This window comes from Rutidosis leptorrhynchoides, chromosome 1 (assembly GCF_046630445.1).
Source record: "Rutidosis leptorrhynchoides isolate AG116_Rl617_1_P2 chromosome 1, CSIRO_AGI_Rlap_v1, whole genome shotgun sequence".
NCBI classification, from domain to species: domain Eukaryota; kingdom Viridiplantae; phylum Streptophyta; class Magnoliopsida; order Asterales; family Asteraceae; genus Rutidosis; species Rutidosis leptorrhynchoides.
In genome coordinates this window covers 650138033-650210121 of record NC_092333.1, presented here as the reverse complement: position 1 = coordinate 650210121, position 72089 = coordinate 650138033, and positions in this window count along the sequence as shown.

The window sequence follows — 72089 nt, the reverse complement described above, 5'->3', positions numbered from 1 at the left end:
ATATGCTTGGTGACTACATTAGCATGGTCTGGGACTGACAATGTACTAAGGGTCTAGTTAGATGTTTCACTACGAAAGAGTCCTCAATCAAAATCCAGAGCTTGATAGACTTACTACAACCGGTGTGCGTCAGTCGATCTTGCGTTGTATCCAATAGACTTCTCTTACCAAGGGGTGATACAGATAGTATACTCTGAATCGGGGTTCGTGACTTCCCAATAACAGAGCCAATAACTACGTTCTATTAGTTGGAAAAGTGATTGAGTTTAAAGCATAATCGGAAAGCGTTTCGACAACATACACAAACCATAATATTATTTCGGCATTATAACTGATTACATCATAGCATACACTATAGTTAACTACTCACTAATCATGGCAACAACATCGAAAAACATAAGGATAGAAGACATTATATAAAGATAAAGGATAGAAGTACCAGTAGATTAAACGAGTTCCGAATACAAAAGTGACAACTTCAAACTCCAGACCGCTCCTAATACAATCTTCGGAGTTTTTCTTCGGGTACTAGGTTTCCCGCACGGAGTCGAAGACCTTGAAAGTATGGCTAATATTGTACAAGAGAGAGAGAGAGAGAGAGAGAGACAAAGAAGTGAATTGAAGTGTGTGTTGAAATGAATGACAAAGACCCTTTAAATAAGCTTGATTTTTTCCTGCAAACGGCTGGCAAGCCGTTTGGCAGGCCATTTGCCAGACCAGCCCATTTATCATGCCCGTTTGATTTGGGTGTATGGCAGGCCGTTTACCATACTGGCAATCCGTTTGGCTTCCTGATTTGCTGGATCGTAACTTGATTTCTTGTCTTTCACCGTTTTCGCTCTAGAATCTTCGTTTTAGATCCGATTTTCTTGATTCTTTTTGCATCATCTTCGTAATCACTTGATCTTTAGTTTTAACCTATGAAGCGGGTATTTTTGTCGATAAAGTTTGGAACTTCTCTTATTTTTGGGCCTCAATACCGGGGTGAAAACGTGACTTTTTAGCCGATATCAGGTATCATCGCAGTTTCTTTTACGTCTCCCATTTCTTCTTCCTCCTCAGGTTCTTCCTCTTCTTCCATTTCTGGGTCGTCAGCAGACTGTTATTCGATACCCATCTCGATATGATCCGTCTGGTGGAAATAGCAAACATCTCTGCCTGTCCAGAAAGATCAGTAGGTCGGTCAATTTTAAAGGTAACGTTCTCCCCATGTGATCGTAAGATCAAGGTTTGATTGTACACATCAATGACAGTCCTAGCCGTATTCATGAAAGATCTTCCTAACACTATTGGTGTGTGTTGGTCTTCCTTAATGTCCATCACTACGAAATCCGTAGGGTACAAGAATTTGTCGACTTTCATCAAGACGTTCTCAACTATGCCCTTAGGATATCGAATTGTGTGATCAGCAAGTTAGATTGTCATATTAGCTGGTGACAAGTCTTCTAACTCTAATCTCTTGTAGAGAGAGTAGGGGATTAGGTTGATACTTGCTCCTAAATCTGCTAGCGCATGAATGGTTCCAGATTGGTAGATTGAACACGGGAAAATGAATCAGCCCGTATCTCCTAGCTTTTGTGGTAGAGAGTTTCTAAGTAATGCCGAGCATTCTTCACTCAGTGGAATTTTGTTAGAATCTGGTATCCTCTCCTTTGTAGAGAGAAGCCTTCGGATGTATCTCTTCTGGTTGGGAACTTTGGACATGGTGTCCAAGAATCTTCCATCAAGTTTGAAGCAATCAAGCTTGAATGGTTCCTCCTGTAGCCTTCCAGGTTAAGGTACACGAACTGGAGCTGCAATGGACAGCTTCTAAGTATATGTCGATTTGTTCTTGAGCCTAGCTGACCTTCTTCGTGGTTCCTCCTCTGGGATTACGGAATCCATTTACTTAGCTTCCTCTATGTGGGGATTTTGGATAGTATTACAAGTTAATCTCCCTTGTGATCGGGTTTCAAGGCGTTGTGATAACTGTTCGAGCTGCGTTTCTAGACTTTTGAGCAGAGCCAATTGATTTCTCATTAGTATTTATGTATGGTCTTGTTTAGATGCAGTACTCTGATTTAGCTGTTGTTGTCCTTGAATGAATTGAGTCAACTGATCATTAGCTCCGAGAGTGGGGTTGTGTGATGACCCGGAAATTTCTGACCAAATTTAAACTTAATCTTTGTATGATTAACGTTTCCGACACGATAAGCAAAGTCTGTAAAACTTAATCTCAATATTTTGAACTACTTCCATATGTTCAATTACCCTTCGATGGTTCTCAACGATTCGCGAACCATTATATGTAAATAGATACATATATATATACTATAACTTGAAAGCGTAACAAAGTATTAAGTTTATGATACTGTGTATTAAACTTATTGGTTTATATATCTATTTGAATATATATGATAAGTTGGAATATTAATTGTATGAATAGCTTGGGACGTATATTTAAAACGTGTTTATTAGTATTGAGAATAGATATTAACTTGATTATGAAACGTTTGATAATATTATTATATTAGTAAATATCGTGAAGATGATTTATAGAAGTAATTGACCAAAACACTCAATTGTATAAGTTATATTTCGAGTGATATAGTTTAGGGATAATTTAAGTCTATATTTTGGCAAAGGTACGAGTCACGAAAGGTAAAGTACAAGTTTTCTCAGTGTACGAAAGGACGTTCGAAAAACCGGAACCGGGACATAAGTCGAGTGATGACGTACGACTTATCGGAACTAAAATTACAAATCAACTATACACGAGAATATAATATAATATATAAATAATTATATATATTAAATATATTATATATATTATATTTAAATATGTCGATGAACTACAAAACAAAACATATGTGAGATGGAACTAGGGCTCATGCGATCGCATGGGTTCCCCTCACATTCCCCATGCGATCGCATGGCAGAGGGAGTCAGGAGAGGAGTATAAAGCTCGATCGATTTCTGGTTCTGTGAATCATTCCATCCATCTATCTCTCGCATACCTCTCACTATATATATAATAATAATAATAATAATAATAATAATAATAATAATAATAATAATAATAATAATAATAATAATAATAATAATAATAATAATAATAATAATAATAATAATAATAATAATAATAATAATTATTATTATTATTATTATTATTATTATTAGTAGTAGTAGTAGTAGTGGTAGTGGTAGTGGTAGTGGTAGTGGTAGTGGTAGTGGTAGTGGTAGTGGTAGTGGTAGTGGTAGTTGAAGGTATTTCGTATGCCCGAGAGACATATTAAATTAATGTGGCTAATGTGTTATGATCCAAGTCGGGTCATACCCAATAACAAACTTAGCGACACCTTACGTATTTGATCTTAACGATTGGATCATTAAACAAATACGCAACACTTGAATTTTAGAAAATCAGGTTTCTAAAATATTATCACTTGAGATAAATTATTTGGATAATTTATATATATAATTATTTATGGGTTTAAATGATTATATTGTGTTATATTTTATAAAAGGTTTTATAAAATGTATAAGTAACAAAATAATACATAAGTTTATAAAAGGTTTATAAACTTTTAAAAATAACCTACAAGTATTATTATAAAACATTATGTGGTGCAGAATTTGGGACTCCAAGGAAGGGCACACATGCTTGTTTTGTTACTTTTAATACTACACAACACCACATGAGCATAACTAACACTTCTACCAAGTATTTGACTCATTCTTTCAAGTGATACATGCAACATACTCCAAAAAAAACTGCATAAAAACCCTCTAAAAGAGCTGTCCAGGCCGTGGGCTGTTTGGGGAGAAAAGAGGGTTCTAAATTTGGTTTTTGGAAGTTTGATTCAAGTGTTGATAAATCCTAACCAAAGTACAAGGTGTTGGTGCAAAGTTTGGGGTATAACTACTTGAGGTTTCATAGTTTTGGAGCTCCATTCATCATCATCTTCATCATCATCTATCAACAAGCTAGGAGAAGGTATAAACTCCTTTCTTACTTGTAGTTTGTAAGTATGTTTCACAACTTGATCCTAATTGGGATTTAACTTTAAAAGGTTAAAGATTAACAAGTTTAATTGGTAATATTTTCATGCTTCCGCTTTAATTTGATTCTTAAAATGGTTTAAGTATATTTTGAACTTGTTAAATTCCCAACAATGGTATCTAGAGCCGAAGTTGTTGAAATATGCTTCGAGATGGTTATTAAACCCACTATAATTTTGCATTCTATGAACATGCATGAAGTAGAATGTAAAATTTTCGGTTTTGGGTGGTTTGTCTTTTTGGCCAAAATCACTTGTGATTCTGCATTCTGTACTGCAAATCACTTGTGATTCTGTACTGCCAATCACTTGTGATTCTGTGTTGCCGATCACTTGTGATTCTGTATTGCCAATCACTTGTGATTCTGTGTTGCAGATCACTTGTGATTCTGTGTTTCCAATCACTTGTGATTCTGTATTGCCTATCACTTGTGTAGTTAATGTTCACAATCTAAGCCTTGACCTTGTGTTTGGTTGCATGCATGGTTGATTGATATTTATTCAATTGGTTTGTAATAATATTTATTCATTTGGCATGTAATAATTCATTTGGTTATGTAATTTATTTTATATTTGGTATGTAAAATAGATTAGGTTGTAATTTCATTTTTTAGACAAAATGTATTAGGATATATTTTGTAAAATGATGAAGAATGATGAAGACTTGAAGAACACATGAAGAAGCATTTGGATGCAAGGTTAAGTGGGAGATTTGAAATCTCCTACTTTGTGTAATTACCCCTTATCCGGTGGCATTTGTTTTCGGCTAAACAAATGTCTACCAATATGGCTTGATTGTGAACATATGATTTTGCATGCGTGGTTGTTTTGTATGATTATGTGGATTGTATGTTTGTATGCTACAAGTTAATCACACAAGTTAACAACAAGCAAAATGGAAATTTAATTGGTTAAATTATACATTAATTAACAACATGCAAAACGACAATTTAATTGGTTAAATTAAAAATGGCTAAAAGGACATTAATAAATGGTTATTAAGATCATGATTAGGATCATATATATAAAATGGTTTATAGACATGAAAATGGATTTTCATAAGGACCATACACTAAATGCATGTTAGTGTATGGCAAATGTTTTCTTAAACTAGAATTTATGAAAACTTAAAATCCCTTAACTAAAACAAGGCAAACAAGTTAAACGCCATCCTTTTGTGGAAACACTTAGACATATTAGGAATCTCTTGATGGGATAAAGGTCACCTAACCGTCATGAGTGAAATAATGTGAATAAGGTACACTTCGCATACATGTGGGATAAAGGTCACCTAACCACTTGTATGTTAAGTCTACATGTCTACACAAGTAGGACGACTTGTTTTGGGAATCATGAACTTAGGGTCACCGAAGCATGAGGAACAAATAGGCGTTGATGGGATTAATATGCCATGCAAAAGGATTGCATGATCCCATAACTTAGAAGTTGCAAAAGGATTGCAATTGTCATTAAGACTACCTAGCTAAATCAAATGACGGGATAAAGGTCACCTAACCGAAATTTGATTTACCGTTGGATTCTAATATTTAATAAAACAAATTAAAAGGGTATTGTTTATTAAATTTGAAATCAATACTTAAAAGAACTTTGTTGAATTTTGTAGATGGCCGCTAATAACAACAACAACATGAACAACGCACCACTTAACTTTAACAACCTATCGTTGCGGTCTCTCCTCGAGAAAGACAAACTCAACCATACAAACTTTATGGATTGGTTCCGCAATCTTCGGATTGTCCTCAAACAAGAGGATAAAATGTATGTGCTTGAGGACCCCATTCCTGATCAACCGGATGAGAGTGATGTGGAGGCAATGGCCTCTTACGATAAGTATTGCCACGACTCCCTTCAAGTCTCATGCTTAATGCTTGGGACTATGATACCCGAACTCCAAAAGGATTTCGAGCATCATAGCGCATACGACATGATAACACAATTGAAGGAGATGTTTCTCCAACAAGCACGTGTTGAGCGTTTTGAAACGGTTCGGGCGCTTCATGCTTGTCGTATGGACGACACCCAATCGGTTTCATCTTATGTACTTAAGATGAAAAGCCTTATCGACCGTGCTAACCGTCTTAACCTTAACATATCTAATGAGTTAGCCACCGATCTTATCCTTAACTCCCTATCAAAGAGGTTTGATCAATTTGTAATTAATTACAACATGAATGGGATGGATAAGAGTATAGGTGAGCTTCATGGTATGCTTAGGACGGCGGAAACTAGCATGGGTAAAAGGGCTTTACCCGTGTTAGCAATCGATCAAGGTGGGTCCAAAAGTAAGACCTCTAAGCCAAAGGTGGCTAAGAGAAAAGGACCCGCCTATCAAGGCAAAGGGAAAGGGAAGATGGTTACCCCAACCATCAACAAGGCTAAGAAGCAAAAGGTAGCCGAGAAGGCAAACCCCAAGGAAGACCCATGTTTCGGTTGCGGTGAGATGGGTCATTGGAAACGAAACTGTCCGGTCTACCTTAAGGAGTTGAAGGACAAGAGGGATGCAGGGCAAACCTCAGGTAATATATATATGGTATATATAGAGCTAAGTATTACTTCTTCTAATACATGGGTATTAGACACTGGATGTGGAACTCATATTTGCAATTCTTTGCAGGGGTTCAAAAGAAGTGATCATAAGGCGGGAACATCAAGTCTCTATATGGGCAATGGTGCAAAGGTGCATGTTAAAGCTCAAGGAAATTTTATTTTGAAGCTTCCGAGTGGATTGGAACTTATTTTAGAAAATGTTTTGTATGCTCCGGATTTGTGTAGAAACATTATTTCTATTTCTCGCTTAAAACAATGTGGTTACGTTGTTAATTTTATTGATGATGATATTCATGTTTCTAAAGATAATGTATTCTATTTCAAGGCTTCGCCTTCAAATGGAATTTATGAATTGGTTCATGATGACACATCTTCTAGTAGCTCAATGTACCATACAAGCACCAAGAAACTCAAAAGGGATTTGAGTGATTCCTACTTATGGCATTGTCGCCTTGGTCACATAAACAAGAACCGAATACATACACTTCAAAAGAATGGACTTTTGAAATCAAATGAAATGGATTCGTTTGAAGTATGTGAATCTTGTTTACAAGGCAAGATGACTAAAGCACCTTTCAAAGGGACCTATGAAAGGGCTAAAGATTTATTGGGATTAATACATTCCGATGTATGTGGACCCTTTAAACCCATGACTAGGAAAGGTGAAAGATACTTTGTTACTTTCATTGATGACTTTAGTCGTTTCGGATATGTCTACTTATTAAGACACAAGGACGAAACGTTTGAAGCATTCAAAGAATATCAAAACGAAGTACAAAATCAACTCAATAAGACAATTAAGGTACTACGTACCGATAGAGGAGGTGAATACCTAAGCGATGCCTTCCAAGATCATCTTAGGAGTTGTGGGATTATCTCACAACTTACTCCTCCCGGAACACCCCAACTTAATGGAGTTTCCGAAAGGAGGAACCGAACCCTAATGGATATGGTTCGATCTATGATGGCAAGAAGCTCGTTACCTCTGTCATTTTGGGGTTATTGTCTAAGCTCCGCGGCTCGTATTTTAAATATGGCCCCAACCAAGAAAGTGGAACGAACTCCTCATGAGATGTGGTTTGGAAAACCTCCTTCTCTATCATACTTAAAGGTATGGGGATGTGAAGCTTATCCTAAGCGTTACGTCCCTAATAAGTTGAATGCTCGATCCACGAAGTGTATCTTCATAGGATATCCCAAGGATGATATGGGATACTATTTCTATGATCCATACGAGCAGAATGTATTTGTTGCTCGAAAGGCGGAATTCCTTGAAACTAAGTTCCTAATGGAAGGAAATAGTGAAAGGAAGATAGATCTTGAAGAGGTTCAAGATCAAGTAGATGATACACAATTGGTTGACACTAGCACTCAACATGAAAATGTTGATAGTGATCAAATGAATGATCAAAATACACAAGGCATTCGTAGATCTGGTAGGATTAGCAATCCTCCTGAGAGATATGGGTTTCTCATAGATGGTTGCTATACGGTTGATTTGGATGAACCGACAAACTACGAAGATGCTTTATCAAGGATTGATAAAGATAAATGGCAGGAAGCCATGAACGCCGAGATGCAATCCATGTATGAAAACCAAGTTTGGGAACTTGTTGAGCAGCCTCCTAGCGTTAAGCTAGTTGATTGCAAGTGGCTTTTCAAGAAGAAAACCGACATACATGGAAACTTGGATACATACAAAGCTAGACTTGTAGCAAAGGGTTTCACTCAAACTCAAGGGGTTGATTATGATGAAACTTTCTCGCCTGTGGCAATGCTAAAGTCTATTAGGATATTATTTGCCATTGCTGCTCACTACGACTATGAAATATGGCAAATGGATGTCAAAACCGCCTTCCTAAATGGATATCTTATGGAAGATGTCTATATGGTCCAGCCTGAAGGTTTTGTTGATCCAAAATATCCTAAAAGTGTATGCAAGTTAAAGAAGTCAATCTACGGATTGAAACAAGCATCTAGAATGTGGAATCATCGTTTTAATGAGGAAGCCGAGAAATTTGGCTTCATTAAAAATGGTGATGAAGCTTGTGTATATAAGAAAGCTAGTGGGAGCTCTACAATGTTCCTTGTGCTATATGTGGATGATATATTATTATTTGGGAATGATATTACCACAATGCAAGGAGTCAAAACTTGGCTAAAGAGTTGCTTCTCCATTAAGGATCTTGGAGACGCACAATACATATTGGGGATAGGGATCTATAGGAATAGATCCAAGAGATTGATAGGTTTAAGTCAAAGTACATACATTGATAAAATCTTGAAAAGGTTCAAGATGGAAAACTCTAAGAAAGGTTTGGTACCTATTCAAAGAGGAACCGTTCTCAATTCATCTCAGTGTCCTACCACGAAAGATGAACAAGAGGGAATGAAGAAAGTCCCATACGCATCTGCTATTGGGTCTATCATGTATGCAATGATATGTACTAGACCGGATGTGTCATGCGCTCTAAGCTTGACAAGTAGATACCAGAATAACCCAGGAAACAGTCATTGGATTGCTGTTAAAAGTATATTAAAATACCTTAGGAGGACTAAGGATATGTTTCTAATATATGGGTCTGGTGAGGAGGAACTCGCTGTAAAAGGTTACGTGGACGCGAGTTTCCAAACTGATCGAGATGACTCTCGATCACAATCCGGTTATGTCTTCATGTTAAATGGTGGTGCGGTCTCTTGGAAGAGTTCGAAACAGGAGGTTGTTGCGTTATCCACTACAGAGTCGGAGTACATTGCCGCCTCACTGGCAGCTCAGGAAGCTGCATGGATGAAGAAATTCATCGACGACTTAGGAGTGGTCCCTTCCATTCAGGACCCTCTTGAGATCTTTTGTGACAACGAGGGTGCGATTGCTCAAATCAAGGAACCTCGTGCCCATCAAAAGACTCGTCACATTGAGCGGAGATTCAACTACATAAGGGATGAAGTTGAAAAAGGAAAGATATGTATTCGCAAAGTTCACACAGATCATAATGTTGCGGATCCACTCACGAAGCTTTTACATGGGCCAAAACATGAGGGACATGTTTGTGCATTAGGGCTTCGATATTCTAGTGATTGGATATGATCTATTTTATGTATTGTACCGGAACGAAATTATTCAAACTCATTAATATAACTATGGTGTTAATTTATCTGAGTTATGTTCCTATTTTGCATATTTCATCCATGAATAAGCAATTATTCTAAATTTCCGTAGTCGATCACATTTGTGGGAACAAGTGTGAGGTTTAGACTATTATGAACTCGGATTGGTATACATTCATAGGTTGAATGTGGGGCAAGGTTGCAACCAAGGTTCATAGATATTTGTGGGAAACAAATATTGGAAGACCCGCTCTCAAGAATTACTGTATAGAGCCTTTGTGGTTGATCACATGTAATTTTGAGTAAAGGAGAATATCATTGTATCCTCTGACCTGAGATACATATTGGGTTCGGATATTCACCAAGTACTGTGCCTTGATTCTTTCCTTCGCTATTCTGAAACATGATAGTACATAAGGAAGAACTCAGGTATATTACAAAGTGTATATCTAGGACGTATGTAGTCAAGATGGAATTTGTCCCTCTTATTCGTTGAGAGTCAGATGTCTAAGGCCTGAAAAGTTAAATCTATAAGAGAGTGATCACTCTGTATCTCTTGGATTTAACATGACATCTAGGACGAAAGGATATAATGAAAGATTCACCTGTATATATATCAGTTCGAATAGGGAACTCGAAAGGGATGATGTTATTGAATGGCACAAAGTCATAACATATTGGGGGTGATGGACGGTCGTTAGGTGGTATCCGTCACTTGCATTAATTTCTTATGTTTCTCGTGCAAGTGGGAGATTGAAGGTATTTCGTATGCCCGAGAGACATATTAAATTAATGTGGCTAATGTGTTATGATCCAAGTCGGGTCATACCCAATAACAAACTTAGCGACACCTTACGTATTTGATCTTAACGATTGGATCATTAAACAAATACGCAACACTTGAATTTTAGAAAATCAGGTTTCTAAAATATTATCACTTGAGATAAATTATTTGGATAATTTATATATATAATTATTTATGGGTTTAAATGATTATATTGTGTTATATTTTATAAAAGGTTTTATAAAATGTATAAGTAACAAAATAATACATAAGTTTATAAAAGGTTTATAAACTTTTAAAAATAACCTACAAGTATTATTATAAAACATTATGTGGTGCAGAATTTGGGACTCCAAGGAAGGGCACACATGCTTGTTTTGTTACTTTTAATACTACACAACACCACATGAGCATAACTAACACTTCTACCAAGTATTTGACTCATTCTTTCAAGTGATACATGCAACATACTCCAAAAAAAACTGCATAAAAACCCTCTAAAAGAGCTGTCCAGGCCGTGGGCTGTTTGGGGAGAAAAGAGGGTTCTAAATTTGGTTTTTGGAAGTTTGATTCAAGTGTTGATAAATCCTAACCAAAGTACAAGGTGTTGGTGCAAAGTTTGGGGTATAACTACTTGAGGTTTCATAGTTTTGGAGCTCCATTCATCATCATCTTCATCATCATCTATCAACAAGCTAGGAGAAGGTATAAACTCCTTTCTTACTTGTAGTTTGTAAGTATGTTTCACAACTTGATCCTAATTGGGATTTAACTTTAAAAGGTTAAAGATTAACAAGTTTAATTGGTAATATTTTCATGCTTCCGCTTTAATTTGATTCTTAAAATGGTTTAAGTATATTTTGAACTTGTTAAATTCCCAACAGTAGTGGTGGTGGTGGTGGTGGTGGTGGCGGCAGCGGTGGTGGCGGTGGCGGCGGTGGCGTCGGCGGTGGCGACGGCGGCGGCGGTGGTGGTGGTGGTGGTAGTAGTAGTAGTAGTATACATTAAATACTACGACGAGGTCATGAGCGTGTCACTTTCAAAATGGGTTGTCAAACGGGTTAAAGCTAAGGAAATTATGGATTATAGCTATGGTGGTTATGGGTAATGTTCGTGGGTAATATTCGCAAGTCAAACCTAGTGTTTATCATCTCCGTTGTGTCTACGTACTTTCCTGCAATATTGAATCACAATATTGATACGTGAGCATTCATATCTTATCTTTTATATATTAATAGTGTATACATGTCTAGTGCTCGAGTATATATGTTTGTACATGCTAATATGCTTTAATTTTGTCATTAAACAGTTTATGATGAATCACTAATTTAATACATATATTACTGATAAAAGGTATATGATATGCATGTTTTTGGAAAGCTGGCGAAAAATCAATAACTTTTCATTTAGAAATCGCGTAATTTCGATGAACGAATTAAAAGATATGGTCAACTGAATTATGATTAACATTAATTGAAATTGCTTTTGAATCTGCAATTGATATTTAAACAATTTGTTTATAAGATTGATAAATTGGATTTTCAAATATTACTAATCGAGTAAATGAATTTCTATATAAGGCACGTCTCGTCTTGTTGAGCAATTGTCAAAATTGATTGTTTTATCATATTCTAAAGCCTTATAAAAACTATAGCCTAATTTTACAAGAATTGGAAAACTATGTGAAATGTTAAAATGTTTCGATTGCCATGATCATTTAACTATAGTATTGAGTCAGATTGACTTTTTGAAATGACTTTTGATAACTTTTGTATGTCGATCTCGAGCATTAGGATTGTGATACACTATGACCAGACCTAGCTTGATAGTCATTTATTGACCAACATATGTTCTCTAGGTTGAGATCTACGGTTAACTGGTATTTCGAGTTTCGGTCACGTTTCGGTGAACGACTTTATGTGCTGATAAGGTGAGTTTCATTTGCTCCCTTTTTAATTGCTTTTGCAATCTATATTTTTGGGCTGAGAATACATGCACTTTATTTTAAACGCAATGGATACAAGTACATACTAAATTCTACACTGAGTTTGAACCGAAAATCCCTTAGCTTTGGTAACTAGTAACTGCCGGTTATAAGAACTGGTGGGCGCGAGTAGTTGTATATGGATCCATAGGGCTTGACATCCCCGTCTGTTCCAGGTATAGAAACCCTAGCCTGAACTATAAAATAGACATATGCTATTTGAGTTTAGTACACGTTGGTTTGTGTGTATTGTACATGTTGGTTGCATGTATGTTAAAACATGGGTACTTATTATATATACGTTAAGTTTAGTTACCAGAGTGCTCAATTTTGTAGAATATTTTGATAAACGTTTCTGGATGAAACAACTGAAATCTTGTGATCCACCTTTATATACAGATTATGCGAAACATTCAAACTATGAACTCACCAATCTTTGTGTTGACACTTGTTAGCATGTTTATTCTCAGGTTCCCTAGAAGTCTTCCGCTGTTTGCTTATATGTTAGACAAGCTTTGTGCATGGAGTCATACATGCTTTATTCAAGAAAACGTTGCATTCACAAAACCATCATCATGTATCTATTTTGACTGCATTGCCAATGGAAGTATTATTGTAAACTATTATATTACGGTGATTGTCTATATGTAGAAATCATCAGATGTCGAAAACCTTTGATTTAAATATTCATTTATGGTATACCTTTTCAAAAGAATGCAATGTTTATAAAACGTATCATATAGAGGTCAAATACCTCGCAATGAAATCGATGAATGACGTGTTCGTCCATATGGATTTGTAGCGATCGTCACAGGTTGGTTACTTTCGTAATTTGGGTGGTTGGGGAATTTTCCTCTACTGGTGGGCCAGTGAGTGGAAGTGGTTGATCGTGGGTCAATTGAGATTGTTGGGGTGGATAAGGTGGTTAACGATAGTGAAAAAGCTGGTTGTTTCTTTGGAATTGATTAACCCTAGGTTGTTGATTGAATCCGGGATTTGATTGACAAGCTGGGTATTAGATGTAACAGACTGAACCGTCAGGGTTCTCACACTCAACTTGATATTCTTTAGTGGGTTGCGGGTTGGTGTAATTAACACAGGCCTGGACCTAGTTAACTTGCTGCAACGGCGTCTTTAATTCTCCAAGTTGTTTGGCAAGAGATTCCATCTTGTCCGTGAGAGATTGATGGCCTCCGTTTGATTATTAATTGTGGAGAGTGGTGCAGATGATGAAGTTATTTCACCACTATTCCAGTCATGATGATGCATTGTCATGTTCTCAAGCAACTCCTATGCTTCTTCTGCGGTTTGGTTTATCAGATTTCCTTGAGCTGTGGCATCGATTGTTGTCCTATGATTTACCGTAAGACCATTGTAGAAGTACATATTTGAGCTGACAGTTCTAACTGGTGATTAGGGCATTTCTTCAGCAGGGTTTTGAATCGCTCCCATGCAGTGTAAAGATATTCATCATAACTTTGTTTGAAGTTAATGATGTCATTCTTGAGCTTGGTTTGTTTGGAAGGAGGGAAATTTTTGGTTAGGAATTTAGTAGCCATCTCCGTCCATGACGTGATGAAATCTTTTTTCAATCCTTCAAACCATGTTTGTGCATGATGAGTGAGAGAATGAGGAAACAAGTATAGCCGGACTATATCTTGTCCTATCCCTGGCTGTTTTTAGGAGTTCGAAAGAGATATGAATTTATCAAGGTGAGAGTTAGGATCGTCATTCGGTAGTCCATGGAATTGACAGCCATTTTGGATGAGCTGTATAATGTGATGTTTTAATTCAAACAAGTGTCCTTGAATATCTGGGAATCTGATCGGTCTTCCTCGACCTTCAATCAAGGGTTTAGTGTTTTCTGCTAAAGTAACGCATAACGCCATTCGATTTCCGATTCGTTCTTCCTTACGTGCTTTAGAGATTATTGTGTCTGGATCAGGTACGAATAACAATGGCCCTGGTCTAGATCGGGTTTGGGTCATACAGTGGGTATGCCTTTTTGTTTTTAATTTTTAAGTAAATAAGCTAAGTTCCTAATTTAGTCTAAAGCAATCTAGGGCTATTCTAAATTAATCTAAGGTAATCTTAATCTAAAGTAATCTAAGATAATCTAATCTAATTATCCTAAGTTTAAATATGTTTTTGGTTTTTGCTACTGATTCCCTGGTATTTCGATAACAGAGCTTCGCACGAACTATTCAACAAACCAAGTGGCCAGGTCGACTATGGAGAGGCAGGATCCTTTTGGTTCCAATATAACTGGAGGCTGTTCGGAAAATCTAACAACCAAGTTCGTGTATAATTGTCTTTCTTAGACACCACTAAATGCTTGTGAATGAGTTTGATAAAAAGCAGTATTATCTGATACCAGTTCCCCGGCAGCGGCGCCAAAAACTTGTTACCTCATTGATATGGCCGAAATGGACGGTTTTATTTATGCGGTGTCGTTAGGCCGCAAGGCGTCAGAATTAACCACCAACAGGGGGTAATGGTTTAACTTTATGACCTAGGGTCGTATTTTTGAGATATCAGTAGAATCGAACCTATATTTAAAGCTTAAGATAATCCTAAGGTGCATAAGTAATGGTTCGTTACCTAATTTTTGGGTTTTCTAGTTTATAAGATAAAGTAAAGTAAATGCGATAAAATTTGTAATTCGGATAAGGTTAAAAGAAGCGCATGCTATGATTTCGTCAGTTACTTTTTCGGGATTATGGAATGCTGGCTCATGAATAGGCAGTGACCTTGTATTCATTACACTAGTCCTAAACGCCCCTGTCATAAGACATGTCACTGGGTAATGCGATTGGCTTGAAGATTCTGAATAGACAGCAACGTCCCTTACCCCCGACGCCCGTGCAGTCTGACTACAGGCATACACGGTTGGGTGACATATTAACATTCCACAAAGGTTTAAACTTTCTTAAGCATAATAGGATACAGGGTTTGCAGTATCCGAGAGACGTGATGTGTTTTGATGCTTTCGTTAATGATTGGGTTTAAAAGATAGTTAGGCCCTTAAAAAGAGTTCAACCATAAAGAACACCATGGCCAAGTCAAGTTTGACTTCCATTGTAACACCCTCATCTGGGCCTAGCTGTAAGATTACTAGTTTGCCCTTAAATTTGAATTAAGTTGATATATGCTTTTATTTTTATATAATATTTATTATTAATTATTGATGTGGTTAGGATCAGTTTGTGACAAGGGTTACAGAACATGTTTGTTTATTTAATTTGAACTTCATTTGGGTCGCCAAATGATGTACGAAAGTTATTAGTGTAGTGACCCGAACTTTTCCATGTTTATATAAATTAATTAAGATTGATATTTACATGATTAAATGTTTCCAACATGTTAAGCAATCAAACTTGTTAAGACTTGATTAATTGAAATATGTTTCATATAGACAATTGACCACCCAAGTTGATCGGTGATTCACGAACGTTAAAACTTATAAAAACTATACGATGACATATATATGGTTATATATATAGTTAACATATTTTTATTATAAGTATGTATCTCATTAGGTATTTTAACAATGAGTTATATACATAAAAATGAGACTATTAATTTAAGAAACTCGAAAACGATATATATAACGATTATCGTTATAACAACGTCTTACTAGGTACATATGAATCATATTAAGATATTGATACACTTGGTTAATTATGTTAAATGATAAGTAAATATATTATTAAGTGTATTAACAATGAAATACATATGTAAAAATAAGGCTACTAACTTAATGATTTCGAAACGAGACATATATGTAACGATTATCGTTGTAACGACATTTAACTGTATATACATCATACTAAGATATATTATATATCATAATATCATGATAATATAATAATTTAACATCTCATTTGTTATAATAAACAATGGGTTAACAACATTCAACAAGATCGTTAACCTAAAGGTTTCAAAACAACATTTACATGTAACGACTAACGATGACTTAACGACTCAGTTAAAATGTATATACATGTAGTGTTTTAATATGTATTCATATACTTTTGAAAGACTTCAAGACACTTATCAAAATACTTCTACTTAACAAAAATGCTTACAATTACATCCTCGTTCAGTTTCATCAACAATTCTACTCGTATGCACCCGTATTCGTACTCGTACAATACACAGCTTTTAGATGTATGTACTATTGGTATATACACTCCAATGATCAGCTCTTAGCAGCCCATGTGAGTCACCTAACACATGTGGGAACCATCATTTGGCAACTAGCATGAAATATCTCATAAAATTACAAAAATATGAGTAATCATTCATGACTTATTTACATGAAAACAAAATTACATATCCTTTATATCTAATCCATACACCAACGACCAAAAACACCTAAAAACACTTTCATTCTTCAATTTTCTTCATCTAATTGATCTCTCTCAAGTTCTATCTTCAAGTTCTAAGTGTTCTTCATAAATTTCAAAAGTTCTAGTTTCATAAAATCAAGAATACTTTCAAGTTTGCTAGCTCACTTCCAATCTTGTAAGGTGATCATCCAACCTCAAGAAATCTTTGTTTCTTACAGTAGATTATCATTCTAATACAAGGTAATAATCATATTCAAACTTTGGTTCAATTTCTATAACTATAACAATCTTATTTCAAGTGATGATCTTACTTGAACTTGTTTTCGTGTCATGATTCTGCTTCAAGAACTTCGAGCCATCCAAGGATCCGTTGAAGCTAGATCCATTTTTCTCTTTTCTAGTAGGTTTATCCAAGGAACTTAAGGTAGTAATGATGTTCATAACATCATTCGATTCATACATATAAAGCTATCTTATTCGAAGGTTTAAACTTGTAATCACTAGAACATAGTTTAGTTAATTCTAAACTTGTTCGCAAACAAAAGTTAATCCTTCTAACTTGACTTTTAAAATCAACTAAACACATGTTCTATATCTATATGATATGCTAACTTAATGATTTAAAACCGGGAAACACGAAAAACACCGTAAAACCGGATTTACGCCGTCGTAGTAACACCGCGGGCTGTTTTGGGTTAGTTAATTAAAAACTATGATAAACTTTGATTTAAAAGTTGTTATTCTGAGAAAATGATTTTTATTATGAACATGAAACTATATCCAAAAATTATGGTTAAACTCAAAGTGGAAGTATGTTTTCTAAAATGGTCATCTAGACGTCGTTCTTTCGACTAAAATGACTACCTTTACAAAAACAACTTGTAACTTATTTTTCCGACTATAAACCTATACTTTTTATTTTTAGATTCATAAAATAGAGTTCAATATGAAACCATAGCAATTTGATTCACTCAAAACGGATTTAAAATAAAGAAGTTATGGGTAAAACAAGATTGGATAATTTTTCTCATTTTAGCTACGTGAAAATTGGTTACAAATCTATTCCAACCAAAACTTAATCAACTTGTATTGTATATTATGTAATCTTGAGATACCATAGACACGTATACAATGTTTCGACCTATCATGTCGACACATCTATATATATTTCGGAACAACCATAGACACTCTATATGTGAATGTTGGAGTTAGCTATACAGGGTTGAGGTTGATTCCAAAATATATATAGTTTGAGTTGTGATCAATACTGAGATACGTATACACTGGGTCGTGGATTGATTCAAGATAATATTTATCGATTTATTTCTGTACATCTAACTGTGGACAACTAGTTGTAGGTTACTAACGTGGACAGCTGACTTAATAAACTTAAAACATCAAAATATATTAAAAGTGTTGTAAATATATTTTGAACATACTTTTGTAGTGACCCGAACTTTTCCATGTTTATATATATTAATTGAGATTTATATTTACATGATTAAATGTTTCCAACATGTTAAGCAATCAAACTTGTTAAGACTTGATTAATTGAAATATGTTTCATATAGACAATTGACCACCCAAGTTGACCGGTGATTCACGAACGTTAAAACTTGTAAAAACTATATGATGACATATATATGGATATATATATATAGTTAACATGATACTATGATAAGTAAACATATCATTAAGTATATTAACAATGAACTACATATGTAAAAACAAGACTACTAACTTAATGATTTTTAAACGAGACATATATGTAACGATTATCGTTGTAAAGACATTTAATGTATGTATATCATATTAAGAGATATTCATACATGATAATATCATGATAATATAATAATTTAAAATCTCATTTGATATTATAAACATTGGGTTAACAACATTTAACAAGATCGTTAACCTAAAGGTTTCAAAACAACACTTACATGTAACGACTAACGATGACTTAACGACTCAGTTAAAATGTATATACATGTAGTGTTTTAATATGTATTTATACACTTTTGAAAGACTTCAATACACTTATCAAAATACTTCTACTTAACAAAAAATGCTTACAATTACATCCTCGTTCAGTTTCATCAACAATTCTACTCGTATGCACCCGTATTCGTACTCGTACAATACACATCTTTTAGATGTATGTACTATTGGTATATACACTCCAATGATCAGCTCTTAGCAGCCCATGTGAGTCACCTAACACATGTGGGAACCATCATTTGGCAACTAGCATGAAATATCTCATAAAATTACAAAAATATGAGTAATCATTCATGACTTATTTACATGAAAACAAAATTACATATCCTTTATATCTAATCCATACACCAACGACCAAAAACACCTACAAACACTTTCATTCTTCAATTTTCTTCATCTAATTGATCTCTCTCAAGTTCTATCTTCAAGTTCTAAGTGTTCTTCATATATTTTACAAGTTCTAGTTACATAAAATCAAGAATACTTTCAAGTTTCCTAGCTCACTTCCAATCTTGTAAGGTGATCATCCAACCTCAAGAAATCTTTGTTTCTTACAGTAGGTTATCATTCTAATACAAGGTAATAATCATATTCAAACTTTGGTTCAATTTCTATAACTATAACAATCTTATTTCAAGTGATGATCTTACTTGAACTTGTTTTCGTGTCATGATTTTGCTTCAAGAACTTCGAGCCATCCAAGGATCCATTGAAGCTAGATCCATTTTTCTATTTTCCAGTAGGTTTATCCAAGGAACTTAAGGTAGTAATGATGTTCATAACATCATTCGATTCATACATATAAAGCTATCTTATTCGAAGGTTTAAACTTGTAATCACTAGAACATAGTTTAGTTAATTCTAAACTTGTTCGCAAACAAAAGTTAATCCTTCTAACTTGACTTTTAAAATCAACCAAACACATGTTCTATATCTATATGATATGCTAACTTAATGATTTAAAACCTGGAAACACGAAAAACACCGTAAAACCGGATTTACGCCGTCGTAGTAACACCGCGGGCTGTTTTGGGTTAGTTAATTAAAAACTATGATAAACTTTGATTTAAAAGTTGTTATTCTTAGAAAATGATTTTTATTATGAACATGAAACTATATCCAATAATTATGGTTAAACTCAAAGTGGAAGTATGTTTTCTAAAATGGTCATCTAGACGTCGTTCTTTCGACTGAAATGACTACCTTTACAAAAACGACTTGTAACTTATTTTTCCGACTATAAACCTATACTTTTTCTGTTTAGATTCATAAAATAGAGTTCAATATGAAACCATAGCAATTTGATTCACTCAAAACGGATTTAAAATGAAGAAGTTATGGGTAAAACAAGATTGGATAATTTTTCTCATTTTAGCTACGTGAAAATTGGTAACAAATCTATTCCAACCATAACTTAATCAACTTGTATTGTATATTATGTAATCTTGAGATACCATAGACACGTATACAATGTTTCGACCTATCATGTCGACACATCTATATATATTTCGGAACAACCATAGACACTCTATATGTGAATGTTGGAGTTAGCTATACAGGGTTGAGGTTGATTCCAAAATATATATAGTTTGAGTTTGTGATCAATACTGAGATACGTATACACTGGGTCGTGGATTGATTCAAGATAATATTTATCGATTTATTTCTGTACATCTAACTGTGGACAACTAGTTGTAGGTTACTAACGAGGACAGCTGACTTAATAAACTTAAAACATCAAAATATATTAAAAGTGTTGTAAATATATTTTGAACATACTTTGATATATATGTATATATTGTTATAGGTTCGTGAATCAACCAGTGGCCAAGTCTTACTTCCCGACGAAGTAAAAATCTGTGAAAGTGAGTTATAGTCCCACTTTTAAAATCTAATATTTTTGGGATGAGAATACATGCAGGTTTTATAAATGATTTACAAAATAGACACAAGTATGTGAAACTACATTCTATGGTTGAATTATCGAAATAGAATATGCCCCTTTTTATTAAGTCTGGTAATCTAAGAATTAGGGAACAGACACCCTAATTGACGCGAATCCTAAAGATAGATCTATTAGGCCTAACAAACCCCATCCAAAGTACCGGATGCTTTAGTACTTCGAAATTTATATCATATCCGAAGGGTGTCCCGGAATGATGGGGATATTCTTATATATGCATCTTGTTAATGTCGGTTACCAGGTGTTCACCATATGAATGATTTTTATCTCTATGTATGGGATGTGTATTGAAATATGAAATCTTGTGGTCTATTATTATGATTTGATATATATAGGTTAAACCTATAACTCACCAACATTTTTGTTGACGTTTTAAGCATGTTTATTCTCAGGTGATTATTAAGAGCTTCCGCTGTCGCATACTTAAATAAGGACGAGATTTGGAGTCCATGCTTGTATGATATTGTGTAAAAACTGCATTCAAGAAACTTATTTTGTTGTAACATATTTGTATTGTAAACCATTATGTAATGGTCGTGTGTAAACAGGATATTTTAGATTATCATTATTTGATAATCTACGTAAAGCTTTTTAAAACCTTTATCTATGAAATAAAGGTTATGGTTTGTTTTAAAAATGAATGCAGTCTTTGAAAAACGTCTCATATAGAGGTCAAAACCTCGCAACGAAATCAATTAATATGGAACGTTTTTAATCAATAAGAACGGGACATTTCAGTTGGTATCCGAGCGTTGGTCTTAGAGAACCAGAAAATTTGCATTAGTGTGTCTTATCGAGTTTGTTAGGATGCATTAGTGAGTCTGGACTTCGACCGTGTTTTCTTTAAAAATGATTGCTTAACATTTTTGTTGGAAACTATATATTTTTTTAACATATGAATATTATGTGATATATTAATCTCTTAACGTGTTTGATATTATGTGATAGATGTCTACCTCTAGAACAAGTCCCATTGACTCACCTAATAATAATGAAGAGTCAAATGTAAATTGGAATGATTTGTGGACTGATTCACAAGTTCCCGAAGAGGAACCGGAAGAAGAGTCGGAACCGGAAGAAGAATCGGAACTGGAAGAAGAATCGGAACCGGATGAAGAAATAGAACCGGTGGGGGAAATAATAAAACGGTTAAGTAAAAGAAAATCCTCAACCAACCGACCAAAGTTAATTATGGTCAATGGTGTTTCCGCCAAGGAAGCAAAATATTGGGAGGATTACCAATTCTCCGATGAATCGGATTCCGACGAGAATTCCGATGATGTTATAGAAATTACCCCAACTGAATTTAAAAAGGCAAAAGAAAATAATAAGGGAAAGGGCATACAAATAGAGAAATCTAATTCCAACCCCGATGAACTTTATATGTATCGTCAACCCCCGAAGTCTTTAAGTTGTAACAATGACCCGGGAACCTCTAAACCACCAGGTTTTTCTAAACCAATGTGGACAACGACGGCTCGTATTAGGGGAACATCATATATCCCTAGAAACTTGGCAAAACGAACCAAAACCGAAGAAGAAGAAACGAGCGAGTCGGAATAAGATAGTTGTATTCGTGTGGTGTAATATATGTAATATAGTGTTCTTATGCTTTATGATATATGTAAAAATTGCTTGTATTAATAAGTATTTTTTTTATGAATCTAACTCTTGTCTATTTTACAGTTTAAAAACACAAAATGGATAGACAACCCAATATTTTAAGAGACCTACCCGGAGACATGATTGATGAAATCTTGTCTAGAGTCGGCCAGAATTCTTCGGCACAACTATTTAAGGCGAGATCAGTTTGTAAGACATTCGAAGAACGTTCCAAGAATGTCTTGGTTTATAAGAGACTTTCGTTTGAAAGATGGGGGATATCACATTGGGAAACCCATAAGTTACGATGTGTTTACTTTGACGCATATATTGCGGGGAACCCAAATGCTATTTTACGCAACGGGTTAAGAAATTATTTTGACTCAATATATCCGAATATTGGACTTCGTGATTTAGAAAAAGTGGCTAACATGCAACATAAAGAAGCATGTTATGCTTACGGATTAGTAATGTTCGCTTCTCACCAAAGTGAGAACAAGAACATCGGGCTACAACTATTAAACAAAACGTTTCCAAAAGTGACGGAGTCGGTAATTGGGGTAAGAAATGAGGTTTTTAGATTGTTACGGGACTGTTGGACATTACGTAACCATCGTCCCTTTGACGACGTTACAACACGCTGTCTTATCAACGGCCATAACGGTTATGTTCCACAAGACCAAGGATGGGAAGTAATCCTAGTAAAACCAGAATGCATGACTTGTTTCTGGACGTATGAATTACGTGTCTTTATTGCCTTTGCTGAACGACTTGTGTACTAGCTAGAATTATCTTCACAACCATCTTGTATCAAATTTATTGTGTGCTATATTTCATGCTATATGTAAAATAAGCGGTATTGTAAGTTTGTAAAATATTGTGTAAAAGTTTGAACGCGAAATATTATTATAATCAGTTTTTCATATAGAATTATAGTAGTTGAATTGTATATTAGCTACTAAGTATGAACTTAACGGGTAGGTACTACCCGAATTTAAACTTATAAAACGCTAATATGAAGAAAAAGCTTTTATAAATGAGTTCATATTATGCTACGAAATACTATTGACTACTCTTAATATTCTGTATGATTAACTTGTTCATTTGACTATTTTGAAGGAAATGGCACCGACTACTCGACACACCGTGAATATGAATGAAGAGGAATTCCGTACTTTTCTAGCTTCAAACATAGCTGCAGTACAGGCTGCGCTACATACCAACAATAACCTTGGATCTAGCAGTACAGGAAATCGTGTAGGATGCACCTACAAAGAATTCACTGCCTGCAAACCTTTGGATTTTGATGGAACCGAAGGACCGATCGGATTGAAACGGTGGACCGAGAAGGTTGAATCGGTGTTTGCCATAAGTAAGTGTACTGAAGAGGACAAAGTGAAGTACGCTACGCATACCTTCACAGGTTCTGCGTTAACATGGTGGAATACCTATCTAGAGCAAGTGGGACAAGATGATGCGTACGCACTACCGTGGTCAGCATTCAAGCACTTGATGAACGAGAAGTACCGTCCCAGAACCGAGGTCAATAAGCTCAAGACAGAACTTAGAGGGTTACGAACCCAAGGATTTGATATTACCACGTACGAAAGACGATTCACAGAATTGTGCCTATTGTGTCCGGGAGCATTCGAAGATGAGGAAGAGAAGATCGACGCGTTTGTGAAAGGATTACCGGAAAGAATTCAAGAAGATATAAGTTCACACGAGCCCGCCTCCATACAACAGGCATGTAGAATGGCTCACAAACTAGTGAACCAGATTGAAGAAAGAATTAAAGAACAGACTGCTGAAGAGGCCAATGTGAAGCAAGTCAAAAGAAAGTGGGAGGAAAACGGTGATAAGAATCACCAATACAACAACAACAGTAATTACAACAATAATCGCAACATTTATCCCAACAATCGCAACATCAATCGCAACTACAACAAACGGCCCAACAACAACAACAACAACAACAACAACAACAACAACAACAACAGCAACTACAACAATCATCCCAACAACAATAATAACCGCAACAACAACAACAATCAGAAGCAGCTATGCCAAAGGTGTGAAAAGAATCATTCGGGGTTCTGCACCAAATTTTGCAACAAGTGTAAAAGAAATGGTCATAGCGCGGCGAAGTGTGAGGTCTACGGACCAGGGGTTAATAGAACGAAAGGAACAAATGGTGTCGGAACGAGTAATGGCGGAGCAAGTAGTGTCGGAGCAAGTTATGCCAATGTAGTTTGTTATAAATGTGGAAAACCAGGCCACATTATTAGAAATTGCCCGAACCAGGAGAACACGAATGGACAAGGCCGTGGAAGAGTTTTCAATATTAATGCGGTAGAGGCACAGGAAGACTCGGAGCTTGTTACGGGTACGTTTCTTATTGACAATAAATCTGCTTACGTTTTATTTGATTCGGGTGCGGATAGAAGCTATATGAGTAGAGATTTTTGTGCTAAATTAAGTTGTCCATTGACGCCTTTGGATAGTAAATTTTTACTCGAATTAGCAAATGGTAAATTAATTTCAGCAGATAATATATGTCGGAATCGAGAAATTAAACTGGTTAGCGAAACATTTAAGATTGATTTGATACCAGTAGAGTTAGGGAGTTTTGATGTGATAATCGGTATGGACTGGTTGAAAGAAGTGAAAGCGGAGATCGTTTGTTACAAAAATGCAATTCGCATTATACGAGAAAAAGGAAAACCCTTAATGGTGTACGGAGAAAAGGGCAACACGAAGCTACATCTTATTAGTAATTTGAAGGCACAAAAACTAATAAGAAAAGGTTGCTATGCTGTTCTAGCACACGTCGAGAAAGTACAAACTGAAGAAAAGAGCATCAATGATGTTCCCATTGCAAAAGAATTTCCCGATGTATTTCCGAAAGAATTACCGGGATTACCCCCACATCGATCCGTTGAATTTCAAATAGATCTTGTACCAGGAGCTGCACCAATAGCTCGTGCTCCTTACAGACTCGCACCCAGCGAGATGAAAGAACTGCAAAGCCAATTACAAGAACTTTTAGAGCGTGGTTTCATTCGACCAAGCACATCACCGTGGGGAGCTCCTGTTTTGTTTGTCAAGAAGAAAGATGGTACATTCAGGTTGTGTATCGACTACCGAGAGTTGAACAAACTTACCATCAAGAACCGCTACCCACTACCGAGAATCGACAACTTATTTGATCAACTACAAGGCTCGTCTGTTTATTCAAAGATTGACTTACGTTCCGGGTATCATCAAATGCGGGTGAAAGAAGATGATATTCCAAAGACTGCTTTCAGAACACGTTACGGTCATTACGAGTTTATGGTCATGCCGTTTGGTTTAACTAATGCACCAGCTGTGTTCATGGACCTTATGAACCGAGTGTGTGGACCATACCTTGACAAGTTTGTCATTGTTTTCATTGATGACATACTTATTTACTCAAAGAATGACCAAGAACACGGTGAACATTTGAGAAAGGTGTTAGAAGTATTGAGGAAGGAAGAATTGTACGCCAAGTTTTCAAAGTGTGCATTTTGGTTGGAAGAAGTTCAATTCCTCGGTCACATAGTGAACAAAGAAGGTATTAAGGTGGATCCGGAAAAGATAGAAACTGTTGAAAAGTGGGAAACCCCGAAAACTCCGAAACACATACGCCAGTTTTTAGGACTAGCTGGTTACTACAGAAGGTTCATCCAAGACTTTTCCAGAATAGCAAAACCCTTGACTGCATTAACGCATAAAGGGAAGAAATTTGAATGGAATGATGAACAAGAGAAAGCGTTTCAGTTATTGAAGAAAAAGCTAACTACGGCACCTATATTGTCATTGCCTGAAGGGAATGATGATTTTGTGATTTATTGTGATGCATCAAAGCAAGGTCTCGGTTGTGTATTAATGCAACGAACGAAGGTGATTGCTTATGCGTCTAGACAATTGAAGATTCACGAACAAAATTATACGACGCATGATTTGGAATTAGGCGCGGTTGTTTTTGCATTAAAGACTTGGAGGCACTACTTATATGGGGTCAAAAGTATTATATATACCGACCACAAAAGTCTTCAACACATATTTAATCAGAAACAACTGAATATGAGGCAGCGTAGGTGGATTGAATTATTGAATGATTACGACTTTGAGATTCGTTACCACCCGGGGAAGGCAAATGTGGTAGCCGATGCCTTGAGCAGGAAGGACAGAGAACCCATTCGAGTAAAATCTATGAATATAATGATTCATAATAACATTACTACTCAAATAAAGGAGGCGCAACAAGGATTTTTAAAAGAGGGAAATTTAAAGGATGAAATACCCAAAGGATCGGAGAAGCATCTTAATATTCGGGAAGACGGAACCCGGTATAGGGCTGAAAGGATTTGGGTACCAAAATTTGGAGATATGAGAGAAATGGTACTTAGAGAAGCTCATAAAACCAGATACTCAATACATCCTGGAACGGGGAAGATGTACAAGGATCTCAAGAAACATTTTTGGTGGCCGGGTATGAAAGCCGATGTTGCTAAATACGTAGGAGAATGTTTGACGTGTTCTAAGGTCAAAGCTGAGCATCAAAAACCATCAGGTCTACTTCAACAACCCGAAATCCCGGAATGGAAATGGGAAAACATTACCATGGATTTCATCACTAAATTGCCAAGGACTGCAAGTGGTTTTGATACTATTTGGGTAATAGTTGATCGTCTCACCAAATCAGCACACTTCCTACCAATAAGAGAAGATGACAAGATGGAGAAGTTAGCACGACTGTATTTGAAGGAAGTCGTCTCCAGACATGGAATACCAATCTCTATTATCTCTGATAGGGATGGCAGATTTATTTCAAGATTCTGGCAGACATTACAGCAAGCATTAGGAACTCGTCTAGACATGAGTACTGCCTATCATCCACAAACTGATGGGCAGAGCGAAAGGACGATACAAACGCTTGAAGACATGCTACGAGCATGTGTTATTGATTTCGGAAACAGTTGGGATCGACATCTACCGTTAGCAGAATTTTCCTACAACAACAGCTACCATTCAAGCATTGAGATGGCGCCGTTTGAAGCACTTTATGGTAGAAAGTGCAGGTCTCCGATTTGTTGGAGTGAAGTGGGGGATAGACAGATTACGGGTCCGGAGATTATACAAGAAACTACTGAGAAGATCATCCAAATTCAACAACGGTTGAAAACCGCCCAAAGTCGACAAAAGAGCTACGCTGACATTAAAAGAAAAGATATAGAATTTGAAATTGGAGAGATGGTCATGCTTAAAGTTGCACCTTGGAAAGGCGTTGTTCAATTTGGTAAACGAGGGAAATTAAATCCAAGGTATATTGGACCATTCAAGATTATTGATCGTGTCGGACCAGTAGCTTACCGACTAGAGTTACCTCAACAACTCGCGGCTGTACATAACACTTTCCACGTCTCGAATTTAAAGAAATGTTTTGCTAAAGAAGATCTCACTATTCCGTTAGATGAAATCCAAATCAACGAAAAACTTCAATTCATCGAAGAACCCGTCGAAATAATGGATCGTGAGGTTAAAAGACTTAAGCAAAACAAGATACCAATTGTTAAGGTTCGATGGAATGCTCGTAGAGGACCCGAGTTCACCTGGGAGCGTGAAGATCAGATGAAGAAGAAATACCCGCATCTATTTCCAGAAGATTCGTCAACACCTTCAACAGCTTAAAATTTCGGGACGAAATTTATTTAACGGGTAGGTACTGTAGTGACCCGAACTTTTCCATGTTTATATATATTAATTGAGATTTATATTTACATGATTAAATGTTTCCAACATGTTAAGCAATCAAACTTGTTAAGACTTGATTAATTGAAATATGTTTCATATAGACAATTGACCACCCAAGTTGACCGGTGATTCACGAACGTTAAAACTTGTAAAAACTATATGATGACATATATATGGATATATATATATATAGTTAACATGATACTATGATAAGTAAACATATCATTAAGTATATTAACAATGAACTACATATGTAAAAACAAGACTACTAACTTAATGATTTTTAAACGAGACATATATGTAACGATTATCGTTGTAAAGACATTTAATGTATGTATATCATATTAAGAGATATTCATACATGATAATATCATGATAATATAATAATTTAAAATCTCATTTGATATTATAAACATTGGGTTAACAACATTTAACAAGATCGTTAACCTAAAGGTTTCAAAACAACACTTACATGTAACGACTAACGATGACTTAACGACTCAGTTAAAATGTATATACATGTAGTGTTTTAATATGTATTTATACACTTTTGAAAGACTTCAATACACTTATCAAAATACTTCTACTTAACAAAAAATGCTTACAATTACATCCTCGTTCAGTTTCATCAACAATTCTACTCGTATGCACCCGTATTCGTACTCGTACAATACACATCTTTTAGATGTATGTACTATTGGTATATACACTCCAATGATCAGCTCTTATCAGCCCATGTGAGTCACCTAACACATGTGGGAACCATCATTTGGCAACTAGCATGAAATATCTCATAAAATTACAAAAATATGAGTAATCATTCATGACTTATTTACATGAAAACAAAATTACATATCCTTTATATCTAATCCATACACCAACGACCAAAAACACCTACAAACACTTTCATTCTTCAATTTTCTTCATCTAATTGATCTCTCTCAAGTTCTATCTTCAAGTTCTAAGTGTTCTTCATATATTTTACAAGTTCTAGTTACATAAAATCAAGAATACTTTCAAGTTTGCTAGCTCACTTCCAATCTTGTAAGGTGATCATCCAACCTCAAGAAATATTTGTTTCTTACAGTAGGTTATCATTCTAATACAAGGTAATAATCATATTCAAACTTTGGTTCAATTTCTATAACTATAACAATCTTATTTCAAGTGATGATCTTACTTGAACTTGTTTTCGTGTCATGATTTTGCTTCAAGAACTTCGAGCCATCCAAGGATCCATTGAAGCTAGATCCATTTTTCTCTTTTCCAGTAGGTTTATCCAAGGAACTTAAGGTAGTAATGATGTTCATAACATCATTCGATTCATACATATAAAGCTATCTTATTCGAAGGTTTAAACTTGTAATCACTAGAACATAGTTTAGTTAATTCTAAACTTGTTCGCAAACAAAAGTTAATCCTTCTAACTTGACTTTTAAAATCAACTAAACACATGTTCTATATCTATATGATATGCTAACTTAATGATTTAAAACCTGGAAACACGAAAAACACCGTAAAACCGGATTTACGCCGTCGTAGTAACACCGCGGGCTGTTTTGGGTTAGTTAATTAAAAACTATGATAAACTTTGATTTAAAAGTTGTTATTCTGAGAAAATGATTTTTATTATGAACATGAAACTATATCCAATAATTATGGTTAAACTCAAAGTGGAAGTATGTTTTCTAAAATGGTCATCTAGACGTCGTTCTTTCGACTGAAATGACTACCTTTACAAAACCGACTTGTAACTTATTTTTCCGACTATAAACCTATACTTTTTCTGTTTAGATTCATAAAATAGAGTTCAATATGAAACCATAGCAATTTGATTCACTCAAAACGGATTTAAAATGAAGAAGTTATGGGTAAAACAAGATTGGATAATTTTTCTCATTTTAGCTACGTGAAAATTGGTAACAAATCTATTCCAACCATAACTTAATCAACTTGTATTGTATATTATGTAATCTTGAGATACCATAGACACGTATACAATGTTTCGACCTATCATGTCGACACATCTATATATATTTCGGAACAACCATAGACACTCTATATGTGAATGTTGGAGTTAGCTATACAGGGTTGAGGTTGATTCCAAAATATATATAGTTTGAGTTGTGATCAATACTGAGATACGTATACACTGGGTCGTGGATTGATTCAAGATAATATTTATCGATTTATTTCTGTACATCTAACTGTGGACAACTAGTTGTAGGTTACTAACGAGGACAGCTGACTTAATAAACTTAAAACATCAAAATATATTAAAAGTGTTGTAAATATATTTTGAACATACTTTGATATATATGTATATATTGTTATAGGTTCGTGAATCAACCAGTGGCCAAGTCTTACTTCCCGACGAAGTAAAAATCTGTGAAAGTGAGTTATAGTCCCACTTTTAAAATCTAATATTTTTGGGATGAGAATACATGCAGGTTTTATAAATGATTTACAAAATAGACACAAGTATGTGAAACTACATTCTATGGTTGAATTATCGAAATCGAATATGCCCCTTTTTATTAAGTCTGGTAATCTAAGAATTAGGGAACAGACACCCTAATTGACGCGAATCCTAAAGATAGATCTATTGGGCCTAACAAACCCCATCCAAAGTACCGGATGCTTTAGTACTTCGAAATTTATATCATATCCGAAGGGTGTCCCGGAATGATGGGGATATTCTTATATATGCATCTTGTTAATGTCGGTTACCAGGTGTTCACCATATGAATGATTTTTATCTCTATGTATGGGATGTGTATTGAAATATGAAATCTTGTGGTCTATTATTATGATTTGATATATATAGGTTAAACCTATAACTCACCAACATTTTTGTTGACGTTTTAAGCATGTTTATTCTCAGGTGATTATTAAGAGCTTCCGCTGTCGCATACTTAAATAAGGACGAGATTTGGAGTCCATGCTTGTATGATATTGTGTAAAAACTGCATTCAAGAAACTTATTTTGTTGTAACATATTTGTATTGTAAACCATTATGTAATGGTCGTGTGTAAACAGGATATTTTAGATTATCATTATTTGATAATCTACGTAAAGCTTTTTAAAACCTTTATCTATGAAATAAAGGTTATGGTTTGTTTTAAAAATGAATGCAGTCTTTGAAAAACGTCTCATATAGAGGTCAAAACCTCGCAACGAAATCAATTAATATGGAACGTTTTTAATCAATAAGAACGGGACATTTCAACTTTGATATATATGTATATATTGTTATAGGTTCGTGAATCAACCAGTGGCCAAGTCTTACTTCCCGACGAAGTAAAAATCTGTGAAAGTGAGTTATAGTCCCACTTTTAAAATCTAATATTTTTGGGATGAGAATACATGCAGGTTTTATAAATGATTTACAAAATAGACACAAGTACGTGAAACTACATTCTATGGTTGAATTATCGAAATCGAATATGCCCCTTTTTATTAAGTCTGGTAATCTAAGAATTAGGGAACAGACACCCTAATTGACGCGAATCCTAAAGATAGATCTATTGGGCCTAACAAACCCCATCCAAAGTACCGGATGCTTTAGTACTTCGAAATTTATATCATATCCGAAGGGTGTCCTGGAATGATGGGGATATTCTTATATATGCATCTTGTTAATGTCGATTACCAGGTGTTCACCATATGAATGATTTTTATCTCTATGTATGGGATGTGTATTGAAATATGAAATCTTGTGGTCTATTATTATGATTTGATATATATAGGTTAAACCTATAACTCACCAACATTTTTGTTGACGTTTTAAGCATGTTTATTCTCAGGTGATTATTAAGAGCTTCCGCTGTCGCATACTTAAATAAGGACGAGATTTGGAGTCCATGCTTGTATGATATTGTGTAAAAACTGCATTCAAGAAACTTATTTTGTTGTAACATATTTGTATTGTAAACCATTATGTAATGGTCGTGTGTAAACAAGATATTTTAGATTATCATTATTTGATAATCTACGTAAAGCTTTTTAAAACCTTTATCTATGAAATAAAGGTTATGGTTTGTTTTAAAAATGAATGCAGTCTTTGAAAAATGTCTCATATAGAGGTCAAAACCTCGCAACGAAATCAATTAATATGGAACGTTTTTAATCAATAAGAACGGGACATTTCAGTTGGTATCAAATACTGAGATACGTATACACTGGGTCGTGGATTGATTCAAGATAATATTTATCGATTTATTTCTGTACATCTAACTGTGGACAACTAGTTGTAGGTTACTAACGAGGACAGCTGACTTAATAAACTTAAAACATCAAAATATATTAAAAGTGTTGTAAATATATTTTGAACATACTTTGATATATATGTATATATTGTTATAGGTTCGTGAATCAACCAGTGGCCAAGTCTTACTTCCCGACGAAGTAAAAATCTGTGAAAGTGAGTTATAGTCCCACTTTTAAAATCTAATATTTTTGGGATGAGAATACATGCAGGTTTTATAAATGATTTACAAAATAGACACAAGTACGTGAAACTACATTCTATGGTTGAATTATCGAAATCGAATATGCCCCTTTTTATTAAGTCTGGTAATCTAAGAATTAGGGAACAGACACCCTAATTGACGCGAATCCTAAAGATAGATCTATTGGGCCTAACAAACCCCATCCAAAGTACCGGATGCTTTAGTACTTCGAAATTTATATCATATCCGAAGGGTGTCCCGGAATGATGGGGATATTCTTATATATGCATCTTGTTAATGTCGATTACTAGGTGTTCACCATATGAATGATTTTTATCTCTATGTATGGGATGTGTATTGAAATATGAAATCTTGTGGTCTATTATTATGATTTGATATATATAGGTTAAACCTATAACTCACCAACATTTTTGTTGACGTTTTAAGCATGTTTATTCTCAGGTGATTATTAAGAGCTTCCGCTGTCGCATACTTAAATAAGGACGAGATTTGGAGTCCATGCTTGTATGATATTGTGTAAAAACTGCATTCAAGAAACTTATTTTGTTGTAACATATTTGTATTGTAAACCATTATGTAATGGTCGTGTGTAAACAGGATATTTTAGATTATCATTATTTGATAATCTACGTAAAGCTTTTTAAAACCTTTATCTATGAAATAAAGGTTATGGTTTGTTTTAAAAATGAATGCAGTCTTTGAAAAATGTCTCATATAGAGGTCAAAACCTCGCAACGAAATCAATTAATATGGAACGTTTTTAATCAATAAGAACGGGACATTTCAGTTGGTATCCGAGCGTTGGTCTTAGAGAACCAGAATTTTGCATTAGTGTGTCTTATCGAGTTTGTTAGGATACATTAGTAAGTCTGGACTTCGACCGTGTTTACTTGAAAAATGATTGCTTAACAAATTTTGTTGGAAACTATATATTTTTAACATGTGAATATTATGTGATATATTAATCTCTTAACGCGTTTGATATTATGTGATAGATGTCTACCTCTAGAACAAGTCCCATTGACTCACCTAATAATAATGAAGAGTCAAATGTAAATTGGAATGATTCGAGGACTGATTCACAAGTTCCCGAAGAGGAACCGGAAGAAGAGTCGGAACCGGAAGAAGAATCGGAACCGGAAGAAGAATCGGAACCGGATGAAGAAGTAGAACCGGTGGGGGAAATAATAAAACGGTTAAGTAAAAGAAAATCCTCAACCAACCGACCAAGGTTAATTATGGTCAATGGTGTTTCCGCAAAGGAAGCAAAATATTGGGAGGATTACCAATTCTCCGATGAATCGGATTCTGACGAGAATTCCGATGATGTTATAGAAATTACCCCAACTGAATTTAAAAAGGCAAAAGAAAATAATAAGGGAAAGGGCATAAAAATAGAGAAATCTAATTCCAACCCCGATGAACTTTATATGTATCGTCAACCCCCGAAGTCCTTAAGTTGTAACAATGACCCGGGAACCTCTAAACCACCAGGTTTTTCTAAACCAATGTGGATAACGACGGCTCGTATTTGGGGAACATCATATATCCCTAGAAACTTGGCAAAACGAACCAAAACCGAAGAAGAAGAAACAAGCGAGTCGGAATAAGATAGTTGTATTCGTGTGGTGTAATATATGTAATATAGTGTGCTTATGCTTTATGATATATGTAAAAATTGCTTGTATTAATAAGTATTTTTTTTATGAATCTAACTCTTGTCTATTTTACAGTATAAAAACACAAAATGGATAGACAACCCAATATTTTAAGAGACCTACCCGGAGACATGATTGATGAAATCTTGTCTAAAGTCGGTTAGAATTCTTCGGCACAACTATTTAAGGCGAGATCAGTTTGTAAGACATTCGAAGAACGTTCCAAGAATGTCTTGGTTTATAAGAGACTTTCATTTGAAAGATGGGGGATATCACATTGGGAAACCCATAAGTTACGATGTGTTTACTTTGACGCATATATTGCGGGGAACCCAAATGCTATTTTACGCAACGTGTTAAGAAATTATTTTGACTCAATATATCCGAATATTGGACTTCGTGATTTAGAAAAAGCGGCTAACATGCAACATAAAGAAGCATGTTATGCTTACAGATTAGTAATGTTCGCTTCTCACCAAAGTGAGAACAAGAACATCGGGCTACAACTATTAAACAAAACGTTTCCACAAGTGACGGAGTCGGTAATTGGGGTAAGAAATGAGGTTTTTAGATTGTTACGGGACTGTTGGACATTACGTAACCCTCGTCCCTTTGACGACGTTACAACACGATGTCTTATCAACGGCCATAACGGTTATGTTCCACAAGACCAAGGATGGGAAGTAGTCCTAGTAAAACCAGAATGCATGACTTGTTTCTGGACGTATGAATTACGTGTCTTTATTGCCTTTGCTGAACGACTTGTGTACTAGCTAGAATTATCTTCACAACTATCTTGTATCAAAGTTATTGTGTGCTATATTTCATGCTTTATGTAAAATAAGCGGTATTGTAAGTTTGTAAAATATTGTATAAAAGTTTGAACGCGAAATATTATTATAATCAGTTTTTCATATAGAATTGTAGTAGTTGAATTGTATATTAGCTACTAAGTATGAACTTAACGGGTAGGTGCTACCCGAATTTAAACTTATAAAACGCTAATATGAAGAAAAAGCTTTTATAAATGAGTTCATATTATGCTACGAAATACTATTAACTACTCTTAATATTCTGTATGATTAACTTGTTCCATTTAACTATTTTGAAGGAAATGGCACCGACTACTCGACACACCGTGAATATGAATGAAGAGGAATTCCGTACTTTTCTAGCTTCAAACATAGCCGCAGTACAGGCTGCGCTACATACCAACAATAACCTTGGATCTAGCAGTACAGGAAATCGTGTAGGATGCACCTACAAAGAATTCACTGCCTGCAAACCTTTGGAATTTGATGGAACCGAAGGACCGATCGGATTGAAACGGTGGACCGAGAAGGTTGAATCGGTGTTTTCCATAAGTAAGTGTACTGAAGAGGACAAAGTGAAGTACGCTACGCATACCTTCACAGGTTCTGCGTTAACATGGTGGAATACCTATCTAGAGCAAGTGGGACAAGACGATGCGTACGCACTACCGTGGTCAGCATTCAAGCACTTGATGAACGAGAAGTACCGTCCCAGAACCGAGGTCAATAAGCTCAAGACAGAACTTAGAGGGTTACTCTCCCAAGGATTTGATATTACTACGTACGAAAGACGATTCACAGAATTGTGCCTATTGTGTCCGGGAGCATTCGAAGATGAGGAAGAGAAGATCGACGCGTTTGTGAAAGGATTACCGGAAAGAATCCAAGAAGATATAAGTTCACACGAGCCCGCCTCCATACAACAGGCATGTAGAATGGCTCACAAACTAGTGAACCAGATTGAAGAAAGAATTAAAGAACAGACTGCTGAAGAGGCCAATGTGAAGCAAGTCAAAAGAAAGTGGGAGGAAAACGGTGATAAGAATCACCAATACAACAACAACAGTAATTACAACAATAATCGCAACAATTATCCCAACAATCGCAACATCAATCGCAACTACAACAAATGGCCCAACAACAACAACAACAACAACAACAACAACAGCTACAACAATCATCCCAATAACAATAATAACCGCAACAACAACAACAATCAGAAGCAGCTATGCCAAAGGTGTGAAAAGTATCACTCGGGGTTCTGCACCAAATTTTGCAACAAGTGTAAAAGAAATGGTCATAGCGCGGCGAAGTGTGATGTCTACGGACCAGGGGTTAACAGAACGAAAGGAACAAATGGTGTCGGAACGAGTAATGGCTGAGCAAGTAGTGTCGGAGCAAGTTATGCCAATGTAGTTTGTTATAAATGTGGAAAACCGGGCCACATTATTAGAAATTGCCCGAACCAGGAGAACACGAATGGACAAGGCCGCGGAAGAGTTTTCAATATTAATGCGGCAGAGGCACAGGAAGACCCGGAGCTTGTTACGGGTACGTTTCTTATTGACAATAAATCTGCTTACGTTTTATTTAATTCGGGTGCGGATAGAAGCTATATGAGTAGAGATTTTTGTGATAAATTAAGTTGTCCATTGACGCCTTTGGATAGTAAATTTTTACTCGAATTAGCAAATGGTAAATTAATTTCAGCAGATAATATATGTCGGAATCGAGAAATTAAACTGGTTAGCGAAACATTTAAGATTGATTTGATACCAGTAGAGTTAGGGAGTTTTGATGTGATAATCGGTATGGACTGGTTGAAAGAAGTGAAAGCAGAGATCGTTTGTTACAAAAATGCAATTCGCATTATACGAGAAAAAGGAAAACCCTTAATGGTGTACGGAGAAAAGGGCAACACGAATCTACATCTTATTAGTAATTTGAAGGCACAAAAACTAATAAGAAAAGGTTGCTATGCTGTTCTAGCACACGTCGAGAAAGTACAAACTGAAGAAAAGAGCATCAATGATGTTCCCATTGCAAAAGAATTTCCCGATGTATTTCCGAAAGAATTACCGGGATTACCCCCACATCGATCCGTTGAATTTCAAATAGATCTTGTGCCAGGAGCTGCACCAATAGCTCGTGCTCCTTACAGACTCGCACCCAGCGAGATGAAAGAACTACAAAGCCAATTACAAGAACTTTTAGAGCGTGGTTTCATTCGACCAAGCACATCACCGTGGGGAGCTCCTGTTTTGTTTGTCAAGAAGAAAGATGGTACATTCAGGTTGTGTATCGACTACCGAGAGTTGAACAAACTTACCATCAAGAACCGCTACCCACTACCGAGAATCGATGACTTATTTGATCAACTACAAGGCTCGTCTGTTTATTCAAAGATTGACTTACGTTCCGGGTATCATCAAATGCGGGTGAAAGAAGATGATATTCCAAAGACTGCTTTCAGAACACGTTACGGTCATTACGAGTTTATGGTCATGCCGTTTGGTTTAACTAATGCACCAGCTGTGTTCATGGACCTTATGTGAAATGTCCCGTTCTTATTGATTAAAAACGTTCCATATTAATTGATTTCGTTGCGAGGTTTTGACCTCTATATGAGACGTTTTTCAAAGACTGCATTCATTTTTAAAACAAACCATAACCTTTATTTCATAGATAAAGGTTTTAAAAAGCTTTACGTAGATTATCAAATAATGATAATCTAAAATATCCTGTTTACACACGACCATTACATAATGGTTTACAATACAAATATGTTACAACAAAATAAGTTTCTTGAATGCAGTTTTTACACAATATCATACAAGTATGGACTCCAAATCTCGTCCTTATTTAAGTATGCGACAGCGGAAGCTCTTAGTATTCACCTGAGAATAAACATGCTTTAAACGTCAACAAAAATGTTGGTGAGTTATAGGTTTAGCCTATATATATCAAATCGTAACAATAGACCACAAGATTTCATATTTCAATACACATCCCATACATAGAGATAAAAATCATTCATATGGTGAACACCTGGTAACCGACAATAACAAGATTCATATATAAGAATATCCCCATCATTCCGGGACACCCTTCGGATATGATATAAATTTCGAAGTACTAAAGCATCCGGTACTTTGGATGGGGTTTGTTAGGCCCAATAGATCTATCTTTAGGATTCGCGTCAATTAGGGTGTCTGTTCCCTAATTCTTAGATTACCAGACTTAATTAAAAAGGGGCATATTCGATTTCGATAATTCAACCATAGAATGTAGTTTCACGTACTTGTGTCTATTTTGTAAATCATTTATAAAACCTGCATGTATTCTCATCCCAAAAATATTAGATTTTAAAAGTGGGACTATAACTCACTTTCACAGATTTTTACTTCGCCGGGAAGTAAGACTTGGCCACTGGTTGATTCACGAACCTATAACAATATATACATATATATCAAAGTATGTTCAAAATATATTTACAACACTTTTAATATATTTTGATGTTTTAAGTTTATTAAGTCAGCTGTCCTCGTTAGTAACCTACAACTAGTTGTCCACAGTTAGATGTACAGAAAAATAAATCGATAAATATTATCTTGAATCAATCCACGACCCAGTGTATACGTATCTCAGTATTGATCACAACTCAAACTATATATATTTTGGAATCAACCTCAACCCTGTATAGCTAACTCCAACATTCACATATAGAGTGTCTATGGTTGTTCCGAAATATATATAGATGTGTCGACATGATAGGTCGAAACATTGTATACGTGTCTATGGTATCTCAAGATTACATAATATACAATACAAGTTGATTAAGTTATGGTTGGAATAGATTTGTTACCAATTTTCACGTAGCTAAAATGAGAAAAATTATCCAATCTTGTTTTACCCATAACTTCTTCATTTTAAATCCGTTTTGAGTGAATCAAATTGCTATGGTTTCATATTGAACTCTATTTTATGAATCTAAACAGAAAAAGTATAGGTTTATAGTCGAAAAAATAAGTTACAAGTCGTTTTTGTAAAGGTAGTCATTTCAGTCGAAAGAACGACGTCTAGATGACCATTTTAGAAAACATACTTCCACTTTGAGTTTAACCATAATTTTTGGATGTAGTTTCATGTTCATAATAAAAATCATTTTCTCAGAATAACAACTTTTAAATCAAAGTTTATCATAGTTTTTAATTAACTAACCCAAAACAGCCCGCGATGTTACTACGACGGCGTAAATCCGGTTTTACGGTGTTTTTCGTGTTTCCAGGTTTTAAATCATTAAGTTAGCATATCATATAGATATAGAACATGTGTTTAGTTGATTTTAAAAGTCAAGTTAGAAGGATTAACTTTTGTTTGCGAACAAGTTTAGAATTAACTAAACTATGTTCTAGTGATTACAAGTTTAAACCTTCGAATAAGATAGCTTTATATGTATGAATCGAATGATGTTATGAACATCATTACTACCTTAATTTTCTTGGATAAACCTACTGGAAAAGAGAAAAATGGATTTAGCTTCAATGGATCCTTGGATGGCTCGAAGTTCTTGAAGCAGAATCATGACACGAAAACAAGTTCAAGTAAGATCATCACTTGAAATAAGATTGTTATAGTTATAGAAATTGAACCAAAGTTTGAATATGATTATTACCTTGTATTAGAATGATAACCTACTGTAAGAAACAAAGATTTCTTGAGGTTGGATGATCACCTTACAAGATTGTAAGTGAGCTAGCAAACTTGAAAGTATTCTTGATTTTATGAAACTAGAACTTTTGGAATTTATGAAGAACACTTAGAACTTGAAGATAGAACTTGAGAGAGATCAATTAGATGAAGAAAATTGAAGAATGAAAGTGTTTGTAGGTGTTTTTGGTCGTTGGTGTATGGATTAGATATAAAGGATATGTAATTTTGTTTTCATGTAAATAAGTCATGAATGATTACTCATATTTTTGTAATTTTATGAGATATTTCATGCTAGTTGCCAAATGATGGTTCCCACATGTGTTAGGTGACTCACATGGGCTGCTAATAGCTGATCATTGGAGTGTATATACCAATAGTACATACATCTAAAAGCTGTGTATTGTACGAGTACGAATACGGGTGCATACGAGTAGAATTGTTGATGAAACTGAACGAGGATGTAATTGTAAGCATTTTTGTTAAGTAGAAGTATTTTGATAAGTGTATTGAAGTCTTTCAAAAGTGTATAAATACATATTAAAACACTACATGTATATACATTTTAACTGAGTCGTTAAGTCATCGTTAGTCGTTACATGTAAATGTTGTTTTGAAACCTTTATGTTAACGATCTTGTTAAATGTTGTTAACCCAATGTTTATAATATCAAAAGAGATTTTTAAATTATTATATTATCATGATATTATGATGTACGAATATCTCTTAATATGATATATATACATTAAATGTCGTTACAACGATAATCGTTACACATATGTCTCGTTTCAAAATCATTAAGTTAGTAGTCTTGTTTTTACATATGTAGTTCATTGTTAATATACTTAATGATATGTTTAATTATCATAATATAATGTTAACTATATATATAACCATATATATGTCATCATATAATTTTTACAAGTTTTTAACGTTCGTGAATCACCGGTCAACTTGGGTGGTCAATTGTCTATATGAAACCTATTTCAATTAATCAAGTCTTAACAAGTTTGATTGCTTAACATGTTGGAAACATTTAATCATGTAAATATCAATCTCAATTAATATATATAAATATGGAAAAGTTCGGGTCACTACAGTACCTACCCGTTAAATAAATTTCGTCCCGAAATTTTAAGCTGTTGAAGGTGTTGACGAATCTTCTGGAAATAGATGCGGGTATTTCTTCTTCATCTGATCTTCACGCTCCCAGGTGAACTCGGGTCCTCTATGAGCATTCCATCAAACCTTAACAATTGGTATCTTGTTTTGCTTAAGTCTTTTAACCTCACGATCCATTATTTCGACGGGTTCTTCGATGAATTGGAGTTTTTCGTTGATTTGGATTTCATCTAACGGAATAGTGAGATCTTCTTTAGCAAAACATTTCTTCAAATTCGAGACGTGGAAAGTGTTATGTACAGCCGCGAGTTGTTGAGGTAACTCAAGTCGGTAAGCTACTGGTCCGACACGATCAATAATCTTGAATGGTCCAATATACCTTGGATTTAATTTCCCTCGTTTACCAAATCGAACAACGCCTTTCCAAGGTGCAACTTTAAGCATGACCATCTCTCCAATTTCAAATTCTATATCTTTTCTTTTAATGTCAGCGTAGCTCTTTTGTCGACTTTGGGCGGTTTTCAACCGTTGTTGAATTTGGATGATCTTCTCGGTAGTTTCTTGTATAATCTCCGGACCCGTAATCTGTCTATCCCCCACTTCACTCCAACAAATCGGAGACCTGCACTTTCTACCATAAAGTGCTTCAAATGGAGCCATCTCAATGCTTGAATGGTAGCTGTTGTTGTAGGAAAATTCTGCTAATGGTAGATGTCGATCCCAACTGTTTCCGAAATCAATAACACATGCTCGTAGCATGTCTTCAAGCGTTTGTATCGTCCTTTCGCTCTGTCCATCAGTTTGTGGATGATAGGCAGTACTCATGTCTAGACGAGTTCCTAATGCTTGCTGTAATGTCTGCCAGAATCTTGAAATAAATCTGCCATCCCTATCAGAGATAATAGAGATTGGTATTCCATGTCTGGAGACGACTTCCTTCAAATACAGTCGTGCTAACTTCTCCATCTTGTCATCTTCTCTTATTGGCAGGAAGTGTGCTGATTTGGTGAGACGATCAACTATTACCCAAATAGTATCAAAACCACTTGCAGTCCTTGGCAATTTAGTGATGAAATCCATGGTAATGTTTTCCCATTTCCATTCTGGGATTTCGGGTTGTTGAAGTAGACCTGATGGTTTCTGATGCTCAGCTTTGACCTTAGAACACGTCAAACATTCTCCCACGTATTTAGCAACATCGGCTTTCATACCCGGCCACCAAAAATGTTTCTTGAGATCCTTGTACATCTTCCCCGTTCCAGGATGTATTGAGTATCTGGTTTTATGAGCTTCTCTAAGTACCATTTCTCTCATATCTCCAAATTTTGGTACCCAAATCCTTTCAGCCCTATACCGGGTTCCGTCTTCCCGAATATTAAGATGCTTCTCTGATCCTTTGGGTATTTCATCCTTTAAATTTCCCTCTTTTAAAACTCCTTGTTGCGCCTCCTTTATTTGAGTAGTAAGGTTATTATGAATCATTATATTCATAGATTTTACTCGAATGGGTTCTCTGTCCTTCCTGCTCAAGGCATCGGCTACCACATTTGCCTTCCCCGGGTGGTAACGAATCTCAAAGTCGTAATCATTCAATAATTCAATCCACCTACGCTGCCTCATATTCAGTTGTTTCTGATTAAATATGTGTTGAAGACTTTTGTGGTCGGTATATATAATACTTTTGACCCCATATAAGTAGTGCCTCCAAGTCTTTAATGCAAAAACAACCGCGCCTAATTCCAAATCATGCGTCGTATAATTTTGTTCGTGAATCTTCAATTGTCTAGACGCATAAGCAATCACCTTCGTTCGTTGCATTAATACACAACCGAGACCTTGCTTTGATGCGTCACAATAAATCACAAAATCATCATTCCCTTCAGCCAATGACAATATAGGTGCCGTAGTTAGCTTTTTCTTCAATAATTGAAACGCTTTCTCTTGTTCATCATTCCATTCAAATTTCTTCCCTTTATGCGTTAATGCAGTCAAGGGTTTTGCTATTCTGGAAAAGTCTTGGATGAACCTTCTGTAGTAACCAGCTAGTCCTAAAAACTGGCGTATGTGTTTCGGAGTTTTCGGGGTTTCCCACTTTTCAACAGTTTCTATCTTTGCCGGATCCACCTTAATACCTTCTTTGTTCACTATGTGACCGAGGAATTGAACTTCTTCCAACCAAAATGCACACTTTGAAAACTTAGCGTACAATTCTTCCTTCCTCAATACTTCTAACACCTTTCTCAAATGTTCACCGTGTTCTTGGTCATTCTTTGAGTAAATAAGTATGTCATCAATGAAAACAATGACAAACTTGTCAAGGTATGGTCCACACACTCGGTTCATAAGGTCCATGAACACAGCTGGTGCATTAGTTAAACCAAACGGCATGACCATAAACTCGTAATGACCGTAACGTGTTCTGAAAGCAGTCTTTGGAATATCATCTTCTTTCACCCGCATTTGATGATACCCGGAACGTAAGTCAATCTTTGAATAAACAGACGAGCCTTGTAGTTGATCAAATAAGTCGTCGATTCTCGGTAGTGGGTAGCGGTTCTTGATGGTAAGTTTGTTCAACTCTCGGTAGTCGATACACAACCTGAATGTACCATCTTTCTTCTTGACAAACAAAACAGGAGCTCCCCACGGTGATGTGCTTGGTCGAATGAAACCACGCTCTAAAAGTTCTTGTAATTGGCTTTGTAGTTCTTTCATCTCGCTGGGTGCGAGTCTGTAAGGAGCACGAGCTATTGGTGCAGCTCCTGGTACAAGATCTATTTGAAATTCAACGGATCGATGTGGGGGTAATCCCGGTAATTCTTTCGGAAATACATTGGGAAATTCTTTTGCAATGGGAACATCATTGATGCTCTTTTCTTCAGTTTGTACTTTCTCGACGTGTGCTAGAACAGCATAGCAACCTTTTCTTATTAGTTTTTGTGCCTTCAAATTACTAATAAGATGTAGCTTCGTGTTGCCCTTTTCTCCGTACACCATTAAGGGTTTTCCTTTTTCTCGTATAATGCGAATTGCATTTTTGTAACAAACGATCTCTGCTTTCACTTCTTTCAACCAGTCCATACCGATTATCACATCAAAACTCCCTAACTCTACTGGTATCAAATCAATCTTAAATGTTTCGCTAACCAGTTTAATTTCTCGATTCCGACATATATTATCTGCTGAAATTAATTTACCATTTGCTAATTCGAGTAAAAATTTACTATCCAAAGGCGTCAATGGACAACTTAATTTAGCACAAAAATCTCTACTCATATAGCTTCTATCCGCACCCGAATCAAATAAAACGTAAGCAGATTTATTGTCAATAAGAAACGTACCCGTAACAAGCTCCGGGTCTTCCTGTGCCTCTGACGCATTAATATTGAAAACTCTTCCGCGGCCTTGTCCATTCGTGTTCTCCTGGTTCGGGCAATTTCTAATAATGTGGCCCGGTTTTCCACATTTATAACAAACTACATTGGCATAACTTGCTCCGACACTACTTGCTCCGCCATTACTCGTTCCGACACCATTTGTTCCTTTCGTTCTATTAACCCCTGGTCCGTAGACCTCACACTTCGCCGCGCTATGACCATTTCTTTTACACTTGTTGCAAAATTTGGTGCAGAACCCCGAGTGATACTTTTCACACCTTTGGCATAGCTGCTTCTGATTGTTGTTGTTGTTGCGGTTATTATTGTTGTTGGGATGATTGTTGTAGTTGCTGTTGCTGTTGTTGTTGTTGTTGTTGTTATTGTTGGGCCGTTTGTTGTAGTTGCGATTGATGTTGCGATTGTTGGGATAATTGTTGCGATTATTGTTGTAATTGCTGCTGTTGTTGTATTGGTGATTCTTATCACCGTTTTCCTCCCACTTTCTTTTGACTTGCTTCACATTGGCCTCTTCAGCAGTCTGTTCTTTAATTCTTTCTTCAATCTGGTTCACTAGTTTGTGAGCCATTCTACATGCCTGTTGTATAGAGGCGGGCTCGTGTGAACTTATATCTTCTTGGATTCTTTCCGGTAATCCTTTCACAAATGCGTCAATCTTCTCTTCCTCATCTTCGAATGCTCCCGGACACAATAGGCACAATTCTGTGAATCGTCTTTCGTACGTGGTAATATCAAATCCTTGGGTTCGTAACCCTCTAAGTTCTGTCTTGAGCTTATTGACCTCGGTTCTGGGACGGTACTTCTCGTTCATCAAGTGCTTGAATGCTGACCACGGTAGTGCGTACGCGTCGTCTTGTCCCACTTGCTCTAGATAGGTATTCCACCATGTTAACGTAGAACCTGTGAAGGTATGCGTAGCGTACTTCACTTTGTCCTCTTCAGTGCACTTACTTATGGCAAACACCGATTCGACCTTCTCGGTCCACCGTTTCAATCCGATCGGTCCTTCGGTTCCATCAAATTCCAAAGGTTTGCAGGCAGTGAATTCTTTGTAGGTGCATCCTACACGATTTCCTGTACTGCTAGATCCAAGGTTATTGTTGGTATGTAGCGCAGCCTGTACTGCGGCTATGTTTGAAGCTAGAAAAGTACGGAATTCCTCTTCATTCATATTCACGGTGTGTCGAGTAGTCGGTGCCATTTCCTTCAAAATAGTCAAATGGAATGTAGCGACCCCGACAAATCGTCAAGTGACGGCGTCGACTACGTGGGTCCCATTACCTGATTATAAGTCTTTAAGATAACGTTTGACCAAAATATGTCGCCTTCATTTCAAAATAAGGATTGTTTCAAAGTTTACAAGAATTGTTCAACCAAAAGTTAAGTTACAACGTTATAAGTACGATTGAAATCTAGGCGACACAGTTTAAGGTAAGTCAAAAGACGCTCCATGAAATGCACGTATACTCGACATCCAATGCAAGTATCATATAGTAAGCGGAAGCATGTTTCACATATCGTGTAGTGACCTGAGAAAAACATAGAAATCTGTCAACGAAAACGTTGGTGAAATCATAGGTTTAAGTAAGTAGTTGAGTAAAAGTAAAGTAAGCCGAACCACAAGATTTGCAAAATTGAAATGATAATAGTACATTCTAAAAGTTAATATTCACGAGCACCCAATTATCAAAGCTTAACATTCCGTCCGTTGAATACCCCATAAATTAGTGCTAGAACTACACTGTTTCTCGAAAATATATTTCACCCGTAGACGGTAGCGAACCGTCAAGGATGAGGGCTGTCAAACCCATATGGCCATATAACATAAGTTCTCGCTTACACCATCTGATGTAACTAATGATAATCGGATTGAGGATTTCTGTTCTAAACTCGTATGTAGAATGTTTGTTTTCCCGTTCTTGGGTTCGCTTAGTTCAAAAGAAATGTTTATGTTTTCTCATCCCAAAAGTTTATATAAAAGAGTAAAAGTGGGACTATGATCTCACCTTTGATTGCAAGTGTAAATAGGTACTTCAACAAGTAATGTGCGCAAAGGACAACGCTAGTCTCGACCTAAACAAAGGTTATATCAATAACGATAGTCACGAAGGGTCAAAGTTGTTCAATTAGTCATATGGCTCGACACGACTCGATTATGTAGCATGTGAAGCAAATTGTCAAGTTTCATGCAAGATACAAGTATAAAAGCATGTTAGGAAGATTGCATAAAAGTTTGGTTAAGTTTGACTAAAAGTCAAACTTGGTCAAAGTCAACGAAAAAGTCAACACGTTCGGGTCGGGTCTCGGACAAATTTTCTATGCTAGTTATTCATATATAAGCATGTTAAAACAAGTTGCATGTGAATTGGAGGTCTAGAACATGGCAAACATTTTTGATAAAATGGAAAAGTTGGACAGAATCTGGACAAGGCAAATGTCGCGCCGCGGCAAGGGGTGTCGCGCCGCGACATAACACATGGTCTGGTGTCAGGTCGTTTTCAAGGTTCAAGTCTTGGTCAAAACTTCAAACAAACGCAAAACGCAAACCGCAAACAATTAGAAGACGTATCTTATACCGTTGGAAAGCTCTTTTGACAAGGAACACAACTAAACACAAATCCTCAAACAAAAACATCATTTACAACAATCGAATTCTCGTCATGTGATCAATAAACGCTCATTTCAAAGCCTCAAGTTCATCAATATGCATTTTAAGTTCCGGGAATCCAATTTACACATATGATATGCCGTTTTGAAGGTAATGAAGCATACATTACAACTAATCACTAACAATTAACATTCCATGGCATTCAAGCATCCAAAAATTCATTTCAAGAACTAGCAAACCCTAGTCAAGCAACACCAAAATCAATAATCACGTTTTTGAAGTTTCTTTGATCAATCTATATATCAACATGAAGCTAATGATGCTAGTAACACTTTTAAAACATGAACTTTAACAATCTAACAACCTTTAATCATCCAAATCAAAGATTAAGCATACAATTTTCATTTTCAAGCTAGTTACACCAAAATCAACAAATCAAGCAAACAAATCATATATTCATGTTATACACGAGCCATAGTCACTAACTAACAACATTTCAAGTAATTAAAACGAATTTAGAGAAATTTAGTGTTTTAGAAATGTTACCCAAAATCAATGAGGTTGGTATCAAATCGAAGAGGATGAAACGAGGATTCCAAAAGTACAATTTGTTTTGATGTTTGATTCCTTGCTTGAATTTGGATGATGATTGAAGATGATGAAGAATTTAAGGTTTGAGTTTTTGGTTGAGAGAAAAGAAGAAAGAAAAGAAATTAAAAATGTGGGGAATGGTGGAGAAGTAGTTGACTTAGTCAACTACTAGTGATTAGTTTGGCCATATGGCAAAAATGGTCCCTCGAGTTTGTAGTCGGGTGCGGGAATTAACCAAACGAATATTTTAAAAACGCTCGAGTAAACGGGTGACGTTATATTTAAATAACGAGGATATTATGAACGTTAGTTAATGAAGATACAAATTTAAATCGCGAAAGATATTATTTAAAAAAAAAAAGACGGTGTTAAAATAAATTTAACGGAAAAACGCGGGATGTTACATGGAACAAGTTAATCATACAGAATATTAAGAGTAGTTAATAGTATTTCGTAGCATAATATGAACTCATTTATAAAATCTTTTTCTTCATATTAGCGTTTTATAAGTTTAAATTCGGGTAGTACCTACCCGTTAAGTTCATACTTAGTAGCTAATATACAATTCAACTACTACAATTCTATATGAAAAACTGATTATAATAATATTTCGCGTTCAAACTTTTATACAATATTTTACAAACTTACAATACCGCTTATTTTACATAAAGCTTGAAATATAGCACACAATAACTTTGATACAAGATAGTTGTGAAGATAATTCTAGCTAGTACACAAGTCGTTCAGCAAAGGCAATAAAGACACGTAATTCATACGTCCAGAAACAAGTCATGCATTCTGGTTTTACTAGGACTACTTCCCATCCTTGGTCTTGTGCAACATAACCGTTATGACCGTTTATAAGACAGCGTGTTGTAACGTCGTCAAAGGGACGAGGGTTACGTAATGTCCAACAGTCCCGTAATAATCTAAAAACCTCATTTCTTACCCCAATTACCGACTCCGTCACTTGTGGAAACGTTTTGTTTAATAGTTGTAGCCCGATGTTCTTGTTCTCACTTTGGTGAGAAGCGAACATTACTAATCCGTAAGCATAACATGCTTCTTTATGTTGCATGTTAGCCGCTTTTTCTAAATCACGAAGTCCAATATTCAGATATATTGAGTCAAAATAATTTCTTAACCCGTTGCGTAAAATAGCATTTGGGTTCCCCGCAATATATGCGTCAAAGTAAACACATCGTAACTTATGGGTTTCCCAATGTGATATCCCCCATCTTTCAAACGAAAGTCTCTTATAAACCAAGACATTCTTGGAACGTTCTTCGAATGTCTTACGAACTGATCTCGCCTTAAATAGTTGTGCCGAGGAATTCTGGCCGACTCTAGACAAGATTTCATCAATCATGTCTCCGGGTAGGTCTTTTAAAATATTGGGTTGTCTATCCATTTTGTGTTTTTAAACTGTAAAATAGACAAGAGTTAGATTCATAAAAAAATACTTATTAATACAAGCAATTTTTACATATATCATAAAGCATAAGAACACTATATTACATATATTACACCACACGAATACAACTATCTTATTCCGACTCGCTCGTTTCTTCTTCTTCGGTTTTGGTTCGTTTTGCCAAGTTTCTAGGGATATATGATGTTCCTCTAATACGAGCCGTAATTTTCCACATTGGTTTAGAAAAACCCGGTGGTTTAGAGGTTCCCGGGTCATTGTTAAAACTTAAGGACTTCGGGGGTTGACGATACATATAAAGTTCATCGGGGTTGGAATTAGATTTCTCTATTTTTATGCCCTTTCCCTTATTATTTTCTTTTGCCTTTTTAAATTCAGTTGGGGTAATTTCTATAACATCATCGGAATTCTTGTCGGAATCTGATTCATCGGAGAATTGGTAATCCTCCCAATATTTTGCTTCCTTGGCGGAAACACCATTGACCATAATTAACCTTGGTCGGTTGGTTGAGGATTTTCTTTTACTTAACCGTTTTATTATTTCCCCCACCGGTTCTATTTCTTCATCCGGTTCTGATTCTTCTTCCGGTTCCGATTCTTCTTCCGGTTCCGACTCTTCTTCCGGTTCCTCTTCGGGAACTTGTGAATCAGTCCACGAATCATTCCAATTTACATTTGACTCTTCATTATTATTAGGTGAGTCAATGGGACTTGTTCTAGAGGTAGACATCTATCACATAATATCAAACGCGTTAAGAGATTAATATATCACATAATATTCACATGTTAAAAAATATATAGTTTCCAACAAAATTTGTTAAGCAATCATTTTTCAAGTAAACACGGTCGAAGTCCAGACTCACTAATGCATCCTAACAAACTCGATAAGACACACTAGTGCAAATTTTCTGGTTCTCTAAGACCAACGCTCGGATACCAACTGAAATGTCCCGTTCTTATTGATTAAAAACGTTCCATATTAATTGATTTCGTTGCGAGGTTTTGACCTCTATATGAGACGTTTTTCAAAGACTGCATTCATTTTTAAAACAAACCATAACCTTTATTTCATAGATAAAGGTTTTAAAAAGCTTTACGTAGATTATCAAATAATGATAATCTAAAATATCCTGTTTACACACGACCATTACATAATGGTTTACAATACAAATATGTTACAACAAAATAAGTTTCTTGAATGCAGTTTTTACACAATATCATACAAGTATGGACTCCAAATCTCGTCCTTATTTAAGTATGCGACAGCGGAAGCTCTTAGTATTCACCTGAGAATAAACATGCTTTAAACGTCAACAAAAATGTTGGTGAGTTATAGGTTTAACCTATATATATCAAATCGTAACAATAGACCACAAGATTTCATATTTCAATACACATCCCATACATAGAGATAAAAATCATTCATATGGTGAACACCTGGTAACCGACAATAACAAGATGCATATATAAGAATATCCCCATCATTCCGGGACACCCTTCGGATATGATATAAATTTCGAAGTACTAAAGCATCCGGTACTTTGGATGGGGTTTGTTAGGCCCAATAGATCTATCTTTAGGATTCGCGTCAATTAGGGTGTCTGTTCCCTAATTCTTAGATTACCAGACTTAATTAAAAAGGGGCATATTCGATTTCGATAATTCAACCATAGAATGTAGTTTCACGTACTTGTGTCTATTTTGTAAATCATTTATAAAACCTGCATGTATTCTCATCCCAAAAATATTAGATTTTAAAAGTGGGACTATAACTCACTTTCACAGATTTTTACTTCGCCGGGAAGTAAGACTTGGCCACTGGTTGATTCACGAACCTATAACAATATATACATATATATCAAAGTATGTTCAAAATATATTTACAACACTTTTAATATATTTTGATGTTTTAAGTTTATTAAGTCAGCTGTCCTCGTTAGTAACCTACAACTAGTTGTCCACAGTTAGATGTACAGAAAAATAAATCGATAAATATTATCTTGAATCAATCCACGATCCAGTGTATACGTATCTCAGTATTGATCACAACTCAAACTATATATATTTTGGAATCAACCTCAACCCTGTATAGCTAACTCCAACATTCACATATAGAGTGTCTATGGTTGTTCCGAAATATATATAGATGTGTCGACATGATAGGTCGAAACATTGTATACGTGTCTATGGTATCTCAAGATTACATAATATACAATACAAGTTGATTAAGTTATGGTTGGAATAGATTTGTTACCAATTTTCACGTAGCTAAAATGAGAAAAATTATCCAATCTTGTTTTACCCATAACTTCTTCATTTTAAATCCGTTTTGAGTGAATCAAATTGCTATGGTTTCATATTGAACTCTATTTTATGAATATAAACAGAAAAAGTATAGGTTTATAGTCGAAAAAATAAGTTACAAGTCGTTTTTGTAAAGGTAGTCATTTCAGTCGAAAGAACGACGTCTAGATGACCATTTTAGAAAACATACTTCCACTTTGAGTTTAACCATAATTTTTGGATATAGTTTCATGTTCATAATAAAAATCATTTTCTCAGAATAACAACTTTTAAATCAAAGTTTATCATAGTTTTTAATTAACTAACCCAAAACAGCCCGCGGTGTTACTACGACGGCGTAAATCCGGTTTTACGGTGTTTTTCGTGTTTCCAGGTTTTAAATCATTAAGTTAGCATATCATATAGATATAGAACATGTGTTTAGTTGATTTTAAAAGTCAAGTTAGAAGGATTAACTTTTGTTTGCGAACAAGTTTAGAATTAACTAAACTATGTTCTAGTGATTACAAGTTTAAACCTTCGAATAAGATAGCTTTATATGTATGAATCGAATGATGTTATGAACATCATTACTACCTTAATTTCCTTGGATAAACCTACTGGAAAAGAGAAAAATGGATCTAGCTTCAATGGATCCTTGGATGGCTCGAAGTTCTTGAAGCAGAATCATGACACGAAAACAAGTTCAAGTAAGATCATCACTTGAAATAAGATTGTTATAGTTATAGAAATTGAACCAAAGTTTGAATATGATTATTACCTTGTATTAGAATGATAACCTACTGTAAGAAACAAAGATTTCTTGAGGTTGGATGATCACCTTACAAGATTGGAAGTGAGCTAGCAAACTTGAAAGTATTCTTGATTTTATGAAACTAGAACTTTTGGAATTTATGAAGAACACTTAGAACTTGAAGATAGAACTTGAGAGAGATCAATTAGATGAAGAAAATTGAAGAATGAAAGTGTTTGTAGGTGTTTTTGGTCGTTGGTGTATGGATTAGATATAAAGGATATGTAATTTTGTTTTCATGTAAATAAGTCATGAATGATTACTCATATTTTTGTAATTTTATGAGATATTTCATGCTAGTTGCCAAATGATGGTTCCCACATGTGTTAGGTGACTCACATGGGCTGCTAAGAGCTGATCATTGGAGTGTATATACCAATAGTACATACATCTAAAAGCTGTGTATTGTACGAGTACGAATACGGGTGCATACGAGTAGAATTGTTGATGAAACTGAACGAGGATGTAATTGTAAGCATTTTTGTTAAGTAGAAGTATTTTGATAAGTGTATTGAAGTCTTTCAAAAGTGTATAAATACATATTAAAACACTACATGTATATACATTTTAACTGAGTCGTTAAGTCATCGTTAGTCGTTACATGTAAATGTTGTTTTGAAACCTTTATGTTAACGATCTTGTTAAATGTTGTTAACCCAATGTTTATAATATCAAAAGAGATTTTAAATTATTATATTATCATTATATTATGATGTACGAATATCTCTTAATATGATATATATACATTAAATGTCGTTACAACGATAATCGTTACACATATGTCTCGTTTCAAAATCATTAAGTTAGTAGTCTTGTTTTTACATATGTAGTTCATTGTTAATATACTTAATGATATGTTTAATTATCATAATATAATGTTAACTATATATATAACCATATATATGTCATCATATAATTTTTACAAGTTTTTAACGTTCGTGAATCACCGGTCAACTTGGGTGGTCAATTGTCTATATGAAACCTATTTCAATTAATCAAGTCTTAACAAGTTTGATTGCTTAACATGTTGGAAACATTTAATCATGTAAATATCAATCTCAATTAATATATATAAATATGGAAAAGTTCGGGTCACTACATTATGAATCGAGTGTGTGGACCATACCTTGACAAGTTTGTCATTGTTTTCATTGATGACATACTTATTTACTCAAAGAATGACCAAGAACACGGTGAACATTTGAGAAAGGTGTTAGAAGTATTGAGGAAGGAAGAATTGTACGCTAAGTTTTCAAAGTGTGCATTTTGGTTGGAAGAAGTTCAATTCCTCGGTCACATAGTGAACAAAGAAGGTATTAAGGTAGATCCGGCAAAGATAGAAACTGTTGAAAAGTGGGAAACCCCGAAAACTCCGAAACACATACGCCAGTTTTTAGGACTAGCTGGTTACTACAGAAGGTTCATCCAAGACTTTTCCAGAATAGCAAAACCCTTGACTGCATTAACGCATAAAGGGAAGAAATTTGAATGGAAGGATGAACAAGAGAAAGCGTTTCAGTTATTGAAGAAAAAGCTAACTACGGCACCTATATTGTCATTGCCTGAAGGGAATGATGATTTTGTGATTTATTGTGACGCATCAAAGCAAGGTCTCGGTTGTGTATTAATGCAACGAACGAAGGTGATTGCTTATGCATCTAGACAATTGAAGATTCACGAGCAAAATTATACGACGCATGATTTGGAATTAGGCGCGGTTGTTTTTGCATTAAAGACTTGGAGGCACTACTTATATGGGGTCAAAAGTATTATATATACTGACCACAAAAGTCTTCAACACATATTTAATTAGAAACAACTGAATATGAGGCAGCGTAGGTGGATTGAATTGTTGAATGATTACGACTTTGAGATTCGTTACCACCCGGGGAAGGCAAATGTGGTAGCCGATGCCTTGAGCAGGAAGGACAGAGAACCCATTCGAGTAAAATCTATGAATATAATGATTCATAATAACCTTACTACTCAAATAAAGGAGGCGCAACAAGGAGTTTTAAAAGAGGGAAATTTAAAGGATGAAATACCCAAAGGATCGGAGAAGCATCTTAATATTCGGGAAGACGGAACCCGGTATAGGGCTGAAAGGATTTGGGTACCAAAATTTGGAGATATGAGAGAAATGGTACTTAGAGAAGCTCATAAAACCAGATACTCAATACATCCTGGAACGGGGAAGATGTACAAGGATCTCAAGAAACATTTTTGGTGGCCGGGTATGAAAGCCGATGTTGCTAAATACGTAGGAGAATGTTTGACGTGTTCTAAGGTCAAAGCTGAGCATCAGAAACCATCAGGTCTACTTCAACAACCCGAAATCCCGGAATGGAAATGGGAAAACATTACAATGGATTTCATCACTAAATTGCCAAGGACTGCAAGTGGTTTTGATACTATTTGGGTAATAGTTGATCGTCTCACCAAATCAGCACACTTCCTACCAATAAGAGAAGATGACAAGATGGAGAAGTTAGCACGACTGTATTTGAAGGAAGTCATCTCCAGACATGGAATACCAATCTCTATTATCTCTGATAGGGATGGCAGATTTATTTCAAGATTCTGGCAGACATTACAGCAAGCATTAGGAACTCGTCTAGACATGAGTACTGCCTATCATCCACAAACTGATGGGCAGAGCGAAAGGACGATACAAATGCTTGAAGACATGCTACGTGTAACGACCCGGAAATTTCCGACCAAATTTAAACTCTAATCTCTATATGGTTCCGACACGATAAGCAAAAACCCTAAAGTTGACCCGCACTTTTTCGATCATTCTATACTTATAAGATTAATATTTACATAAATTAAACCTTACCAACATGATAAGTAATCCAAATTGTTGAGATTTATGTTTCCGAAAAGAGTTTTACACAACGTTTGACCGTCTAGTTTGACCGATGATATCACGAACTATACAATATATGATAATTATACGTTTGTGTATATATATATGTATATATACATATTTAACATGATTAATGAATGTTTTAATATCTCATTTTGTATTAATAACAATAAGTTATAAGTATATTTTGAAACTACTAACTTAAGTTTTCAAAACGATAACTATACGTAACGTTATTTGACATAAATACTTAAGACTTATAATGTTTATACATATATCGTATAAGTAATGTATTTAATCACTTTTAAAGACTTAAATACATAAAATCATATAAGTGTATTCACAAAAGATAGCTATATTTGAATCCTCATTCCATTTTTCACAAAATTTCTATACGTATATCTAGAGTATTTGTACTCGTATCATACCTAGCTTCTATACGTATTTACTATTGGTATATACACAACAAATCACCACCTAACCAGCCCTTGTTCATGCCTTATGTATAAGGTAATTACTTTTGAATGATTGTAAGACTAATTACAAAAATACAAACTAAAAATTTGTCCATGTCTACTACATAAACATTTTTTTAGGAGTATATATGTATCCTCATTTTGTTTCATTTTTACTTCCATTCTCTAGCTAAAAACACCCACACTCTCAAGAACATTAAACTCCATAAACATTCAGCAAAGTTCCATGAAGATCTAGCTTCAAAAACCTTACTTAAACACCATAAGAAAACCATACAAAAACACTTCAAGAAATCCTTCCAAGAACACAAACTTACTTCCAATCTTTCATCCACTTCCATCACCCTTTTGATTCTAGCTTCTTACTCCTCTTTTACAGCAACCTTGTCCAAGGAACTTGAGGTAGTATCTATGTTCATAACCTTATTCGATTCATATATATATAGCTATCTTATTTTGTGGTATAAAAGTTTAACAACAAGAACATAGTTTGAATGTTTTCAAACTTGTTTGCAAACTAAATAGATCCTTCTAACTTAACTTTTAAAATACTTCAAGACCTGTAATATAACTTAAATATATGCTAATTTAACAAGGTATAATTTGGTTTTTCAAAGAATATCTTAAAAACTGTTTTTACGACGTCGGAGTGCCACCGGGGACTGTTTTGGGTTGGATAATTAAAAACTATCTTAAACTTTGAGTTGGAGGTTTATGTTCTGGAAAAATGATTTTTACTATGAATATGATAACACATAAAAATTTCATGATTTAATTCAAAGTATAAGTATTTTTAGAAAAATAATCATTTAAGGTTGTTTAAATAAAGAAAAATGTTTAACTTCATAAGTTTCACTAAAGTTTCACCTATGCCGTGTGATTTTGAATACAAACCAAGGTATTTTCAGTTCATAGTCTTAAAGAGGGACTCGATCCAAGGAGATGACAAGTTGAATCAACGAAAACGGATTTGTAACGAAGAAACTATGACCGAAACAAAATTGGTTATCCAAGACTTGTTTAACTTCGGGATTAATTGGGAAAAATTAAATAAAATCACATCTTTCTAAAATAACATGATATTTTATATATATGTACTCATAATTCAATTTTATATGGTTCAGGATCACCCGTAAACAATACGAGAAGATTAATCATAAGATCCCATGATTGTACGCAACACGTCATTTGACAACACCGGTACTTTATGTACGCAACACGTCATTTGACAACACCGGTACCGTGGGTCAAGATTAATCTTGACCAATACATATACGATGAGGGTTTTATTTATTTCATTGGGGGTTTATTAAACATCTAAATATGAACCATTAAAATTGAATTACTAACAACGAACTGCTAACTACGGACTAAGGAATTATTCAAAGTATTAAAAGTATAACAAGTATATATATGTGACGTTTGTTTAAAAAAGAAAAGGTATTGATATATTATATATGGATAGGTTCGTGATATCAACCGGAGACCAAGTCAAATTATATATATATCTTCAAGACGAAAGTGAGTATATAGTCCCACTTTTAAACTCTAAATATTTCGGGATGAGAATACATGTATTTTATGTTTTACATTATGGACACAAGTAACTGAAAAATATATTCTACGTTGAGTTGTACCACTGGCATACTTCCCTGTAGCTTGGTAACTAATATTTACAGCGGTATTGTAAACGCGAATCCTGTTGATAGATCTATCGGGCCTGACAACCCCAACCGGACTGGACGACCAGTATTCAACGGTTGCACAGTACTTCGTTTCGTGACTACACTTGGTACAGTGTAGTAAGATTTCATAATAAAGGGAATATGCGACGTGATTAAATGTTAAGTATGGTTACCAAGTGCTCAACCACTTAGAATATTTTTATTAAAATGTTTATATATGAAATCTTGTGTTCCATTGTTATAACGCTGCTAGCATCAAACCTATATATCTCACCAACTTTATGTTGACGTTTTAAAGCATGTTATTCTCAGGTATGAATTAAGACTTCCGATGTGCGTTAGCTCATATTAAGGATACTAGTTGGGACCATTTAAGCCATGATACAAGAACGTTGCATTCGAGTCATTGAAGATCATTAAAGACATTTATTAAGTAAATGACAGTTTAGGTCATTTGGATATCGAGAAATGTTTGACGAGTTTATTAATTTTTTTATGTAAAGATAGATTGCCTTTTAAGAATAAATGCAACGTTTGTAAAATGTATCATATAGAGGTCAAGTACCTCGCGATGTTATCAACTGTTGTAATTCGTTTGTAATCAATATGGACATCGTCCGGATGATTAGTTTCGGATCCTTTCAGTTGGTATCAGAGCGTTGGTCTTAGCGAACCAGGCCTTGCATTAGTGTGTCTAACTGGTAGTTGTTAGGATACATTAGTGAGTCTGGACTTTGACCGAATCTACCTGCTAAAAAGTTTTGCTTATCATTTCTAGTCGGAAACCATCTGCTTATCATCCTTAGGGAGTTGCCTGCTTATCATTCTTTAGTCTAGACACGTCTTACTGCATCTAGTGCATCGATAGTGTATAGACAAAATTCATATCCTAGCGTATCTATTACTATAAACATTGCCCGACGAATTTCAAAGATTCTCCGTAATTCACGGGATTTCGGTATTATATATACATATGAAAATTATGTATTGAAGAGTACCAAACCCAACTCCTATAATCTATTCCAAACCAAAAAAATTCATTTCTCCAACTATACAAGATGAATTCTTCATCCAGTTCGAATTCCTCCGACTTCGATAGCTACGCCGACATGGATTTCCATTCGAGCTCCGAGAACAGCGTCACCGGAATGGATCAACCAATTTCCCATCATCTATTCTGGATGAACTGGGGATGGGTTCGTAATATACTAAATTTCTGGAGGCAAGAAGAAGGTGATCCATTTCATCCACCAAATTGCCCTCTTAACGATGAACCTGAAGCACTTACCGGCGAACCCATTCGAAACACCATTTTCTCGCTCATTTCTAGAGTATCTCGTCATGATTACATACTATCCCATATTTCAAATCTTGTTCATTCGCTCGTTCCAACCGTCAATCATCCCGGTATAATAGAAGAAGTCAACGAACTCCGTGCTCGGGAAGTGGTTTTGGAGTATATGGTGCGAAGGTTACAAACACCAACAGCAGCACCAGCAGCATAATCCGTACTACCATCGTCAACGCCGACAGTACCTTTATCACCCGAATCACAATCTCAACATCACAATCTGTATCTCGAATATCAACATCACACGACTCAATATCTGTACTTCGAGTATGATCTTCGTTCTATATATCGTTCTACATCGATTATCTTCGCTTTACGTATCGTATGACGATTATGTAATTTCTAAAGTCTTAGAGATTATGTAATCTAGAATTAACGATAAATCAAATGAGTTTAATATCTTATTGACTCATTAAATCTATGATTATCTCTGAAGAAAATATATATGCAAGTATATTTTCATAAAGATAGTAATTAAAAATTCCTTCGTACAAACTATTAATGATGAAAATATTTTAACGGGTGGGTAGTACCCGAGGAATATTTAGAATTCACATTAATAAGTTATATTGTACATTCTTGAATCTGATTCAACGGTTATCTATTATCTTACTTACAACCATCGATATTCGTATCCGCTCACCCCAGAATAACCATTTTCAATCAAATTTCATATTCGGATTTTGACCTACCAGAATCCAACAAGTGGCATAAAGAAGAAAACATTGGACAATTAAAATGAATTAAAATGTTGATTGTAACATATGAAACTAAACAATTCTTCAAGTTTGCCACTTGATTTTATCTTAAACCTCATTCGTAACTTGACGATTACAATTCGCATTCAAATCCTTTCATGATTTCTGAAAACACCCTGAACTATGAAGTAGCTCTTGAAATGCTGATGAAGCAGCAAAAACTGTAAACGACTTTAACAATCAAAAGATTGATGATAAAGAATGGTATGGTGGTAAAGCTGAGAAAAAGAGAAGGTTTGGAACTGGAAAACGGATTGAGCAAAGTATGAAGGAGGCCGTGAACAAATCATGAAAACAGAACCTGCCTTCAAAGGATCCAAATGATCCAGTGCCTGCTGAAACCGTTAGTAAGAACACTGCTCCTTATTCTAAACTTTTCAAGATGATATTCTTCACCATCATTTTATCTTAGATATTATAAGATATCTTCATTCGTTATACATATTTTTCATATTTCTGGAGATATTTTTACAACTATTCCTATCTGCGATCATTTAACTCTCCGTAACATCTGCGCTACAATATAAAAGAAACTGTGTTAGTTTCTAAATTCTGAAATCTCTAAGTTTAAAAATATGAATGTTTTGAAGTAGTGTTGGGAACTGATACATGAATTAGTATAATATAATGAAACTTGATCAACTTCATTATATTACAGTAAGTCATGTTAAGTTTCTAATGGAATGTGATGATTCACAGTACCGTCATCATGTGCCATGTTACACGGCTCTTACATTCTATCAAGTCTTCAAACATATTAGAACGTATCACCTTGATAGTTCTATTTTTTTTTTGGAATATTCGAGTAATTTAACGAATCAAGATCGTGCCATTACAATTTCATTCTAAAACCAATAGCAAGGTTCATTCCAAATTTCCTACCTACGAATTTTTGACCATTGTTCGCTTGGCTCGAGGACGGGAAGAAGAAATGAAGGGACAAAACTTCAGAATAGAAATAGGAACATAAACCACAGCAAATAAGAGAGAGCATTAACTGTGGATGACAATGATTTTAAGGGACGGGAGTAGGAACATCGAAATATAAGGGAAGGTATAAAACCTAACAACAACCCCGAAACTACAAACCGTGCATATCAATACGTATTGCAACGTAAAGGCACGGGAGAATTAAAAACATTATAATTCCAAGGAAAGGATAAAAGAGAATAGATTCTTCTGGTGATAGATGAAAAAGAAGAATGAAAGATATGAAAGTTAGAAATATAACAAGGGTTAGAATGGGATGGAGCATATTAGCGAATGTCTTAAAGTAGGAACTAAAGAGAAAGAATAGAAGATGTGGGAAGAAAGAAAGGGAAGGAGGTAAATTTATAGTGAAATATTCGACAAAGAAATCAAAACAGATTGCCGCGTTAAATCAAAGAAGATCCTGATCGCCGCAAAACTAAATCTTATTACATAAGATTTTCTTTAAAACCCTTAAATCCCGGAAATCGATCATAATCACGTCATCGGTTACAACAATTCTATATTTACTCATTTCACTCTTTTGTGATAGCTTCGCTCGTGCGTCTCACATAACCAAATCGTTTTATCTAAATCTTTCAATAATGATAAAATTTCATTATTACCTCATATTCGTCATGAAAACATTCCTATTGTTGTTTATGACAACCTCTACCAAATTTCGAGGACGAAATTTCTTTAACGGATGGGTACTGTAACGACCCGGAAATTTCCGACCAAATTTAAACTCTAATCTCTATATGGTTCCGACACGATAAGCAAAAACCCTAAAGTTGACCCGCACTTTTTCGATCATTCTATACTTATAAGATTAATATTTACATAAATTAAACCTTACCAACATGATAAGTAATCCAAATTGTTGAGATTTATGTTTCCGAAAAGAGTTTTACACAACGTTTGACCGTCTAGTTTGACCGATGATATCACGAACTATACAATATATGATAATTATACGTTTGTGTATATATATATGTATATATACATATTTAACATGATTAATGAATGTTTTAATATCTCATTTTGTATTAATAACAATAAGTTATAAGTATATTTTGAAACTACTAACTTAAGTTTTCAAAACGATAACTATACGTAACGTTATTTGACATAAATACTTAAGACTTATAATGTTTATACATATATCGTATAAGTAATGTATTTAATCACTTTTAAAGACTTAAATACATAAAATCATATAAGTGTATTCACAAAAGATAGCTATATTTGAATCCTCATTCCATTTTTCACAAAATTTCTATACGTATATCTAGAGTATTTGTACTCGTATCATACCTAGCTTCTATACGTATTTACTATTGGTATATACACAACAAATCACCACCTAACCAGCCCTTGTTCATGCCTTATGTATAAGGTAATTACTTTTGAATGATTGTAAGACTAATTACAAAAATACAAACTAAAAATTTGTCCATGTCTACTACATAAACATTTTTTTAGGAGTATATATGTATCCTCATTTTGTTTCATTTTTACTTCCATTCTCTAGCTAAAAACACCCACACTCTCAAGAACATTAAACTCCATAAACATTCAGCAAAGTTCCATGAAGATCTAGCTTCAAAAACCTTACTTAAACACCATAAGAAAACCATACAAAAACACTTCAAGAAATCCTTCCAAGAACACAAACTTACTTCCAATCTTTCATCCACTTCCATCACCCTTTTGATTCTAGCTTCTTACTCCTCTTTTACAGCAACCTTGTCCAAGGAACTTGAGGTAGTATCTATGTTCATAACCTTATTCGATTCATATATATATAGCTATCTTATTTTGTGGTATAAAAGTTTAACAACAAGAACATAGTTTGAATGTTTTCAAACTTGTTTGCAAACTAAATAGATCCTTCTAACTTAACTTTTAAAATACTTCAAGACCTGTAATATAACTTAAATATATGCTAATTTAACAAGGTATAATTTGGTTTTTCAAAGAATATCTTAAAAACTGTTTTTACGACGTCGGAGTGCCACCGGGGACTGTTTTGGGTTGGATAATTAAAAACTATCTTAAACTTTGAGTTGGAGGTTTATGTTCTGGAAAAATGATTTTTACTATGAATATGATAACACATAAAAATTTCATGATTTAATTCAAAGTATAAGTATTTTTAGAAAAATAATCATTTAAGGTTGTTTAAATAAAGAAAAATGTTTAACTTCATAAGTTTCACTAAAGTTTCACCTATGCCGTGTGATTTTGAATACAAACCAAGGTATTTTCAGTTCATAGTCTTAAAGAGGGACTCGATCCAAGGAGATGACAAGTTGAATCAACGAAAACGGATTTGTAACGAAGAAACTATGACCGAAACAAAATTGGTTATCCAAGACTTGTTTAACTTCGGGATTAATTGGGAAAAATTAAATAAAATCACATCTTTCTAAAATAACATGATATTTTATATATATGTACTCATAATTCAATTTTATATGGTTCAGGATCACCCGTAAACAATACGAGAAGATTAATCATAAGATCCCATGATTGTACGCAACACGTCATTTGACAACACCGGTACTTTATGTACGCAACACGTCATTTGACAACACCGGTACCGTGGGTCAAGATTAATCTTGACCAATACATATACGATGAGGGTTTTATTTATTTCATTGGGGGTTTATTAAACATCTAAATATGAACCATTAAAATTGAATTACTAACAACGAACTGCTAACTACGGACTAAGGAATTATTCAAAGTATTAAAAGTATAACAAGTATATATATGTGACGTTTGTTTAAAAAAGAAAAGGTATTGATATATTATATATGGATAGGTTCGTGATATCAACCGGAGACCAAGTCAAATTATATATATATCTTCAAGACGAAAGTGAGTATATAGTCCCACTTTTAAACTCTAAATATTTCGGGATGAGAATACATGTATTTTATGTTTTACATTATGGACACAAGTAACTGAAAAATATATTCTACGTTGAGTTGTACCACTGGCATACTTCCCTGTAGCTTGGTAACTAATATTTACAGCGGTATTGTAAACGCGAATCCTGTTGATAGATCTATCGGGCCTGACAACCCCAACCGGACTGGACGACCAGTATTCAACGGTTGCACAGTACTTCGTTTCGTGACTACACTTGGTACAGTGTAGTAAGATTTCATAATAAAGGGAATATGCGACGTGATTAAATGTTAAGTATGGTTACCAAGTGCTCAACCACTTAGAATATTTTTATTAAAATGTTTATATATGAAATCTTGTGTTCCATTGTTATAACGCTGCTAGCATCAAACCTATATATCTCACCAACTTTATGTTGACGTTTTAAAGCATGTTATTCTCAGGTATGAATTAAGACTTCCGATGTGCGTTAGCTCATATTAAGGATACTAGTTGGGACCATTTAAGCCATGATACAAGAACGTTGCATTCGAGTCATTGAAGATCATTAAAGACATTTATTAAGTAAATGACAGTTTAGGTCATTTGGATATCGAGAAATGTTTGACGAGTTTATTAATTTTTTTATGTAAAGATAGATTGCCTTTTAAGAATAAATGCAACGTTTGTAAAATGTATCATATAGAGGTCAAGTACCTCGCGATGTTATCAACTGTTGTAATTCGTTTGTAATCAATATGGACATCGTCCGGATGATTAGTTTCGGATCCTTTCACTACGAGCATGTGTTATTGATTTCGGAAACAGTTGGGATCGACATCTACCGTTAGCAGAATTTTCCTACAACAACAGCTACCATTCAAGCATTGAGATGGCGCCGTTTGAAGCACTTTATGGTAGAAAGTGCAGGTCTCCGATTTGTTGGAGTGAAGTGGGGGATAGACAGATTACGGGTCCGGAGATTATACAAGAAACTACCGAGAAGATCATCCAAATTCAACAACGGTTGAAAACCGCCCAAAGTCGACAAAAGAGCTACGCTGACATTAAAAGAAAAGATATAGAATTTGAAATTGGAGAGATGGTCATGCTTAAAGTTGCACCTTGGAAAGGCATTGTTCGATTTGGTAAACGAGGGAAATTAAATCCAAGGTATATTGGACCATTCAAGATTATTGATCGTGTCGGACCAGTAGCTTACCGACTTGAGTTACCTCAACAACTCGCGGCTGTACATAACACTTTCCACGTCTCGAATTTGAAGAAATGTTTTGCTAAAGAAGATCTCACTATTCCGTTAGATGAAATCCAAATTAACGAAAAACTTCAATTCATCGAAGAACCCGTCGAAATAATGGATCGTGAGGTTAAAAGACTTAAGCAAAACAAGATACCAATTGTTAAGGTTCGATGGAATGCTCGTAGAGGACCCGAGTTCACCTGGGAGCGTGAAGATCAGATGAAGAAGAAATACCCGCATCTATTTCCAGAAGATTCGTCAACACCTTCAACAGCTTAAAATTTCGGGACGAAATTTATTTAACGGGTAGGTACTGTAGTGACCCGAACTTTTCCATGTTTATATAAATTAATTAAGATTGATATTTACATGATTAAATGTTTCCAACATGTTAAGCAATCAAACTTGTTAAGACTTGATTAATTGAAATATGTTTCATATAGACAATTGACCACCCAAGTTGATCGGTGATTCACGAACGTTAAAACTTATAAAAACTATACGATGACATATATATGGTTATATATATAGTTAACATATTTTTATTATAAGTATGTATCTTATTAGGTATTTTAACAATGAGTTATATACATAAAAATGAGACTATTAATTTAAGAAACTCGAAAACGATATATATAACGATTATCGTTATAACAACGTCTTACTAGGTACATATGAATCATATTAAGATATTGATACACTTGGTTAATTATGTTAAATGATAAGTAAATATATTATTAAGTGTATTAACAATGAAATACATATGTAAAAATAAGGCTACTAACTTAATGATTTCGAAACGAGACATATATGTAACGATTATCGTTGTAACGACATTAAACTGTATATACATCATACTAAGATATATTATATATCATAATATCATGATAATATAATAATTTAACATCTCATTTGTTATAATAAACAATGGGTTAACAACATTCAACAAGATCGTTAACCTAAAGGTTTCAAAACAACATTTACATGTAACGACTAACGATGACTTAACGACTCAGTTAAAATGTATATACATGTAGTGTTTTAATATGTATTCATACACTTTTGAAAGACTTCAAGACACTTATCAAAATACTTCTACTTAACAAAAATGCTTACAATTACATCCTCGTTCAGTTTCATCAACAATTCTACTCGTATGCACCCGTATTCGTACTCGTACAATATACAGCTTTTAGATGTATGTACTATTGGTATATACACTCCAATGATCAGCTATTAGCAGCCCATGTGAGTCACCTAACACATGTGGGAACCATCATTTGGCAACTAGCATGAAATATCTCATAAAATTACAAAAATATGAGTAATCATTCATGACTTATTTACATGAAAACAAAATTACATATCCTTTATATCTAATCCATACACCAACGACCAAAAACACCTACAAACACTTTCATTCTTTAATTTTCTTCATCTAATTGATCTCTCTCAAGTTCTATCTTCAAGTTCTAAGTGTTCTTCATAAATTTCAAAAGTTCTAGTTTCATAAAATCAAGAATACTTTCAAGTTTGCTAGCTCACTTCCAATCCTGTAAGGTGATCATCCAACCTCAAGAAATCTTTGTTTCTTACAGTAGGTTATCATTCTAATACAAGGTAATAATCATATTCAAACTTTGGTTCAATTTCTATAACTATAACAATCTTATTTCAAGTGATGATCTTACTTGAACTTGTTTTCGTGTCATGATTCTGCTTCAAGAACTTCGAGCCATCCAAGGATCCGTTGAAGCTAGATCCATTTTTCTCTTTTCCAGTAGGTTTATCCAAGGAAATTAAGGTAGTAATGATGTTCATAACATCATTCGATTCATACATATAAAGCTATCTTATTCGAAGGTTTAAACTTGTAATCAGTAGAACATAGTTTAGTTAATTCTAAACTTGTTCGCAAACAAAAGTTAATCCTTCTAACTTGACTTTTAAAATCAACTAAACACATGTTCTATATCTATATGATATGCTAACTTAATGATTTAAAACCGGGAAACACGAAAAATACCGTAAAACCGGATTTACGCCGTCGTAGTAACACCGTAAAACCATAGACATACACCGTAAAACCTGTTTTGGGTTAGTTAATTAAAAACTATGATAAACTTTGATTTAAAAGTTGTTATTCTGAGAAAATGATTTTTATTATGAACATGAAACTATATCCAAAAATTATGGTTAAACTCAAAGTGGAAGTATGTTTTCTAAAATGGTCATCTAGACGTCGTTCTTTCGACTGAAATGACTACCTTTACAAAAACAACTTGTAACTTATTTTTCCGACTATAAACCTATACTTTTTCTGTTTAGATTCATAAAATAGAGTTCAATATGAAACCATAGCAATTTGATTCACTCAAAACGGATTTAAAATGAAGAAGTTATGGGTAAAACAAGATTGGATAATTTTTCTCATTTTAGCTACGTGAAAATTGGTAACAAATCTATTCCAACCAAAACTTAATCAACTTGTATTGTATATTATGTAATCTTGAGATACCATAGACACGTATACAATGTTTCGACCTATCATGTCGACACATCTATATATATTTCGGAACAACCATAGACACTCTATATGTGAATGTTGGAGTTAGCTATACAGGGTTGAGGTTGATTCCAAAATATATATAGTTTGAGTTGTGATCAATACTGAGATACGTATACACTGGGTCATGGATTGATTCAAGATAATATTTATCGATTTATTTCTGTACATCTAACTGTGGACAACTAGTTGTAGGTTACTAACGAGGACAGCTGACTTAATAAACTTAAAACATCAAAATATATTAAAAGTGTTGTAAATATATTTTGAACATACTTTGATATATATGTATATATTGTTATAGGTTCGTGAATCAACCAGTGGCCAAGTCTTACTTCCCGACGAAGTAAAAATCTGTGAAAGTGAGTTATAGTCCCACTTTTAAAATCTAATATTTTTGGGATGAGAATACATGCAGGTTTTATAAATGATTTACAAAATAGACACAAGTACGTGAAACTACATTCTATGGTTGAATTATCGAAATCGAATATGCCCCTTTTTATTAAGTCTGGTAATCTAAGAATTAGGGAACAGACACCCTAATTGACGCGAATCCTAAAGATAGATCTATTGGGCCTAACAAACCCCATCCAAAGTACCGGATGCTTTAGTACTTCGAAATTTATATCATATCCGAAGGGTGTCCCGGAATGATGGGGATATTCTTATATATGCATCTTGTTAATGTCGATTACCAGGTGTTCACCATATGAATGATTTTTATCTCTATGTATGGGATGTGTATTGAAATATGAAATCTTGTGGTCTATTATTATGATTTGATATATATAGGTTAAACCTATAACTCACCAACATTTTTGTTGACGTTTTAAGCATGTTTATTCTCAGGTGATTATTAAGAGCTTCCGCTGTCGCATACTTAAATAAGGACGAGATTTGGAGTCCATGCTTGTATGATATTGTGTAAAAACTGCATTCAAGAAACTTATTTTGTTGTAACATATTTGTATTGTAAACCATTATGTAATGGTCATGTGTAAACAGGATATTTTAGATTATCATTATTTGATAATCTACGTAAAGCTTTTTAAAACCTTTATCTATGAAATAAAGGTTATGGTTTATTTTAAAAATGAATGCAGTCTTTGAAAAATGTCTCATATAGAGGTCAAAACCTCGCAACGAAATCAATTAATATGGAACGTTTTTAATCAATAAGAACGGGACATTTCAATTAGATAACTGGCAAATACCCGTGTGTGATGGGGTATTGTGTTTAGCCTAAATATATAAGCTAGAATCAGCTCACTTCTAGCTATTTCTTGAAATTTCTTCACAAACCCGTACCTACACTCTCTCACCCATCAAAACCCTAATCACTTGAAATCTTGATTGAGTCCAAATTGAGTTTAGCAATCAATTATTACTGATTTTGTGATTCAAACAAGGTATAAATCTCTTGATTTTGTGTATTAAGCTGTGATTAAAATGATTTTAATTGGGTTTTGGTTCAAATTGGGGTTTTTTGTCAAAACTTGTGATTTTGATGTTGGTTTGGTGTAAAACGTTATGGTTTATGTTTCTTTAGTTGCTATAAACGTGTTCTAAGTTTCGTTTGGTGTCAAAACATGTAGAAATCAACCGCACGCTTGAATATTGTAACCGTACGGGTGCATGGTGCAACCGTACGGATGTAGCAGTTTGGTACAACTGGGCCATATACGTGTAACCGCACGGTTACATATTGTAACCGTACGGTTGGATGCTGTAACCACACGGTTGCATGTGCAATTGTACGGATGCATTTCCAGACCCGAATTGTTGTTTAAGTGTTGATTTTTAGCTGTTATGCTGCCCGTTTGTATTTTGATCATCAGGATGTAAATTTTGAAAATGCATAAGTGTTAAGTAGAAATTTTTAGCAAACGCTTTTTGATACAAAAATTACTGTACTGTGTTATTTCGTGTTAACGTACAACAACTAACTTGATTTGCCTTATGTTCAGGTGATAAGGATAAGGAAGCCGCTCAGTAGTAGATTATCTGAGCTGGTTGCTGGTATTAAGTGATTGAGACTAACTGGAGTAAATAATATAGAGTAGTATGTTATATTATGATTTCCATGCTTGTTAGATATACTTACTAATATAGTTAGTTAGTATGTTGTGATGACTGTATGTTAGTTGATGCTTGTCTGTTGGAACCCAGTGCGTCCCTATTGTGTGGTTGCCTCAGTAGGAGAGATAAACCTGCGGGTTGGGTTCCTCATATGGTTGCCTAGACAATCGTGGTGTATATATATGTGAATGACACATCCGTCGCGTGTGGATTATATATATACATACGGTGGTGGAGGAACTTCTTGTAAGCCCCAGTCCGATCAACTGGTGGTTAATGGTTTGGCCGAGCTGCCAGAGTCTCTGTAGACGGCACTTGGGTGATGTTTGTGTGTTAGTTTTTGAGACATGATTAATTTGACGGTTCCTGTATACTATTGCCTGTAGTTAGTCATACTCACTTAGCTTCATGCTAATTCCCCTTCAATCTCCTCCCTGCAGGTTGTTAGCTTTCGTAAATGATGTATTTTGGGGAGAAGACGGGAATGTGAATGTTATGTTTGACAGGAGTCAACTCTGATGTGATTTTACTTAGTTAAAATGTGTTCTTTTGTAAACATTATACATTTGCGTCTATTCCATTTAAAATATGTATTTTGTATGTTGTCACATGACACTGGTAAGTGTAAATTGTAATTAATTAATAACTGCTTCCGCCATGTATATATATATATATAAAAAAATTAGCAGTGTCACATCCATGATCACGTTCAGTTATCCTAACGGTCCAATCCTTTATATGTTTAAACAAACAGTTCCTTAATTAACCAACAATCCCTCAAGCGGGGTGCAATGCTTGAGACCGCGTTATGGTGAAGTGTACTAATCAGTACTGACCGGGTTCCATGGCCTTACTTAGCAGAGGTACATCTTACAACAACCGTTGTGCTTCAGCGTGCACGTACGAAGTTTATATGCTTGGTGACTACACTAGCATGGTCTAGGACTGACAATGTACTAGGGGTCTAGTTAGATGTTTCACTACGAAAGAGTCCTCAGTCGGAATCCAAGGCTCGGTGGACTTACTACAACCGGTGTGCCTCAGTCAAACTTACGTTGTATCCGATAGACTTCTCTTACCAAGGGGTGACACAGATAGTGTACTCTGAATCGGGGTTCGCGACTTCCTAATAACAGAGCCAATAACTACGTTCTATTAGTTGGAAAAGCGTTTGAGTTTAAAGCATAATCGGAAAGCATCTCGACAACATACACAAGTCATAATATTATTTCGGCATTATAACTGACTACATCATAACATACACTAAAGATAACTACTCTCTAATCATGGTAACAATATCACAAAGCATAATAATGGAAAACATTATATAAAGACAAAGGATAGAAGTACCTGTGATGCCCCGTACAAAATCAATGTATACGGATCATCAACAACAGGATCATTACACGGTTACAACACTATATGCTGTTTTAAAACAAGTTTTGCATTCATGAAAAGATAACGTTTTTACCAACGTCAAATGTTTAACAAAAGATAACGTGCTTCTACGAATAGAGAGCATTAACATAAGTACGTGACACAAAGGTCATTGCAAAACCATAGCTCGTAAATAACATAAGTTGTGAATGCAAAATAAAAGTTCCATGATTGAGACATCTCTAAACAATGCAGCGGAAATCTAACAGAGCAAGTCTATAACACCAAGTCTAACTGATAAAGCAACAATGTCTAGGCACCTGAGAAATACATGCTTTAAAATGTCAACACGAATGTTGGTGAGCTATAGTTTGTTTGTAATCAGTAATGTAATGTAGACCACGAGATTTCGTATTCATAACAGTATGAAAAGTATATGCTTATCCGTGGGCACCCGGTAACTAACTTAACAAACTAATATAAATATCACCCCCTAAAAGTACACTTGGCGAGTGCGTATGTTCTCGAAGTATTAAACACCTGTTAAATGCTAGTGCGACTAGCCCAAGTGGGGATGTCAAACCCTATGGATCCATATCTAAGATTCGCGTCCACCGGTTCAAAAACCAATAGTTAAATTTTACCGAGCTAAGGGGAATGTTTGTGCCGTTATATCACCCACACATATATAAAGTTTAAGTACTCGTGTCTAGTATGTAAAACATAAAAAGTGCATGTATTCTCAGTCCCAAAAATAGTAAAGTAGAAAGGGAGTTATAACTCACAGTGAATGTGCGGTAAAAGTCGATATGAAAAGTATGCAAGTAGTAAGTCGGTCCGAAAGGTCCTTAACCTAAGTCAAAGGTTACTAAGTCATTATATTGTCCCCAAAGGTTTAAAAGTAAATAAATCAAGTCTTAAGTATCATCATCATCATCGTTATCATCATACGTAAAAGATAAAGTAAGGTTTTCAACAAGAAGAGAGATCGAAACAAAGGGCTGACTTCGGACAGCTGCTATGACCTCTATACACACTGAAATGAAGCGCGGCCAGTGGCCAAGGCTCTGTTTGTGAGTCCTCTTACCGCTTCCAATTTTCAGATCCTAAGTAGACGTCGTTTGACTGTGGCGACGGTTCAAGTACGAGTAGGTCATAAATTTCAGCACTTCATTACGAAGGCATAGTGATTTCCGGAAGGCTATAAATCCTAAACGTATATCGGATTTAGGTGAGTCTTGAACGAAAAGTCATCTACTCAAACCGAACTATCTGAAAATTAACTATCTAGAAGTCCCAGAAGTCTGATCAGACCCCGAAAAACAGAAACAAGTGCTCCGGTGGGTTTCTTGGTGCTAGATGCTTATCACGGTTCTCATCCTTGATGCGTATAAGCCTCAAGTGTACAACTCTTTAATGTGTTAGCATCATTATGACCAAGTTTTAACCATCAAAACATAACTAAAAGCAAAAGCTAACTTTCTACAAGTTTTGAATATCAAAGTTATCTCTTTATTGTATAAACACAATAAAGCTTCAACCTTTGTCCTTTTGATACAAGTTTATGCATCTTCATCATATGAGATGATGAAGACTTGATTTTTATCACCATAAAAATCATAAAAAGGTTCCAAGTAAGCGAGATCTACAATAATAACTTAGATCTCAAGTGTTAAGAAACCCTAAGCTAGAAAGCTTGGATCTTTACAAGATTAATGAGAC